This window comes from Akebia trifoliata, chromosome 9 (genome assembly GCF_017979445.1).
Source record: "Akebia trifoliata isolate Shusen 1 chromosome 9, ASM1797944v1, whole genome shotgun sequence".
Classification (NCBI taxonomy): domain Eukaryota; kingdom Viridiplantae; phylum Streptophyta; class Magnoliopsida; order Ranunculales; family Lardizabalaceae; genus Akebia; species Akebia trifoliata.
The window spans coordinates 23,287,974-23,359,192 of record NC_141383.1 but is presented as its reverse complement, the minus strand read 5'-3'; the positions used below and the strand labels follow the sequence as shown (position 1 = coordinate 23,359,192).

Genomic DNA, 71,219 nt, shown 5'->3' with positions numbered 1-71,219 from the left:
CAAGATCAAAGGGAAAGGAAGGAAAAATATGCTGCAATAATTTCTCAACAATTACTTTGTAAGATCCTTGCTTATATTAGCTGTCTTATCTTTGCTCAATCATCAATACTGATTCTTACTCCAAATATTTTGGTTTGCAACATGAGTTCTTCGCAATTTGACCGTGTATCTTCTTTCAAGGAATGCACTTTACCCAATTCTATTAAACTATGTTATTGTCATAGTATTCGTGCATAAATTTTATTGAAGGATTAACTCATCCAATAATTTCAATATTATCTTATGTCCATGATCTAGATTAATATGGTCTTGGTGCCTGTTGTGGTTTCGTTTCTGACCATAGTTGTTGTTTCACTTTTTTCACTCTAATTGTACCTGAGTTCATTTATCTTCCTGCTTTTGGCATTTTCAACATTTATTAGCAATGAAATTCTAGTCTATGATTTCCTTCTCATTCAATATATGCAATCTCAATCCAATTTTTTTTTCCTTGAAAGCTTTGACAACACTTGATGAAAAATCTAAAGAAGGGATCAAACACAAAGAAGACATAGACGTGGCCATTTCATGGTACAATGAAGTACTTGGCTTGCGAATTGAAGGAGGACGTGGTAACTTCATATTACCCTAACATGGCATGTTAAACCTCTTTTAATTAAGTGTGATTTTCAATTTATTAACAAGATTGTTTCTTTGAAGGAGTCAAATTCATATTCAATAAAATTAACCTGAAAAATCCAAATGAGGAATGCTCATTTACCATTCGGCATGCTGATGATACCTATACTTGTAAGTAACAGACTGTTTGTTGTTACCAAATTATTGTTCATAAATGTTTAAACCATTCTGGGCGAATGTATTTGATATGTCTTATTCATTTTTCTCAGTGCTGGATTGTGATCCTTACTTGGGTGACACCCAAGAGTTGATCCGAGAGTTGAATCACACTAACGGTTTGTTCAAGTTTGTGAGAATTATGAGGGAGAAGTTTCAAGCAGCTGCATCACTTGGTACAACCTTATATTTCACATCCCTCATTGCTTACTTGTAGGCTTTCTACCCATTGAATGATGGGTCCTGTCCTATGTAACTGGAAATTCCATTTCCTAAGAATTTACTGTGTTGGACACTGTATCAGACCTACATGTCATAAACATGGCAACACACTTAACCAAGGAATTCAATATATCCAAGGATTTTATTTTCAACGGTTATTATTTTATTCTTTATATTATTTTAATTTATATCTGTTTATCTAAATACATATTTTCTATTTTGTCATTAAAAAAAAAAATAATTACATATTTTCTTTTTCACATTCTTAACTTGAACCATCAGTATTCTAAAAAAATGTCTTTCAACTTCTAGACTAAAGATGTCAGCATTTGGGGCTTGTGGATATGTGTGTCTGCATGTCATACTTTCGTCGGACACTAATGTGTGTCACTGTTATATAGATCCTGACATACATGCAGGTGCAGCATGTCTAGGTATTCAATTTATTATCACAAATTATTGTCTTGTACACAAACTGTAGATTTGCCCGATGTAACAATTATGGAATCAATTGATGAAAAGGCTATTGCTAGTGTCCAATTTCTTTTTCAATTTTGGACATCCATGTTGCTCTCTTACATGTCTCTCTGTCAATTATGATTTACCAGGAACTCTTCACGAACCCACTTCTATCCATCCAGACTCATCCACAGTTTCTATATCTGCTCCAGCTCCATCAATTTCAATTGACGGAAGTGAATCTTCAGCAAAGGAAAATGATCTCCAAAACCAACCTGGAGAACTCAATAGACCTCCTAAAAAAGTTAACCGCGGTCGAGCAGGTAAAATGGGAATTCTATCTCCGGAATCTGCTTCATCTCATCGCCGATCTCCTCGTTTTAAGGTATCCCATTGAGAGATTCTTTTTTTATTTTGTTCTTTTCTGCTCTAGGTAGGTCTTCTCAACCTCTTCTGTTTTTATGCCATTTTCTAATGAAATTTATATCTATCAAAAATAGATTCAGTTTTTATTTTTTATTTTGTTTTGAGTTATTTTCCTCGCAGGACCAGATAACCATAAATAAACTGATTGGGGTGAATGAAGAGTCTAAGGTTTAAATAAGAAAACCATTGTATAGATTTTAACTAGGCTCTTCTCAGCTGGCTTTCCTAGTTTGAAGTTTTTATGTATTTTTATTTTTTGGTGGAATTTGTGCTTGCTCAGTGCGAGAGTTGGTTGCTTAATTCTTTTCTCAAGTTTTGGTTGTCTTGTCATTTTTCTCTTTTTTGGAGGGCTGATCTACGGGCATCCTCTCGATCTTCTTTTCTTTTGATAATATATCTTATATGCGTCAGGTTCGGCAGCCAACGTTAGAGAGCCAATCTTGCCCTATTTGGCTTAAAAGTTTTGGATTGAGTTGATTTTTTGTGATGATGATCTCCTCATCATAGAGACCATCCTCACAAAAATTTAGCTCAATCTGAAACTTTTAAGTCACATAGGACAAATCGTTGGCTCCCTAACATTGGCTGCTGAAACTGACCCATCTTATATTTATCAAAAAAGGAAAAAAAATGTAATCTACATTGCAGATTAATGGCCACTTTAATACCACACATGTTTGATTAAGAAGAAGTCTTAGTTACCCAATTAGCATACTAGCAGGATTTTCTAACAAGGCCACAAAATGTTTACATGTTAAGTGCAAGAATGGGACCATCAAATTGTAGATCCCATTCTAAGTATAACATGTAAACATGAAGTTTCAGAGTAGAGATGATAATTGTATGTGGCAGGTCAAGAAATGACAGATTAAAGCAGAAGACCGTCCTCTAACCCTTCAATGCGTTCAGCCACACATCACCACACCAATTGGCTCACGTAGACATGGGTCATGATCATGACCGAGTCACTTTTTGTAAGGCATCGTGGATTGGAGGAACTAACAAGGGTTTTCAAATTATTGAACACGAAACCACGTAAGACCCCATCTCTTCACATTGATCTTATTGAAATTTCGTCTCCATGTATGACATTAAAGGATGTAAATTACAAGACCTTAATTGATTGGCTTGAAATATTATTTTAGTTTCTTGGATTGGGTGCTTTGCTCCAGCAACCGGTGAGTCAAATGAATCCCATGTAAGAAATCTAGCTCAGTGGTTGACCGTGTTGATTATTGTAACCATTTAGTTTTCTCACCATTTTGTCAGACCATTCTCCAAATTGTTTGAATCCAGAGAAATGTGGTAGATTCTACGTTTGACATATATTTCATCCTTTTGTTCTGATTCTTTATTGGCTATTTTTAAAAGTTAAAATAAACATGATCAGATATATGACACTTGCAGACATTTGATCTTTAATATTGTTTAACCATATTGTATTGTATGTACATGATTAAGGGTATGTATATTAATTTGACTAAAATTAGATGCATTTTATGTTGTTGTCAGCATAATCTTCTGTGAATAAATGCACGTGTTTGCTTCCAAAGCTTCTGTGCTTCAGATTCATCATTTGCCAGACATGAACAATAGCTCTCATTGCAGTCTGCGAAATATTTTCCACTCACCCCATTGTGCACTGGGCTCAGAGCCACGTAGCACGTGGTTGACGCAGCCTGGATAGAAATCAGAAAGATTAATCATTGAATGAATCAAAATTTCAAACTTTGATTTTTGAAGACAACAAATTGCCAAAATACATGGCTGAGAGAAAACAAACCTGTGACGTTGATTTTAGCAACTTCGATGCAAGAAAAAAGACGGAATCTACAAAAGAAAAAAAAGAAAGAAAGAAAAAAAAGCTTTATTTAGAGACGTCTTTTGTTATTGAAAGTGTGTCTATATCTGCTTTCAGAGATACACGTTCTTTTAGATTATCTTCTGATTTCGAGTATTAATGGTGTTACCTGTGATCAAGCTCTTATGATCCCCGATAATTCCTGTCTTCACTATTCCTGGGTGGACTGAATTGATTGTTACTCTTGCATTCCTTGCCTGTATAAGATGCCATGAATTATTATTATTATTATTATTTAAGAACAAAAGGAAGAATAGAGAGATCACACTCCACCTTAAGTTGCCTTGCAATTTCCTTGGCATGTAATATGTTAGCCAACTTTGATTGAGCATATGCGTTCGTGCCATTATATCTGTATAAATAAGCAGTAAATAAGATGTGTATTGTGATGTAGATCACACATCTGAATATGCTTATGTGGGTCATGTTCAATGGCCAACTTTTTGTCTTATATGGGGTTAAAAGTTTGGGAATGGGTCTGAGTTTTTTAGGGATGATTTCTATGGTGAGGAGATTTCCCTCACAATTCTTCAACTTCTAATCCCATTAAAAGTTGTGTACCTTCAACCTGTTAACTTGGGGTTAGAAGTCTCGGAATGGGCTGGTTTTTTGTGAGGTTCATCTCTTTACCGTAGAGATCGTCCTTACAAAAAATCAGTCCATTTCGAAACTTTTAACCCATATAGGACAACTTGATGGCCAAAAAGTTGCCCCTTGAAAATGACCTATAGAGGAAAAAAGAAAATGAAGGTTTCTCACTTCTTTGGGTTAACCATATTATTGAAATGGAATCTCTCTCTTTTCACCCAACTGTGAATTACTGAGGAAACATTGATTATTCTTCCTTCAATTCCTGTTTGTGCTGCTGTTTCTACCATTTTCTCTATTAACATATCTGTCAATAAATAATGCCCTGCCAATATATAAAAAAATAAAATAAACTTGATTAACTAATTAAGCATTAAAAAAAAATCAGACCAATCGATTTTGTGACAAAATCAGTTTATTTAGTGAATGCTGTGTTTGGATTGAGAAAAATGAAGAGAAGAGAAAATAACTGAGTTTCTCTCCATTCCCCTCTTGTTTGGATTGTTAAGTGAGGAGAGAAGAGAAAAAAAGGCCAGTTTTCTTTTTCTCTAAAAGTTGAGAGAAGAATGAGAGAAATCATTTTAAAATATTTTATAATTCCAACTCTGCATTTAGATCTCTTTTAAGATATTTTAAAATTTGAAAGTTGTCCTAATTTTTCTCCTGTCAATCCAAATATGGTGGAGAGAAACTGTTTCTCTTCTTTCCACTTTGCTCAATCCAAATAAGTTTCTAGGAGTGTTATCTTTTTCCTGAAAAAATTAAGATAATATAGAAAAAGAAAAAAAAAGTACATGTCTTTTTAGGGGTAATCGAAGAGATGAGTGAGCCAAGTTTCATGGATCAGTGGGACCAAGAAATGCTTGACAAGGCATCTTAAGGGGTAATCAAATTGACATTCGTGGCTAGTATCGCTTCTATAGACTTTTGTTTCCCATGGAATCAAGTGTGACATATTAATGGTTTGATTATCTAATTTGGTAATTTTATAGTAATTTAACCCTCAGTAGTAATTATTACTCGTAATTGTGGTTGATCAAAAATCTAGATTGTTGTCCATCTCACTATTCATCGGAAGAGAAAATGCGAATGGATGGTTAGGATTGTAGCATTATAGATCAAATAACCATTTGTCGTAATAAAAATTAGGATATTGGGTATATGGCCATTTTCTTTAATATTTAAAAAACAATGCTGGTTCAGTAATTTTTGGCAAAATACATAGCTGATTTAGTGATTTTCACTAATTTTCATGGAAAATTCTTTTTTCTTTTTTTCATGAAATTAACTACAAGAAAGTAGGAAAAAAAAATTATTTAAACATAAAACAAAACGAATATGAGAAAATTACCTAAGTAATTTGTAGCAAAAGTCATCTCAATTTTGTCTTCAGAGATTTCCAAATTCTGACAGAACTTTCCAGCATTGTTTCTGCAAATTAATTTTGTTCCAACAATCTACAATTAATTGCATTTAACTACAAATCAATAGTTCTTAAAAATACATCAAAAGAATAATTATTTTAGATGATTGGAGTATATAGTTAAGAAGATTAATAATAGTTAATTAGAAAGAACATTTTGGGTTAAATATAAGGGGATGACTGAAAATACCAATTATATATTTAAATTATTAATATTAAACATTTTAACTGTTAAAATTTAAAAAAATAATAATTTTAATCAAATAGAGAAATTTCTGACCCATGAAGTGTGAACAATGATGATGAATTAGAGGAAGATAAACAACAAAAATAAGAACTCACATGAGAATATTAAGTGGTAATCCCAAGGATAAGAACTCAGAGCAGAATCTTTGGATGGAAGAAAGTGAGCTTAGATCAATCTTTAATAAGATAATCTCAGCCTTTCGGCTCTCCTTTTGGATCCTCTCCTTAACTTCTGCTGCTTTCTTTAGGTTCCTTGCAGGAATTATAACCCTCAACCCTCTCTTTGCTAGTACTCTTGCAGTTTCAGCTCCAATTCCTGATGTCGCCCCTTTTACAATGAAATCGAAGATCAAAAGAGAGGATTATCAGATACCCATTAAGGAATTTGAGTTATATTTATCCAACAAAAAGTGTAATTTTTGTTGTTGAGAGATGTGCACTATGGAAAGAAATTATGAAATTTATTATTTAGAGGGACCCAATAAAAGAAATTAAATGAACATTTACACATTGATGAATTATTATTTAACAAAAACTACTAACTATTTTAGAAATGAAAATGATTAGTTCATAAGAATCTTTAAAAAAAAAAAAAAAAAACCAATGATCTTGTTGAAACCAATGAGAGTAAATTATTCAAAGAGACAATGTATCTCTGGCAAGAACAAACAAAAAGGGAAAAAAATTCTTAGAAGAGATTTGAAAAAAATAAAAATAAAAGAAATATGTGTTGTAAGAATTTCTCTAAAAGTAGTGGATTTCCTTTGAAGAAATCCTAAGAAATTATATACCCATTAAGTTTAAAGTAAATTGACGAAGAAGTTGAAAAAAGAACAAAAAAAAAAAGTTCCATATTTCACAAACAAAAGCAACTAAAAAGTATGGATTCTACACTGTAAACCATCCAAAATTCAAGAAGAAACAAAACCCATTTCCAAAACCAAATGATCAAATCCAAAACTCACTAAGAGAACATAAAAGAAAAAAAAAAAACCAATCCAATCCAATTCAAGTTTTGAAACATCTATTAATAAAGTTGCATTAAAATGAAAAATATGGTTTCAACTGTCAAGCTCACATAGGACTAACCAGTGATTATAGCTGTTAGATGAGAAGTAATTGAAGAAGAAAAATCTTTAGTTACTCCCTCTGCAGTGGTGTTTGATCCAAAACCACTTGGGCCTGCAACACCAGCTAAGTACCTTAGTGTTTCTTTCATGGAGTTTCAAGAACCTTAGAGAGATTGTAAGTTGTAACTTGTAAGTAGAGTCTCATGCAAACTCCACATATATATAATAAAGGACTCATTGTAAAAGCCGCTATTTTATTTTTAATTTTAATTTTAATTTTAATTTCTGTCTTTATTTGTTGTTTTTATTGGAATATATATTTTTTGTCCTTTCTTTTGGAGAGGTGGTAACTTGTTAGAGTTTGATAAAGGTATCAATGAGTTGGTTCCGGTTCAATTTTTAAGGTATTTAGAATAAGAACCATTATATTTTTTTTGGTTTCGATTCTTTTGAATTTTGGTTCTGATTCTAAAATAAGTGGAATCGGAACCACCAAGATATGTGGGTGCCCATTGTCCTCAAGAATCAAATGAGATTTTTTTTTTTTTTTTTTAATATTTCAAATCATTGTTAAACATTTTTCCTTAAAAAATTAACATATAACCCAAAATAATACCAACTTAATTATAATTTATTCTACTAAATATAAGAGTTAATGAATTTTTTCAAATATTAAAATTTATCTTCTTTATTAATAACAAACTTGTAGAAGAGAGGACCTATTTTAGATTTCAATAAAAAATTGAAGAACTTTTATATAAAATATGTTAATTTCAAAATATTAAAAAATATTAAATTATCTATAATATAAAAAGGATTGAAAAAAAAAAAAAAACATTTGATTCAAGGTACCCATGACTATCAATGGGATAGAACATAAGTATTCCAATTCCTATCGATTTGATTCTATTTTAAATTCGATTCTAATTAATTTTAATAATTAAAAAAAATCAAAATCAAAATTTTTGATTTTTATTAAATGGATAGCCATTGACACCCGTGGAGTTTCATACTTAGTCACACAAATATATTAAATATATCAATGGATTCATAGTAAAATCCGCTTTATCTTCTTTTACATTTTAATTTTGTTTTTTATTTTTGTCTTTTGTTTATTTGTTCTTTCTATTGGGTTCTCAGATTTCCATTTTTTTATTTTTTTTATTTTTTATTTATTAGGGGTTTAGATTTGTTGGGTCTGACAAGACGACAAATTCACTTGTCCGCAGCTTTGTGATAACCGTATCGATCATCTCGGGGAGAAATTAAAATATCAGAATGTTAAAATGATGAAGTGATGATGAGTAGTAATCTTGTGTGTGTGAACCACACACAATTTGTTTGTTTAAAGGGAAAATTACCTAAAGGGCTCCCGCAAAGGGATTTATTTCTAAATAATTCTTAAGTTTTGAAGGATAGCTTGATAGGTAATTTAGTAAAATTTTTATTTCTTAATGGTCCCTTGTTACTGGCGAACTCACTGCTTTTCTATTTACTGACGAGTTCACCACTTTTTATTATCGTCGAACTTGTCATTTTTTATTTAGTGTCGAGTTCACAATTTTTACTAAAGAATTCACCAGTTTTTAAATAAAAATTGGTGAACTCGATACTAGTAAACCCACTTATTTTCAATTTTTGAGTTTTTTCTACTAAAACCTTAAGATAATTACTTATTTAAATAATTTCAACCCAAAAGAATCTTTCTTGACCGATTTTCATCCAAAAACTCAGAAAAAGAGTGAAAAAACCCCTAATTTTTTATGCACATCTTAAAAATGTTTGAAAAAATCCTTAAAAATGAAGGAATGGAGTCTCCAAAACTCGATTCAGATGAAATTCAATTGTTTTTTGGATGAAAACAATGAGTTTGAATGGTTAGGACAATCAATCGGGGGAAATGAGGTCCCGGGACTATTAAGAAAAGAAAAATTCTACTAAATGAACTATTAAGAAATCGTCCAAAACGTATGAACTACTAAGAAAAAGTCCCTCCGCCAAGATCCTTTAAGTAAATTTTCCTTGTTTAAATCATTTGTAACCAACAAAAGGTGTTGTATACTTTTATCCTAACTATGGGATCATGTCAATGGTGAAGCCTTTGGAAAAATATTTTGCTTATAGATTTTTTCGAGTGTATTGAACAGCATCCCTAATTTACAAAATTACCCTTGTCATGCTTAATGTGACACGCACCAAAAAGTCTGTGAGCAAAAAATCACTCCTCTACTATGTGACACATGCGGCCTAATGAGGGTAGTCTTGTAAATTTAGGGATGCACTCAATATAAATAGGCTAATATGACAAGTCATCCCAGATCTTGTGATCACTATCAGAAGAAAAAAAAAAGTTTGTAAGCAAATTTTTTTGAAGTCTTGAGAGCTAATTTTGTAAGGAAATTTATAGTCTCAACCCACGGTTGAGGCTCTTAAATATGAGACATATTAATGGTCAATACCTTCTCACTTTCCTTGTGCTTACAAACAAGTACTCATTCCTACTAATTTTTGGAATAATGTGATTTATAACTAGCAATATTAATTTAACCAACAAGTATTGGACATAGTGGCCAAGATCTCCGTCCAAAAAGGGGGAGATCATGAGTTCAAATCCCCTGGTTGGGCATCCACATGGATTTATCGCAGCTTACCTAGTATATTTGGAGGAGTTATGGCATTCTAAGAGGTTAGTATATGTGATTTGTAGGGTATTGCATGTACTTGGGGGATTTGGGTGAGTAATGGTTCTCTAAGAGGTCAGTTGTCTCATCAATCTTAGTTGGGCCTACAGTTTTGGACACCCTTGTCATTAAAAGAAAAAAAAAAAAAAAAACCTAGTAATATTCCCGTTCTAAATTTGGGAAGCCTCGCAATTGGCCCTTCCATTGGCACTAAATTGAAAAAAGTTTAAATACAATGATAGACAATTAGACATGATCCATTGGCATTGACATACTAAATTTATTTACCTTCGTCTAATGTATGCGATCATCAATCTTCATTGACCAATCACAAGTCACCTTTTAAATGGGTCATACTCTCATAACTATATGACAAGAGAAGGCCAGATATGTATTTATTGACACCAAAATTCCCTCATTTACATTTAACCTTACAATTATCAACGCCATTTTTGTTACAATGGAAAAAATTGCACTTCCACAACCCTCTAAGCCAATTGTTAATTAATTAATTATTTATTTTAAATTATTGAAATATCTTTTTATTATGCTACCTTTGAAATCAACTTAATATATTTTAAATTACAAAAATTCCCTTACAATATATTAAAAGATCAAATTTGTATAAAATTAGATTGTATGTTTGTAACTTTTAAAATATTTTTTTTTACTCGTAATCATAAAAATATATTAATCATGCATACTCCTAATTTTTGAAATACATCAGCCTTTGCAATTGTCATCATGATTTTTAAATTCATCCGAGACCGAGAAGTATCATGCGAGTCATCTTAGTATCGCCCAACAACGAGATGGACAAACAAACTTTTAGGGTTTGGCAACATCTCGTGAAACAAACGAGACGTCTCAAACGAGATATTGAAACACAATTTCCTCTATTTTCATTCTCCAAACCCTATCTTTTCATTTTTCAAATCAATTATTTCTCCTCTTCTCAACTAAGTGAACTAGAGAACAAAATACTTTGCTAAAAATCTTCATCTTCCTCTTTTAAATCAAGACGAAATTATAGAGGATTTGCTTTATCTTCCTTTTTCAAATCGAATACTCTCTCTCTTTCTCTCATTCATAGAAGTTCTTATACCTGTTGTTCTTCAGATTTTTGAAGTGGTTTAAAACCATTGTCTAGTTGTTGAACGAGACGAGATGATTTGTCTGAGACAACTTGGTACCGATCATGGATGAGATGTGAAAACGATTTTTAAAATCATGCTTGCCATTGCCATCAAAATTAACTGGCAATACTCTCCTTAGTCGGATACTACATCTATAAATTGAAAGTTTTTGAAGTAGCTAAGGGAACGGGAGTTGAATTGTAATCAAGTCCCTGGAGTACAGTAACAAAACTTCTAAAAATAAAAATTTGGGACGCGGTTTCCTGCACACGTGCAAGATTTTACAATAAAACTACTACTCAAAGATACTGATGGCCCCATGTGAGAAATTCAATTTATCGCGATAAATAAACAAGAAATTTCCGACCAGAATATATTGTGGGTGGGGTGACAAAGACACGTGGCCTCACGTTTCTTTGTTGTTTAGTAAATTTTCTTGGGGTTCTCGAATGATGGCTAGTGTTGGAAGTTGGATGGACTAAATTGATTATTGAGGTTGACTCATCATCAACGATGTCTGAATCTTTCATGTAAAGTGGGCCCTTTGGTTTCCCACTTTGTGCACATCAATCATGATCTTACCAAAGTTGCTCTCACTTGTTATCTTCTCTCATTTTGATCATGTACTCCCGGGTATACTTAGTAATTTGGTGTGTGGCAAAGGCAAAAATCGTCACGGGATTAATTCGAGTATTACATGAGAATGGTTCGGATATAATTCAAATTCAAAACTTTAGAAAACTTTCAAAAATTCGTATATATACATATTGTTTTCTTCTTACCTACATCTATATATTTATAAAATTCTTCAATTTTTTTTATTTTTTTAAGATTTATTATATTTATATCTCCTCATTTTTAAAATTCACTATTGTTGATGTATTTTTTATGATTCACCTCAAGATCTTCACGCAAAACAAGATCCTTCACTAATAAATTATAAGAATAATGGAAAAGATAGAAAAACTAAAAAGAACACAAATGAAATTTTTACATGATTCGACAAACGTATTTACATTTATGGGCTCGTTATAATATGTCTCTCTATTACATGATCTTATTTTATATGGTAGTCCTGAGGTATCCTTCTATTGTCTCTCCTTTTTTTCCTATATTTTCTTTCTCTTTTGCAATGGTCTTAACCCCATTTAAATTAAAAATTCCTAAATTTAATTAAAATTTCTAAATTTTGGTAATTATTTAAAATAGAAGTATTCTTCCAAATAATACCATGCATCCATCTCGAGATTCGTGTCGATTGGTATGAGTGAACGATTAATATAGTAGTGGATTTTGTCCCTCCACAACTACCATTAGTATTGATATTTAAACTCGTCCTTTTACAAGTTAAAAACATAACATTTAAGCCTTAATACAAATCATGAACATTTGGATACTTTTATAAATATTTTAATTCTTACTCTAAAATAGCATATAATATATTTAAAATTAAGAACATAACGATTTTTTATGATTAATCGTACTATTAAAACAAATCTTTATAATGCAAAGCACACACCCTATTAATTGAATTACCACGATTCCTATTCAAAAAATCTTGGGAGAGGAAATAGAAGAAATAGAAAATAGTGAAATAACTTGTTAATTAATAATTTAGAGATTCGATAATAAATGATTTTTAGTGATTGTTTAATGATGAAGTCTTTAAGTGCAAAGAAAAAACAATGAAAATATTGTCATGTGTTATTAAGATAGATTTTTTTTTTTTATTTTATTTAAATAAGGGTTGTGTTTTTATTCCTCTTTACAAAGGCTGTTTTTTATTTATTTAATTCAAGAAAATAATAAACCGTAAATATTTCAAAAAAAGGTTGAAAAGTCACAAATTTTAACAAGGAGTTGAATTGGATGAAAATTTTAATCATTTACTGTATCATTTGAAAAATTCGGGTACTATTCGAAGAATTACTAACTATATCCTATAGCACTCAAGAAAAATTTATTAAATTCTCCAGATAAAGACTAATTGATTAAATTTGCAAATCAATACATTAATCAGCTATTTATCGATCCGTACACTCATGAAAAATGAACTCATATGTTAACACACAATCTCGATCATGTATATGTGAGATCCAACGGTTGGGATAAAGAGATGTATCCCGAGAACATATTACAGATCTCTAAGATAAATCTCAACCGTTGTATCTCACATATATACGGTTGAGATTGTGTGTGAAGATATGAGTTCACCGTCATGAGTCCCAAAATATAATTATATATTTTTTTAACCTTTCATCTCAAAATTTTATTTTCTTCAACATCCAAATCTCAAGAACAAGATAAGAGTTTTAGGTGAGGTTGAAGATGATGGGTTTTGAGAAGAAAATTAAAAGCAATTTTTACATAATTTTTGTTCTTTCTTCAATTTGTTATGAAATTTTCAAGAATTTATGTGAATGAACCAAATTGTATCCTAACTTTTTTTCTATGCCCAAATCCATATCTTTGTGCCATGTGGCATGTTCTGCTGACCCAATTACTCGATTGGTGATTTGTAGCCATTCGATTTCAATACTCTCTTTTTTATCAAGAACCTAGAACTTAGTCATGGACCTTTAGCTGGCTTAGTGGGCTGGGAGTTGATTAACTACCCAACTCCCTGGAGTAGGATCTATCTCTCTCTCTTACAAAATTGGTGGGGGTGAGATATTGGCAAATTTGCCCCCATGTAGTAAAAGAAGATTATGGTTTATTGAAAATGAAAAGAGAATAGTATTATTTCTATTCGATGTGGACGTTGGTGGACACGGAATTTCTGTCCAGCATATATTATCAAAATTGATGGGAGGGTAAGCATGTGAAGATGACTTTATTAGCTTAAATGTCGTGTCGATGATTATGACATAAGTGGTAATGTTTTTAGTTTCTATGTCTAGAATCTATGATTGAAAATCGCTGTTAATAAAAATCGAGACAAAAGAAATGAGACCAAATCTATCTAACAATTAAACAATGGATCAACAAATGGTTTATCGATTAGATTTACGAAAAAAAACAAAAAGCACTGAAAATCAGTTTTTAATTAAATGAATTATTGAACAGATTTTATGCAAAGAAACTCACAAACAAACAAAGAAATCTTTGATGGAACCTTAGGACCTCAAATCGAAACAATGGAAAAATCTAGGGAAGAGGTAGCTAATAGGGATGAGTAATACAATGGAATTGAGAAAGACATATCCTAACTATAGGCTCATTTCCCACATTCGTCTTCTAATTGGATGATAGAAACGCTTGGAATTGGAGTGTATGGTTAATTATATTATGGACTTCTCAATCGTTAAAATCTCTTCTATTCGTTCAAAATAATGAAAACGTGAATATTTTAATTTTTATTTGAATAATGTTGTAGTGACCTCAAGATTGTACCTCATATCGCATGTCTTGATGTGAAAGTGTGTAAAAACCATAGATGCTTTTCATCGAGATATGAGTCAAAAATATTTGTGGTTCCTACACATTTTCATGTCATGATGTGTAATATGAGGTCATTCCAGCACGACTCTTTTTAATTTTTTTAGAGGATAGGGTAAGTGTGTTTGGTAACAGTTCTGAAGTTTGAATGGAGGTGATCCATCTTTAAAAGTCAGACTTCAGAAATTTTATTTTCGTTTGTTTTATTTCAGATTTCAAATTTCAAAATCAAAATTCAAAAGTTTTGAATCAACGATTTGGGGGTAGCGTGGCACTCTATGACTGAATGACCCCACAAATATGTGAAGATTTTGAACTAATAAAACCTCATAATTATGCACTCACACAACTTTGTCGATGACCAAGAGATTGCTTCAAAATAACATATCACGTGTTTGAGGAGCCTCAGCTGCTCTATTGAACCCTCCAAGAAGACTTTAAGAGGTTGAGAGAAAGGAAACAATGTAATATATGCTACTATATCCATGGTTTTAAAACTCAGTTTCGGGTCTCGTCTCGTCCAGGCCCGATATTGTTTCGGATGAGTTTTCTGATACGTTTGAGACGTCTCGTTCAAAAAATTGAATATGAGGTATTAAATCTCGGTGAAAAAAGTGACTTGTGCTTTGTATCGTTCAGCTCTGATACCAAGTTAACTCGGATGATACATCTTGATCTTAGACAAGTTTTGAAACCATGACTATATCACTCTAGATACATAAAAATATGTGAATAAAAGAAAAATAAAATTACCTTAACAATTTAAATAATTAAGAAACAAGTTTCATTGGCCTGAAAGAAAACTTAGAAAAAATTTCCACTAAAAAAGATATAAGATTATTTCTTTTCCAAGACTATTATACTTAAGTTTTTAAACTCTTCTTATTTCTTGAAATTCCTTATCTTCCATTGACATAAACCCAACTAACTAAACTCCAACAACCCCAAAGGGCCTCAAGATGAGCTAAACTCTCCTAATTAATCATGGAAAAGTTATATAAATTTGCCAACAACCACAAAAAGGAAACAAAGATCTAAAAATATCCAAACATTATGCCCTAAAACCTAGAGTCCAAGTGGTGTGGCCATGTCCCCTCTCCATTAATGAAAAGTTCTTACCTGAATTGATGCAATCAATAAAGTTAATCCATTGTCCACAAACCCCTAAAATTTTCTTAGTCCAATCATATCAAGCCCACCTTTTACTGTTTATTTAAAAAAAAAAAAAAAAAAAAACAGGAAAATCAACTTTCTTTTAGAGAATAAGATAATAATATAAAGTGTCAAATTTTTTTCTTGCTTGGCCCAATGTATAGTAAGATTTGGAGAAAAGGTTGTTTGTCTTCATCTCTATGCAACAAAACTAACAAAAAGAGAATGGTTTGGATCCAGTTGAAACTTGAAAGTAGCTAAGTGGGATTCCAATATAGTTTTGAGGTTTTGATTGAAGACAAGAACATACCTCCTTCGCACCGACATCAACTTTAACACTTTAAGAAATTTTTTCTAAAGATGTTTATGGTGTTATATGATAAAATTTGGAAGGTGGAAAGATGATATGGAATTGAATTTGGGAAAAGCCCCACTAAAATTAAGTAGATCCCCATCACCCAAAATCATGTTCTATTTACACTTTCTCTCATGAATTTGAAAAGAATGCCAATTTTCGAACTCAATTTGATAGAATAACTCAAAAACTATTTGATTTGGCATGTGCAAGAACTATGCGGATGTGTAATTGTGTATCCCAAGAAAAAATTTAAGATTTTTGTACATGCCACGTCAGTGAGTTTTTGAGTTATTCTGTTAGAGTTGAGTTAGAAAATCATTACACATTTCAAAATTGTCTCAATTTTTTTTTTTTTTTTTTTTGTGAGTTGTGATTTTCTATCTCTCCCTCTTCTGACAAACTCCCCCCACATGCCTAGTGTGTATCTCGAGAAAAAAATCTAGGGTTTCTATGCACAATCACATGGGGAGAGTTTGTCAGAGGGGGAGTCGATTTATCATTGTTATTATTATTTTTTTCTTTTTCCAATTTGATTACAAACCCTTTCTTGTCGTGGGTTCCACAATATGATTTATTCTTAAATGACTAAAATAACTCATTAGTGATATAGAAAAGAGTGGGCTTTCATCGATGAATATCCAATTGAACCCTTCACTTCTTAATGTCTCATTTTCTTTAAACTTTTTCATCTCAAATTTTTAATCATGAATCCCACACTGGCAACATATGTAAGAGAATAAGAATATGTCCATCTTTTCAAATGATTTCAAGTGGAGGTATTGCAAACATTTGCACTAATTAAGTAGAGAAATCCGTTGTTGTTGCGTTTAAAAAAAAAAAAAAAAAAGAAAATTCACTCAACAGGTTGTAAATGGGGTATTTTGATCATTTAAAGAGAAATATTAAATAGTATTGTGGGACTCACACCAAAGAACGAAATGAAACCAAATGGAAAATAGAACATTTTGAGGAATTTTTCTCAACCTTGTGGGGTGGGGGGGAATGTAGAAAGGTACTTGGGTTTGGAGTCTGCACAGTTAAAATTCTATAAGAGATGATGTGAAGGGACCCAAAATTAAAAGGACTGTGATATTACCACACCATTATATTATGAATAAACATCATAAATAATTTTAATATAAAAATCACACCATATAATAAAATCACTTATCATGTTTACTCATAATATAATGATGTGGTAGTCTCATTGCTCAACAAAAAAATTTGCAATAATTTTCTGTTTGGGTGCTCCTTAAATTACTGCAAAACCCATAAATTTGTGACATACATTTACGACTTTTTGCATACATACACCGAGAAAATGGGCAGTGTGTAAGAGGGAATAAGTGGAAAATAGATAACTTGGTTGAAACTACAACATAATTTTGTTGGTTGATTATGGTTCTACCATTAAAATCTTTTAACTGTGCAATAATGGATGTTTACTCGTGTGCAAATACTTGATTTTTTTTTTGGTGAATCAACAAACATCAAATTTAAGCAATCAATAATCACAACCTTTACTGGGATGTTGGCTTGATGTTCCCTCTACAAATCATGTGGACCTAGTTTATGTATAAGTGGGCTACCACCACATTAATAATTAATGATTCGTAATTAGACAAAAAATATGTTTGATGTATTGTGGAAGCAACAAATATTACTCAAGTTTAATGATGATGATGTAGGTTAGTATGGGTAATTTATTTGTTCAATGCAATTGAATGGATATTTTATATTATTTTTATCGGTATGCCCATTTTTAATGAATTCAGTAACTCGGTAATCGTTGTTAGTAGGGGTGCAACTTAGTCCAGTTCAAACTGAGAACTGAACGAAACCGATAGTTTTGGGGTGGTTTGGTTCGGCTTGGAATAAGTTGTGTTCGGTTTTGGGTTATAAAAATGGAGAACTAATTAATTTGATTCGGTTATTGGATCAAGCTTGTATAGAACCAAACCAAATCGAGATATATATATATATATATATATATATATATATGCATATAATAATTATTATGAATTATTTTAGGAGTTAAGAAATAGATTGACGTTCTTTATGGATAAACTAATGATTTTTTATAGATAGATTAGTGATTATTTGTATGAAATTTTATGTTTATTACATATTTGCTTTTTCATCAAAAAATGTTACTTACAATTTATAGAATATTGGCAACCCACAGAACCGAACCAAACTGACTTTAGTTTGGTTTGGTTCCAATGGAATTTGGTTTGGTTCTGGTTCTTATTTAGTAGAATCGACTTATGTTGGTTCGGTTCCAATTTGACCTCAAATTGAACCAAGTTGCACCCTTAGTTGCGAGTGGGATATGAACCCAGGTCCGTGATATCATCACCTGAAGTCGTTACCAACTAAGTTAGTCGGCACATGTTTTTTTAATATTATTATTATTTTGGCTTCCTAGAAGGAGGGCGAGTTTACGTTGTTCCCTTTGGTCGTGTATTTGAAATTGGGTGACCTCTTGATTTACTTTGTTGCACTTTGAAAAACTTTTGTGGAATTAGCGTGTACGGTCATAGTAACTAGTCCCATCCCAAGGGGTGCGGGATACCTTCTCCTTATCGCAAAAGCATGATATCGCCCTTCAAAATGTCTTCTGAATGCTTTTGGGTCCACTAATTCTATAATTGATTATAATTATTATGAATAGTGACACTTAATAATTAAATTTGGACATTTTTCATTAAAGACAAGTTGATTTTTGTGAAGAATTGGTATGAATATCTTGTAAGAGAACCACTTGCATCAAACTCGTTATGCGTTGTTGTTGTCGTGGTTGTTGTGGTGGTGGTGGTGGTGGTGGTGGTGAATTAAGCGGGAAAAGCTAAAGAGTCTACTTGGTCATTCACAATTAAATTCGTACTTATTGATTGAAGTGGTGTTAATCATTATTAATATTCTATGAAGTCATGATTATGAACATTATTTACACATTACTCCATTATTAGGAGTGGACCAAACATTTTTGGGTTTTGAACCATATGTGCATAGAGTAAAGACCACTAATGTCATGTCAAACACCGTCTAGCCAATCACGGTGAGTCATGTAATTCATTATGAAACCACTCGTGATGATCTAATAGTATAGTATACATCTTCCAATCATAAATCCATACCTTGTAAATTCTAGGTCAAATTGGTCAAATAACAATCACAAAAAATGTCAATTATGATTCACCAAACCATATAGGATCTTCCAACTTTATAACTCACTAAGGCTGTGTTTGAATTGAGAGAAGTAGAGATAAGAGAAATTCATTAAGAGAAGAGAAGAGAAGAGAAATTCAATTTCTCTCCACCATATTTAGATTGACAGGAGAGAACTTGGGACAATTTTGAAATTTTAAAAAATCTTAAAAGTGATCCAAGGGTAGAGTTGAAATTATAAAAGGGTTTCTCTGCATTTCTCTCCTCTTCTTTCCACTTTTGAAAATAAAGAAAACTCACAGTTTTTTTCTCTTCTCTCCCCACTTAACAATCCAAACAAGAGAACTGGAGAGAAACTCATTTATTTTCTCTTCTCTTCTCTCCATGTCTCTCAATCCAAACACAATGTAAATGTGGTGGATTTATACTCGGCATAATATAGAAGGTACCATTTAGTGGCTGGGGAGGATTTCATCTATTACAAGTATTTTACATTATCGTGGGATCAATTACACTAGATGCAAAAAAATTATCCATACACGATCACTCATAGCAAAGAAACCAATGATGTAGTATAATTTGTCTTTTTTCTTTTGCATTTTGGAGATATGCAGCCATGGTTGATCCTTTTCTAACCATATTTAGGTGGTATGCTTTGACTGTTTTTCTTAGTGTACTGATAAAATGATTCGCCAAGTGGCACACTCAATCGACTCAATGACATGGACAATTTTGAAAATCGTAGATCTTTTTTGCCGTGGGATATATTTTTTTATGGGTAAGTGTAATCGTGAATTTTGAGACGTACAGATCTACAGTTCCCGAACTTGTCATGTCAGTGAATCGATTGAGTATGCCACCTGGCGAGTCATTCTATCACGACTCTTTTTCTTATTGTTTATGTCTAAGAGGCATGTGTGAGATTTAATCTATTCTAAATCTTTTCCACATAACAATTAATTCTATAATATTTCCAAAATCAAGAATCACGTATATTTCAACAATCTAAATATGTTCCAAGAGATTAAAGTTAGATGTACCTACCTTGCGCCATAATTAAGATTGATGAACGGATTTGTTGTAGGTTTACCTTTTGTTATTCACCTGCTAGTGCTTCAACGTGTGCTAATCCTCTTGTGTGAACCTTTGATTCACATCTTCTAATTTCTAGACCACCTTTGATTCCCTCTCTATATTGGTTCGGCCTTAAGGTTTTGGTGATTGAGGAAGATCACCTCAATTCAAAACTTCTTTTCTTAATCGTTATTTTCAATTGACTATAATAGGGATGCCGTTCTACTAAAATAGATAGGAATGAAGGGTCTAGAGTTCTTTTTTTATTAGGATCCCTATCTATCAAGGTTTCCTTTTAAGATTTAAAGAGTTATTTCTATTTCATATTATATTGGGATATCTATTTATTATTAGCATCTCTTTTAACACACTTTTTCTATCAGAAGCACGAGCGATTGATAAATGGAAAATCTCATACAAATCTCCTCAAATCCTCAATTTCTGTACGGATCTAGAAAATGAACCAAGCCATCTCTGGATTCAATTTCCTCGGTGATTGATAATTATTTGTCTATACTCTTATTTGGACCATATCAAGGTGTGTTAGTTGTATCCCCCAACAAAAAAGATGTACTACTATTGAATGCAAGAATGGATGTTTTGAATCGTGTATTATATGATGATCCCCATGAAAATTGTGGGAGCATGGGAACACTTACCCAAGTCCGAGAGGTATGCTAACTCTCGAGAAAATCACACCACTCTAGCTGTAGAGACCATAAAATAAACCCTAGACTCGATAGTCCACAACGAAGGGCTACGAGCATTAACACGATTATTTCAGAAATTTGTAAATTGCTTGGTGGGTTGCAAATGCAAATAATTTTTTGAAATCAATTTTACCAGTGCTTGGTTAAAAAATTTGCTTGGATCATCTAAATTCTTAAGAAATAGCAGTAAAGGATTTGCGATACAAAAAGTACCATAAATCATTTCCAAAATCACAATAAAAGTTTTTATTGCAAGGATCAACCAATCACAAAATAGATTCACATGAGATTTCCCAATGATTACTAAGCAATGGTAAATCATTCATCGCAAACCATTTGCAGTGCAAATCATTTGTAAATGCAAATGATTTATAGTGTACCAAAAACAAGGCCTCAAAGTCTTAATTGCAAAAATAGTAACAAGTGCATACCCAAATAAAGTACATGACACATAATTCATAAACCATCTAAGGGTTGGTGAGATGCCAAGACCACACCTCATGAAGCCAAGGTCTTGAGATTGAATCCCCCTCTTTGGGGCCATTCTCAGAGATTTATTTGAGAAATTACATATTGTTTGGGGGAGAGGATTGCATGTGCCCTGGGATTAAGTCCGGTGCTCTAAGAGGCCCATGTACCTCGGTTCCAAATTTAAACTACATGACATGACAAGCAGACACAAAATAGGGCTTTCAAGGTGTGTCTTAGAATCAGAATCGACAAGTACCCATGGTTTTTGTCAATTTTGATTCTAATTTCATAAGAAAATGTGATAGATTCTCAATTGTAGGTACCTCTAAAACAGTTAACCCTAGGCAGTGACTAGACACTATTTTTGAAAAATCAGATGGGCTCATGGGCCCTGATTTTATTTAGCTTCGATCTCTCTGAAGTCTGACCTATTGTGACTCGGCTGAGTCAAATCGGGCTCTGCTGAGTATTGAAATCATGAAGATGAAAGAGATTGGATTTGGCGCTCTCTTTTCCCCTCTTTTGTCTGCAAATATTTCCAATTTCATAGAAACGCAAAGCAAAGGACTTCTTTGGGGTTTTCGCTTCATGGCTTCTCATTCTAATCTCGACGATGTAAGATATCCGATTCTCTCTTATACTTCTTCATCTCTCTCTCTCTATCTCTCTTGGTATTAGGGTTTTGCGTTTATTTTTCTTCCCATTTTTGTGTGAAATTCAGGAGGATGATTTCGGTGGAGATTATCCTGGAACTCACACCAGACGCCCAGGTTTTGAATTTTATTTCTCATTCGTCTTCTTATCTGCATTTTGATGAAAATTCACATTTTGATTGAATACTTGCTTCTTATTTATATTTTTGCTAAATTTTTTTGTTTTCGTTTTTTGGGGATTTCAGGTAATAAAAGAAGTTTTGGTGATCTTGAAGACGAAGAAGATGATTTCTTTGGCTCAAAGAAGGTACCGCATTGTCCTCATTATTCAAAATCGCATTTTTTTTATATTCATTTTTCAATTTATTTTTTATACACCCCCAACTGGTTATCAATAGTGCCCGAAATAAAATAAAAATAAATAAATAAGAAGAAAGATATACACACTGTAAAGAGGATGTGAGGAGAATCAAGAGACTTTGTATCGGGTAACTTCTTGAACACTTGGTGTGCAATATCTTAACTGGTCGTCTCATCTCATCCATGGACGAGACTGAGTTGTCTCGGACAAGACAATCCATTTAACTCAGTTTATATTGATTGATTTACATATATTTAATTAAAATAATTATAATTTTTTAATAAAATAAGATAGATTAGAAAATGTTTAGTCATAAAATCATGTTTTATTTATATAATAAATATTTTAAGTTTAAAAAAAATTAATCATTTTAGTCAAATCTACAAAATCCCGGTTGACTTGCCCTAGATTTTTAAAATATCGTTCAAGACATCTTGTTTATCTAGCGAGATGATGTGAATGTTGAGACACTGGGTATATCCGTATCGTTGCTGAACGAGACCGAGACGACTTGGGTGACTCATCTCAATCTTGGACGAGATTTAAAACCATGTGCCCACCACCCCACTAGTTCAAGGTATTTTTTTTCTAAAACACAAGGTTTAGTCGAGTTGCTGGAATCCACTTGTGTGAGCCAACTTGATATTGCCCCAGACTAAGACCATGTTTGTGAAAAATTCTGAATTTTTGTTGTTCATATTTTGATTTTCCTTAGATGACCTTATATATGTTGTTTTTTTTTAAAAAAAAATTGAGAAATGGTTAGTGGTTAGGAGAGTGAAGATGGGTTCAAAGGGACTTGAACCTCGGATGTAGGAACAAAACTCTACAAGTCTTACTAACTTCACTAAGTTGGCAATTCCCTTATTTGTAGGAATCCATACAGAATGTTTGTTAATCATGCATACTATTTGTATCTAATGGAGCAAAATGGGTTTTGCTTTTTATGATTTGGGGGATTGATCCATGTAATATTCTGGAGAAAATAACTCTCTTCTTCACCATGCAGGAAAACACCAAAGTAGAAGAAACTGCACCCGGTGTGGCTACAGGAATGATTTTATCACTTCGTGAAAGGTACTTCAAGCTATAGTTGGATTTAATGATTTATATAGAAAATTTCTAGGAAATCAATTTGGAAATTGTGAGTCTATCTGTACATGCTTTACATTTAATTTTGGCTTCACTTATGCAGTCTTCAAAGCTGTAAGGATACGCTTGCAACATGCTCGGTATGTTCTTATTGGTATTATTTATTTATTCTGCATAGTGTTTCTATTTTTAATTAGATGATCTTTAGTCGGTTTAGGTCTTTTTTTTTTTTTAATCTTCAAATTCCTATAGTTACAATTTGCATTACTTTGTGCTAATATGCCAGCTTAAATAATTTCCTCATGTTTTCACTTTTGAAAACCGGCAGATTGATTTGATGGCCATTAAGTATGCCTTTTCTTGTAGAGTATGTATGCCTTTGCTTGTAGATTATTTCAAATATTTAAAGTACATAACTAATTTTATTAACTTTTTCCACTGAGTTGGACATGTTTTTTTTTTTATTTCTTATGGTTTTATATTTTTGAATATCAACAATGACTTTTGTGGTCTTGGACATATCTTTTATTAGAATATTTTGCTTTTGGAAAGGTAAGAAAATCATTTCTAATTATAATCCTCCGGTTGATTGATAAAATGGACACCCTAAGCAATTCACCGTTCAATCCTAAAAATGCATTTTTGCTATATTTCATAGCTTACTCATTTAGGGGTTCATCTAAATGCATGAGAGTAATCACCTCCTGTTTTTGTAGTTTGAGAGTTTCCATCCCACCCACTGAAATATACATGTGGCTTATTGGCAACATGCCGTATACTAACATGTTGACAGAAGTGTTGCTAGTCCACAAAAATTTCTTCAAAATAATAGTTAAGCATTGTCTGAAAATAAGAATAAAATTTACAACACTTCAATGTGTGCCCAAATGTTGCAATGTGCACCATTTTTGGCCAAGGAATCATATTATATTTCTGACACGTTCTGTTTCCATTTGTGTCTCAAACTGAATAGTGAGCCTATTATTGATAATAATTTGGTATTTTTTTCAGTTGGAGCTTGATGCGGCAAAATCAGAGATTCATAAGTGGCATTCTGCATTTCAGAATGAGTCCCCTATACAAGCAGGCACATCTCTAGGTTACATCTTTCTCTTCCTACATCTCCTTTTTTCCCCCATATTTTCTCTCTTTTTGGTGGTGTTTCTGCAAATATTTACGTGAATCTGACTCCTTCCATCTATGCAGAACCCAGCTTAGTGGTTAGTTATCTTCAGACATTAAAATCCTCAGAGGAGTTGTTGAAGGAACAGGTTGCTTGCTTGCTTGTTTGTAACATTTTAGCTTCATAGGGAAGACCATCATTGCATATACTGATTTTAGTTTCCATTTGATATCAGCTTCAGAAAGCAAAGAAAAAGGAAGCTGCATTCATTGTGACATTTGCAAAACGAGAGCAGGAGATAGCAGAGTTGAAGGTGATCCTGCCATGAATTTTCTACATGTCTGTTAAATTTAATTTCTTCTAGTTTCTCTCCTTGAGTGGGTTATTTGGAAGGCAAACATATTCTAATTCAACTAGTTTTACAAATAACTAGCTAACTTTATCTCCTTTGAGTTTATTCCACAAGTGCTAGTCAATCACATTTTTGGGGAAACTGTTATTATGTCAAAAAAAGTCTTAGGTGGTGTTTGTTTGCGCTATTTTTCAGTGCTTATTGCTGAAAAAAATTAAATTCAGCACTTTTGTCAAAATAGCGCGTTTGTTTACTCGTGCTTATTGTTGAAAATAAGTGAAAAAAATTCAGCACTATTTTGATGCTGAAAAAAAGTGCTGAAGCGGTAAGCACTTCGCTTTTTCAACACGGACAAGTATGCCCTTTGTTTTTTTGAGCATGGACAACTATGCCCTTATTCTTAAAGGGATATTACCTCTTATATCCCATGGATAAGTATATAGACACCCCCACAAATTAATAAACCCACACCATAGCTAAATTATTTTGTCTTATATGGGTTAAAATTTTTGGAATGAGTTGATTTTTGGTGAGGATGATCTCTACAATGAGGAGATCATTCTCACAAAAAATCAGCACATCTTGAAACTTTTAACCCTATCAAAACAAGTTCAAGAATAGTAAATTGTCCATTTTTTTTTTTGAAAACTATTTTTAACGAGTTAGAAGTTTCAAAATAAACTGATTTTTGGTGAGGATGATCTCTAGACCATATAAATTATCCTCACTAAAAATTTGATCATTCCAAAAATTTTAATCCATATAAAACAAAACAAAAAATGGCTATAGTGTGGGTTGCCCTTATTAATTCATAGGGTGCTTTTATAATTACACATCCTTCATTTCCATCGAAAATTATTCATAAAAAATTAAGTTCTTTTTAAAGTTGATTTCAAATTTTGGTGACTTGTATGACATTATTATTTTTAATTTGAAATTTGTGGGCTTTTATAAATAGAAATTATTATTTCTAAATTGAAGATTTGAGTATTATTTATTATTTAAAAATAAATTGTATTTTAATTTTATAAGAAATAATATATTTTATTGTGTTTGATAATAAATAAGCATTTAAAACATGTAAACAATGTATAATATGATTGTAAGGGTAACAAAGACAATTTATCAGTTTCAGCAATGTGTAACAAACATGATTCAGCATCTAAACAAACAACTTTTTTAGCACTTAAATTCAGCGCTTATAAGTTTCAGCGCTTAATGCTATTCAGCACTTATTTTTTTCAGTTTAACAAACAGCACCTTACTCTTTCTCTACCTTTACACACACAAAGCTTGTACAGCATTTTATGGACAAAACTTTCCCAATGTGAAAGAGGAATCATACTTTTCTAGGTATTTGAAAAAATACCCCTAATTTTCTCTAGTCTAAGAAACATTATCCAGCCTGAATTTTTTTTCCCCTTAATGTTTGGTTGTCCAATAGAATTTCCTTTTGTGATTCTTCATACATTTATATGAAACTTTGTTCATAAATTTCCAGTCTACAGTTAGGGATCTCAAAGCACAATTGAAGCCACCATCAATGCAGGTAACATTACCTTTTAAGAATGCTTTAGCTCCCCTGTTTACTAAATTCTATGGTGATCTCTATAAATCATTTTATCACATTTATTTAAATAATTAGTGTTAGTTGTACAATGATACATGATCTGATTAATTATTTATCTGGGTGGCTTAATTTGTTACTGTGGTCAGGCGAGAAGGTTATTACTTGATCCAGCTATACATGAAGAATTTACACGTTTAAAGGTGCATGCTTGATACTCCCTAGTAGGTTAATTTCTGTGAAAGCCAGTATACTGCTCTTTTATACTCTCTTATCTTTAAAGCGGGATACAGTAGCTTCCTGGCCATCATGTGAAATATCCTGGTATCATGTGTTACAGCTATGTGGATCTAATAGGCCATTGTCTAGAATGTGGTTATGTAAAGCTGTAAATGTTGCTTTGGTAGCTCACATATGATTCGAAGACTGGATATTGGATCCATGGTGATGTATTTCGGGATGGGTTTGGAACTTGAGCTGTAAAAGAAAATAAAGATAAAAACAAACAATTTATGGGAAAATGTTTTTAAGTTAAAACAAACAATTTCAGGATGGGATTGGACAACTTTTGCTTATCTTTACTGAAAAATTTATGCTATTTTTTTCCCGTGCAACTTCTTTTTCTTCTTTCTTTATTTTTGTGGGTGATAACTCCCTCAATAGTTGTAAAACTGGGAAAACCTGATAATTGACAATTTTATATAATAAAGTTATTGCAGATACACTATTTACTGGGAGTGGAGCCAGATGTAGCTTATGACATGTTGTTTATGTATGCATTTTTTTTTTTCTTTTTTTTGGATATAATGTATGAAGGCCATTCATATTTTTGTTTTATGGCATAATACAGAATTTGGTTGAAGAGAAGGAGAAGAAAGTGAAAGAGTTGCAGGATAATGTTGCAGCTGTTAATTTTACCCCGCATAGCAAGATGGGGAAAATGTTAATGGCCAAATGTAGGACCTTGCAGGAGGAAAATGAGGAGATCGGAACGTTGGCTTCTGAAGGAAAGGTGCTTAGAAAGCCTACTATGCACATATGTTTCACACATTTTGTTTCCAGCCATGAAGCTTGTATAAATTCTAAAGATATTTTTTCCCTTGCTTTGTGGATAAAAACCCACCCTCAAAACATCTTTTTTTATCAGTAAGCTAATGAGTTCAGTAACTCAGTGCTGGCTGGACTCGAACCCAGGTCCATGGTATCATCATCCAAAGACCTTAACTGATAAGCTAGCTGGCACCTGAAAAAATACCTTGAAACTTTAAAGGATTTGACAAATAAAAGTTTAAAAAAAAAAAATTGGTCTCAAATCAAGAAATGAAGGGTCACGATTCATGGTAGAATGTGGGATATTTTTTTACATCAGCCAACCTAAGTAACCCTCCATCCGCGCTTGACCTGCAAAACACTGTAAGAAGCACGCACCTAAATTGGAATATGTAATATTTGGTTGCAGAAACTTAGTGTTTCATTCATAAAATTGTGAACACAACATCTTGCATTTTTATGGGATTTTTTTATTTTAAAGAAGTGTAAATTCAGTTTCTTGCTAGATCTCAAATTTCTTTTTAGATACTTAGGATAGTTTTTTCTATCACCACAAATCTGCACTTGATTCATCTCCATTTGGGATGTTTGCGTCGGTTACATTTCAGTCAGTTGAAGAGTTCAAGTTGTCATTGTCTTCTTCTTCTTCTCTTCAGAGCTAATGCATCTTCAAAGCTTAATATGTTCTTTGAAGCAATAGTACTGGCTTTTGGTCTCTGCTTGCTTTGAAGTACTTACATTGTTGAATTTGCAGATCCATGAGTTAGCAATGAAGCTTGCATTGCAAAAATCTCAAAATGGAGAAATCAGAAATCAGTTTGAAGGTCAGAATTTTATTTTCTACATGTTCACCTTTATAATTGGTTAAACAAACTGTGTTATTTGTATCTTCTTCCTTGATGCTAATTTCTTTAAAATCTAGAGAACCATAAGTTCAACTTTATTTTTTGGTTTTTTTAGTTCCCTCCTAACTGTTTGATTATACACATATCTGGTCCATACAAATATTACAAATAACCTATATTCTTATACCATTATTGTTTTCTCATGTTGATTTTATGCTCTATGTTGGGTGCACACAGAATTGAGTAAACACATGGAAGGACTGACAAATGATGTGGAGAAATCAAATGAAGTGGTAAGCAGCTTATCACCATAGCTTGAATGCACAAAATACCTGTTGCATGCATGGTTTTAAATCTCGTCCGAGACCGGGATGACTCGTCCAATACGTCTCGGTATCGTCCACCAACGAGATGGATAGATAAGTCAATGTATCGGATGAGATTTAAAGCGCACGTTCATTTTTCTCATTGTTGAACGAGATGTCTCAAATGTATCAGAAAACTAGTTCGAGACAACTCGGTCTCGTTCACGGATGAGACGAGACATCAAAATAAGTTTTAAAACCATGGTTACATGGCATCTTTAATCGTTGATTGGCTACAAGCACAGATCAATGCAGACAGCTTATATCAATTTATATATTTCAAAAATCACATTATGTAACTTTTTTCCTTGAAATGGAGGCAGTATTTCACAACTCATCTTTGTGAAACCTCCAACTTGATCAGCCTTCCAATCAGTGGGCAATATTATTGAACCAGACTTTTATGAACTGAGTGAATTCTTGTATTTTGGGCATTATACCAGTACTTTTTGATGGACAAATAATGCACTTAATGATAGTTGGGCCTCCAGAATGTGCTAGAATGCTGTCGTCAGTGAGCTTTTTGGGTGTGTTCAATCTAAATGGCAGCTCTTTTATTTGGATGATAACATGCTGCCATTGACCTTTACGGGGAAGTGATGCAGATTTGGCCATCAACTAAAGTCCTACCATCGCCCCTCATCAAGTCATTTGACCCTGGGCCCATATCAGATCATTTGATAGGGAGGACGGCTTGCCCAAGGAGGGGTCCAAAATCTATGGACCACATGGCAGCCCCACGTAATTAGAAAATTCCCACTGTGGGCATGTGTCATGGAAGCCAACAAGCGAGGATATGTTCCACATGGGGGAATATGGGAACTTCAAAAATTGGCAGCTTGGGGTTTGGAAATGTTGGAGTTTGGTTCCTAGTGGCAAGCCGAGCCTTGATAAGCTCCTCAGGAAGGGTGGGTCAAGTGTTCGAAACACCACGAAGCTATGAATTCCTTGGGATCACCCTCCAGGGTCTGATTGACCCTCGACTCAACCAATTGCATGTCTGACTTTCCGAGGGGGTGGTGCGTGTATCTAGGAACCTGTCCCCAAAATTTGGTTGGATGGAAATATGGAGAATTTGTTGAAGTTTGATTTCATTTTTATGTAGACATGCTTTTAATTTCCGTCTCAATTTCTTCCTTCTAGCTTTGGAATAAGATCTTTACTTTGGAAATATGTTTCATCAGGTACTCGATTTGCAGCAGAGAATAGAAGAGAAGGATTCTGAGCTCAAAAGGCTGAGGGATGAACTTAACCAGAAAGAACTAATTGAAGAAGATAAAGAAGATTCCATTGGCGATAAGAAAATGAGTGATGAGATGAATTTGGGTGAAGCAGGGGGAGTTGAGATTTAGAGGTAAGGCTGCCTGAACAATTTTTACAGACAATTTTCAGCTTTGTGCCCATTGTTGTATGTACCTTGGAAATTCGGTTAAGATCTGATTTTTTTTTCCGCTAGCAATCATGGGACTATAGAGTTTTTTTTTTTTGTTTTTTTATATTTATTTTAAACATCAATGGAGGATCAAGTTTTAAGAGGATTTTCGGCCACAGCTAATTGAATTTTTGTTAAATCCTATTTCTTAAAACAGTTTAAAAGAAATCTAATCTGAAAAGTGTTTATTGTTGAAGCACTTGCACGTGGTATGGTGAGTATTGAGGTGGTTTTGGAGAAATGGCCATTTTGAATATTTCCGCAAATTATAATAAAGATTGTCTTTGATTTAATATCTTAGAAACATTTTTTTGTGTGTATTTTAGTGTTATTAACTCAAAAGATATGGTGATTCATCCAAAAATGTCTTAGTAGTTTAAATTCCGTTCTCATATCTTTCTGTTATCAAACCATAATTTAAATCCTCAAAGAGCCTTTGAGCACCAAAAATGCGAGAAATGCTCTCCAAAATGCATCCTTCGGGCTGTAATTTAAAGTGTTTGTAAACGCAACCATACTAAGAAAAAATTCCATTTATTTTAAAGTCTCATTTAAACTTATTTTAAAACTTCAACGATTAAAATAATAATAATAATAATAATAGTCAACTATTTCAAAATAACATGTTCTTGCGTTTTAAACTCATTTTTTTTTTTTACATATTAAACAACTTTCTATTTTCATAATAAAATCTCATTATTTGCAGTTCTATAATTTGTTTCTATAGTCATATGATTGTTTGTGATTTGATTCAAAAAATGTTTTAATATGGATTTGATGATAATGTCTCGATTTTCTGATTTTTTTTTTAAAAATTCATAGCGTATTTAAAATATTTTTTAACATAATAGAATGTATAACTATGTATGAAAATATGTTATCATGCATAGATATTCAATAGTATTTTTTTTTTTTTTGTAAAAATATATTGAAAAAGTAAAGTATCAAGAAAGCCTGATTTCTGCACTGATAGACTACAGTAAGAAAAAAAATAATCAATATGACATCCATTTAGGCCCTCCTTTAAGTATAGACAGAGAGGATTAATGCTAAATGTTTAACAAAATAAAATGACCTCCCCATAGTCGTCATCATCATCACCATCACATTCAAAATAAAATGACCAAAACATCCAAAGTATTTTGACACAATTTCCTCACCCTAATCTAATTTGATGTTACTTTGCCTCCATCTTAGAAATTGAAATTTCAAATCATTGAGTCAACAAATTTGGAAGTTATATTTGATTTTTTTTTGTTTTTGTTTTAATGGGTGAATTACCATAAGAAAAACAGTCACCAGCTTTAATGGAATTAAAGCTCACAAGGATTCTTTTGATCCTAAGATTCTAAAATAATTATTTGGATTTGAATAGGCTGTAAGATGGATTGTTCACTGTAAAACTTCCTTGATCACACCAGCCTAGAACACGAGTGGATTTCAGATGAAGTCACTTGCAAGATTAAACTCTTTCCCAACAGATTCTTCATTTTGGTTCGGATGAGTGTATCCCGTGCCGCTTGAAGAACTCCCTAAACCCATACACACTTATGTCGTAATTGAACTGAAAATGAAAGAAAGAAGAAACTATATAAGGTATGGTGTAAACTGTGTTTTCAACCAAAAGAGGAAAAAAAAATAATGTAGCAAATTATAGCCTACCATCTCTCAGTTGATAGATTTGAGAAGAAAGAAAAAAAAAACTTACTGGCATCACTTTGACAGCGTACTTTGTTATATTGGGATCGGCTAATCGTCCTTGGTTAGCTGCCTGTAGGAAGAAGAAAATTATGATCTCTATTAGTTACAAAAACAAAAGCTGATCCAACCATAGTGACAAAGTTGGGGTTCAAGAATAATTTGGTAAGAGAAAGCTTTGGATAAAGTTGGCAAAAGTCATTGGACAAACTAAAAATAATTCTTTTAAGTAAAAAAAAAAAAAAAACATGTATTTCATATATTAAATGATAAAATAACACTTAAAATGTTATAAATAAAAAACAATAAATGATGTTTTCAAAAAATTGTTGATTAAATCATAATTAATTGTGATTTTTTGAGAAAAATCATGATTTAATCGACAACGAATAAAATCATGATTTTTTTAAAAAGATTGCAGATTTTTGTTACTATGGAGATCCAACACCCAAGACCAATCACTTACAAAATAACCTTACCAAAATTTGTAACAATGTCAATAACCAGTACAAGTTACTACAATCCATAATAAACTAAAGATCGAATTAGCAAACGTACTTGTTCTGGACTGTGAAATATCTCTATGAAGGGATAATCTTTCTTCTGCCGTGTTATACAGAATCCAGGAAACTTCGGGCATTCAACCTGGGATAAAATCATATGAGTAACCGAAGACTATATATATGGGAAAAAAGGTAAAGAATGCTGGGGCAAGGTACATAAGAAACTTCACAAGTACTGTCCATTCAATTTTTAATGAGAGATCTCTCTGGTCTTTTGTGGACCTCAGAACAAGAGAGAATAAGAGGTGCATTTTCCATGAGGAGCAATTGAAGATTGTTTCTAAATGTGTGTCGGCATGGGACGAACAAGAGAGAAGAGAAAAGATGAGGAAATCGAGAAAAGAACGAAAGAAAATAAACTGCCTCACGATTAAAAAAATTAACAAGGGATCTCCCTGATCGTTTGCTGAGCTCAGAAGAAAGGAGAATGCAATGTTCATATTCAAGCTTCTCTTTCATGATGTAATGCATTCTTCAGGAGACTCCTCACTCATAAGTGAAACTGCGTGTGCAGGAAATTATTTTTAGTATTGTGATTTATTGTTTTATTGGTGTAAGCAATTTCAAGAGTTTAGGGGGTTTGGGTTCGAAGATTTCTTGTTTAGGTGGGATCTTGTGTGTACTAGGTGATTGTTCTTTGGGTGCTGTGGCTTTGTTTTCTGCTTTTGTTTTTTCTGTTTCTTCTTCCTTGTTTTGTTTCTTCCTTGAGGGGACTCCTTGTTCTCTTTTCAATGAAGTTTTTTATTATTAACAAAAAATCACCTTCCACCTCAATGTTAAGGATGTTCAAACTCAATCTAAGGACTTGACCAAGGGATAGAGATTCCGCCATCATTTTTTTTACGGGTAAGCTGGATTTGAACCCACAACCTCAAAGTTGTTTTGCAATGTGTCAAACCAACTGAGCTATGGGTCTAAGCCCAAGATTCAGCCATCATTGAAGCTTAGAAAAAAGATTATTTATTCAAACAAAAAAGAAAACTGATAAGCTGGCTTACTGAAAAGCTGTTAAATCTTGGAAATTATAACCTTCCAAAAGCATATATGATAAAACTTTGTAGCATAACTTATTTAGAAATAATATCTTACACGCATAAATTTTATGTGTGGATAAAACTCTGCTGCAGCTTCCTCCATTACTTTATCAAAATGCTTTGTGTAATTACACCTGTGACAAGCATCCAAATGAATCGATCACTAAATTTGGTATAAATGGATATAGAAGGATGAATAGAAATAGAGATCAGATAAGTCTAACCAACCTGATAGTAAATGCAACAACGACTGGTTGACCTTCATGCATGAGCTGGACAAACTCACGCTCTGATGTAAAGTGAATAACCCTTGAAGGCCCTAGGTCCTTTGGATATCCAGTGTAATACCTAGAATTTTCATAACCAATATTGATAAAAAAACAGAAGCAAAGGAGACACTTGTATCAAACTAAAGATATTTGATCAAATAGACACTAAGAGAATAGGTAACAAGGAGGTGTTCTGGACACACTTATACACAATTATTAGAGCAAGTTTTGGTATTTGTCTTGTTTTCAGGGTGTCTGACATGCCTATTACAAACAGAAATGCTGAGGAACAAAATTGAGTGTCCATGTCCCATACCTAGTAAGCTTTTCCAAATCACTCAACAAAATGAGCCAAACCATAGCTTACCATTACCAATGATACGACAATTGTAGTGCATATCAGTGACCCCCGATTAGATACAGATCTTAATTATTATTGCTAAATAAATAATGTATGTATCAAAAAAAAAGTGTATCACATTGCATAGTAAATATAATAATTTGCAATATTCTCCTCCCCCCATAGTAGTCACACAAAACAATATATTTTGTGTGATAAATCAAGATACCATGGCCCTAGTAAAATAACCAACAAGTTAGAGCACTTTATTGTGACAAGAGAGAAGTGAAATATATAAAATGTCTCACAGAGAACAAAAGAATCCATGTGAAGTGTGAGAAATAATATCAAGATAGCATACAATTACTATAAACGGAGAGAAAAGGAAGGAAATAAACCATGGTTTCGGAAAAGAAACAATAAAGAAAACACACTACATACAGTAAACTTCTGAATTGTTGTGAGGTGGATGAGCACATAGGCATTTGAGGTGCAATCTTACTGCACCTGGTATTCTAAGTGTTGGTGACCCAAGAATGCTGAGGCCAACAAAATGCATGACATGGATGCCTATATAAACACCCACCTTAGAAACTTCATGTGCATACTATAACATCTCTAAAGATAAAAAAAAGTATATTGTAAGAGGAAAAATAAAAAGAACAATTAACGTGCAGCTACTGAGAAATAGCCTAGAAACTGAAAAAACTACATGAACTTAAGAAAGCTTACGCCCGCAACATTGAAAATAACGGGGTCTGAGCTAGTGCACCCTAACCATTACTCACCATAACCTATTTGTCACAAATCAAATGGGTAAAAAAAAATACCTTTTTTCAGTCTATCCCTCCACCTGATTTCTTCAATCAACCCCTCCACCCAAAATTTTCCCAAATTTATCTGGATTAACCAAACTAAACCTAATCGAATAATTGCCGAATTCGAACTTAATTAATAATTTACAATGACCATAACATAGGGCATTTTTTCTATATTGTTACTAAATTCTCTAATATTAAACAATTAAAACTTACACACAATTTGACTTAATAAAAGGTTAAAATTATGGGATAAAAACTGCTTAATTAAATACAAGGTAACTGAACCCATTGTTAAAATCAAGTGTGAAAGATTTTCGAATAATTTTACCTACTTGCTGAACAAAGATTATTGATCATTCTATCAAAGAATGAATGCTCCCCCATCTTGATTCAGAAATGCTGACAAACCCAGCTTCTTATAATCCTACTAGACACATAATAATAGCAAATGTAAATAACATGATTCGCATACATCCAATTATCCAATTGAAGACACATTTGTTTGTTTTTTAACGTTTGATTTGATAAATCAATCGATTTTCTAAGTTTTTTAACCACACAAAAGAACTAAATACAAGTTTTAATAGAGAATCTAGAACCCCAATTTGAACTAAGAACTACAGAAGTGATGAAGATAGCAGAGATCTTACCAGGTGTTTGAGTGAAAATTGGAAGAATTCTTTAATCGAAAGAGAGTAAAAGAAGAACAAAGCAGCAAGTTTTAGGGTTTATGAGATAGTAAATGTTTGAAGTTTTCAAGACAGGAGTTAACTCCTACCATGCCAAAGACGAACCGGTACGAAGCGAACCAGTTAGCGGTTCGGTTCGCACTAGGTTTCTTTACGGCTCAATTAGAGGTGCCACACGTTTTTCTCAATATTAGAGATAGCCCTGTGTTTCCAAACATGTAAAACATGCCCCTTGACCTAGGTCTTCTTTTACGAGACAAATAAAAATGACCTAAATACCCAATATCTCGATTGTTTTTGCTGAATGCTCGAGATACCTGTGTTTTCAAACTGTTGATATGCCCTTCACCTAAGTCTTCTTTATCTACGAGACAAACATAAATGACCTAAATACTATCGATGAAACTACATCTATGTATCAAGTTTGATCTAGAGTGACAAACCATGAATCCATGTATCTAGGGGATTTAAGCGAGATATGATGTTCTAAGAGGCCAGTTGCCTCTCTCCTGCTAGTCGGGCCTAGGGGTCTGAAACTCATGTGTGAATTAAATTCTTACAACCTATATCTACCTTTCACGTGTTACTTTGGGATCCATGTTAAAGTCTCCCTACTCGGGATTCGTGGATTCTCCCTCACTTTGATTATCCAAACTAATATTAGTCTTTCAATGAGTTAATATGTATGGGTAACTCAATTATTGAACAAAATCCCAAGGGTATTATATAAAGTAGGTGCATAACAGACACAATGATGTGGATCAAGTGGCCACTATTACATGAATAAGTGGATTCAAGATTTACATGTGTCAACTCCTCTATGTTTCAAAAACAACTCGGTTGACGAGTGAATCAGGTCGAGATCCTCACTTGTCCACATTTCTGAGTTTAAGAGAAAGACTCGGTTAATTGGACACGTAACAGAAAAAGAGCACTCATGTGCCCGAAGCGCTCTAGCCGAATGCAAGAAAAGGATATGGGGCATTTTGAGCGGATTAGAACAAATCCTGAAAGAAATCAAGGAATTTGATCATGATTGAGTTTAATTATCAAACAAAACAAAACAAAACGTGAAGGAAAGATGCCGAAACGAAAGAAAGATCTTAAGGTATAAATATAGGTAACCTTGTTATAATTGAAACTACATTGTGTATTAGACTTAAGCATTAAAGCTTCTTTGACAAATATCACATTGATGTTTAAATATGAATATTTTAATTTGCAAGTTTTGATGGAAGGAGCCATGACTCTTATAAGATAGAGGTGATGAATTTTTACACCATAACTCTTATAATTACGAAGGCTTCTAGACACTTAATGAGTGTAGTTTTGTAAATTGGAGATACCATTCAAAACACTTGGGCTTATGTGATTGGTGGATCCCGATTTTGTTTTGAAAAGAGTGGTGTTCCATACCATGAACATAAGGTCCAATTAATGTGTGATTTTTCGCTCATAGTCGAACAAACATATGGCATAGATGATGAAAGTAATGAGATAGAAAATTCCTTCTCCTAGTCAGGGTGAAAAAAAAATGAAATTTCTTGATTAGATCATCTTGTGAGATTCAAAAATATTATCCAATACCACAATGTTGTAGAGGATGAAATTCCATGAATTACAACCAAAAAAAAAAAAATATTTTTTACTGTTGGATTTTAATTTTAAATTTGAGTGCTCAGTAGCCATTCATTTTTCAACACTTTGATCAAGCTCGAAAAACTTTGTGTTATATATATATAATTTTTTTTTTCTTCTGATCATGAGTTTTAATGAAATTTAAAAGGTTGTCCGATATGATTTGAAATCTTAAATTTAAAATTTGTGAGTTGGAGATGTGTTGGTAGGAGAGAAAAATTCTCTTCATTGCTTATGTCATCTGTGCCATATGTCAATTGATTGTTAGACCATGAGGCATAGGGTGAGCAAAAAATCACTCTCCAATGACCATCAAACATTCAAACTCATCGCTACGGAAACTTGCGGATCTTTCCTTACGATTAAGGACCAAAACCCTACGACCCACCCAATCGAGCCTTCCTGGGGTGCATAACTCCGTGTGCTACGCGTACACGTGTCACTTTCCAGTCGCATCCACGGATCCAACTCTTTTCAATTTATGGGCCCACTTAATTAATCTATATTTATGTCCTTTGATGAGGTGCCCAAACCTTTATGGATAATGGGGTAGTTGGACCTGATCCATTCGGTTGTTGGCCCATAACACTATCTTTAAAAAGAAATACCACCTGTAAGCTCCTGACCCGTTCACGTGGCAAATTATCCGAAGACGCGTGGAAAAGTGCACCGATTAAGACGGTGACCGTTCTGTATCTGTAAGACTCACACGTGGCAATGGTCGGCGCGCCACCGCCCACGTAATTCCAATTACCAAGTAACCTGCACAACAGCAGACGTCTGTCACTTTGACTGAGATTTTTCTAGAAAAAATAAATATTTCAGACCAGAAGAACAAATATTTTTATCTGGGGTTATTATCCTGTACTCCCCATATATTCTTTGCACACAACGTGGCACAATCTACATCCTTGATGTTAAGATTTCTATTCATGGGCTTCTAATAGGACTAAAGTCCTGATAAAAAGACCCATAATAAACTATACTTGAATTCAAAGATTACAAATTATCAATTAAGCTGAATTTTTTTTACGGGTAAACTGGACTTGAACCCACGACCTCAATGTTGCCTTGCCATGTGTCGAACCAACCGAGATATGGGTCTTAAATCCCAATCGAGCTGATATCAGTGTATATATATTCATTGATTGATGAGCTCAAAGAGTATTGAGGGCAAAAGAAGATATAAAGTTAGATAACTACCTTACTCCATGTAGCACAGGATCTATTATTTCAGTTGAATGGACTTTCGTAATAACATGTGGTTTAGTGCCCTAAAAAAATATTTTATTTATATTTATGTTTAACTTTATAAGTTTATTTTTTAAGTTGAATATTATATTATATATCAAGAATATTCCCCTATAGATTCTATGTAAATCCATGAATCGTTCAAAGATATGACGAGTCAATACAGCTTATTTCCATGCGGCACCGACCTCTTGGGAGTGAATTTTAAAATCTTATTATAGGTAAGAATTGGATTCTAGAATCCAAAGTCCAAACCTTGTGTCCTTGTTTGTTAGATATTTGTAAGGCCTTGAATGACTAATAGATTATTTCATTAAGAAATATGTCAACTAATTTAGTAGATAAAGTCTTTGTATAATGATGATATTATAAATTTTAGGTTAAAATCTAGTCAGCATCGAGTCACTGATGAACTCATTAAAAATAAGTTACGATAAAAAAAAAATGAAGACGTGAATTTTACTCTTAATCATCTGGAAAATTAAAATAAGTCATTGGCCATATGGATATATCATACAAATATAATTTTAAAGTTGACATCTCTTAAATAATGATTGATAAAATCATTTATATTCTGAAAATTTATATTTTTATATATTTTATATGTAATTAATTAAATAATTAGTTGAATGGATAATTAAGATAAATAAAAATAAATTTTTTGTGGAAATAGTTATAGGAGTACCCAATTATACTTTAAATTAAGAGAAAGTCTTTGGAGAGAGTTAGATAAGGAGAAACAAAAATTGATTACAAACACAATTAGAAGTAAGATTCAGGGTTTTTGATCGAGATAGTGTGAGCAGATATAAGCGCACTTGAAATATCGTAAGAGATGGCTTTAGATAAATTTGAATATTGGAACAATATTCATATAGTTATTATAAATAGTAAAAAAAAAAATCCCGTAGGTCCATGATGTGAAATTGAGATAAGAAATGTAATAATAGCGAGTAAGTGATGTACTCTTTCGATGGATAAAGACTTATGATTTTCTTTTTTTCTCAAATGCATTTGAGTCATGCTGAGGTGACACAAACAGAGGCACAAGGGTGACAAAATGATGTGGTGTCGTGCACATTATCATAGATGCTTTTTCATGAAATATGAGTAAAAAGTATTTACGGTTATGTGTGCGCCACCACATCATTTTTGTCACCCTTCTGTCTCCATTTGTGTCATTCCAGCATTTTCTAATGCATTTTCAAAACAATTGGACTCAATGTAAAAAAGTGATTTAAATGTAAATAATAATTTTTTGATGCCCCCTCTGATATATGCCATCATCATAAAATCGTAGATCATTAGCCTCGGGATACATAGAATCGTAAATATTTTCTTGTGTATCCCAAGCAAATAATCTATGATGAGGGTGTAGTGGGGAGTCAGATTATCATGACTCTCAAATGTGTTGTTTTGATATTACAACGACTCAACGGCCATTATTATTATTTTACAAAATTTAGTGTTCTTCCCTTACCAAAAATTCTGTCGAGAATAAACAGAGAAAAGAGAATCAATTCTAAAAGAAGAATTAATCTTCTCTAGCTTTTTTTTATTATTAAATGAAGTTTGCTTATAGGAAAAGTAAAGAATAGAAAAATGTAGAGGACACGAGACGAATAATAAAAATATTTGGGTAGGGCCCAAAGCAATTTGATTTGAGATATTTCCCTAAAATATCCCAATTCAATATAGTAAGGAGACACGTGTCCGTTATATCAACAAGAAGTTAAAAACCATGTTACTTTAAAATATTATATTATTAATAACCTTATCCCAAATTGGTTTGACCATAAACTTTGACCGACCCAAGATCCAGTTCAAACCAATTTACTTGTTAGTTATAACCAACCAACCACCTTTATTTCACATGTAGGCCCACCAAGGACACTCTATAAATTGATTCACCCCAAAGAGGGACACCTTCATGTTCAAGCCTTGCAAAGATTATCCAGCCTTTTTAAGATTCCTTAGTGTGAAAATTTTCTTTGATCTTATTTCATCTAGTTGTTCTATAACTTCCCTTTTTCCCTCCTAAAATTTTGATTTTTTGTTCTTTGTTGCACTAGTTTGAGATTTTTCCATGGCCCCTAGTATGAACAAAGATGCCCGAAGTCCTCTTACGGGGCATGTCGGCGATCACCAATCATTGCCGATTACATTGAGAAGATCGAATTTTATGGTCAATGGTCATATGATCCTCTCCGAGGTTCCTTTGAACATTGTAGCGACGCTTTCCTATGTAACCACGGGGAAGGTGACGAAATCGAGTGGTTGCTATGTGGGGTTCGATGCCGAAAGCCCCAATAGTAGGCATGTGGTGTCCCTAGGAAAGCTCAAGGGAATAAGGTTCATGAGCATTTTTCGCTTCAAAGTTTGGTGGACTACTCATTGGATTGGTACCAATGGTGGAGATGTCGAACACGAGACACAAATGATGATCTTGGAGAATTCGGACTCGGGTCGACCTTACGTCCTCCTCCTCCCTTTGATCGAAGGAGCCTTTCGTGCGTCGTTGCAGCCCGGCAATGACGACAATGTTGATATATGTGTCGAGAGCGGCTCGACGAAAGTCATTGGCTCAACTTTTAGGAGAGCCATGTACATGCATGCTGGAAATGACCCATATAAGTTGGTTAAAGATGCTATGAAGGTAGTGAGGGCTCATCTAGGGACCTTCAAGTTGCTAGAGGAGAAAACCCCTCCAAGTATATAGATAAATTTGGTTGGTGTACTTGGGATGCATTTTATCTTAACGTGCATCCGGAGGGAGTGATGGAAGGAGTAAGGGTCTAGTTGAGGGTGGGTGCCCACCTGGGCTAGTACTTATCGATGATGGATGGCAATCGATTTGCCACGACGATGATCCCATATCGGATGGACAAGGGATGAGTCAAACATCGGCGGGGGAGCAAATGCCATGTAGGCTAGTAAATTTTCAAGAGAATTACAAATTTAAGGAGTACAAGAGCATGAAGTCTGGTAATAAGGGCATGGGTGCCTTTGTTAGGGACCTTAAGGAGGGGTTCAAGAGTGTAGAGTATGTGTATGTGTGGCATGCTTTGTGTGGTTATTGGGGTGGTTTAAGACCCAATGTCCCAGGATTGGCTGAATCAAGGGTAGTTGGTCCTAAGCTCTCAAAGGGTGTGGAGATGACAATGGAAGATCTGGCCGTTGATAAGATTGTGAATAATGGTGTTGGGTTGGTCCCACCTGAGATGGCTCATGAGATGTATGAGGGCTCCACTCTCATCTTGAATCAGTTGGGATTGATGGAGTCAAGGTGGACGTCATCCATGTAAGTTGTCATCTTTACTTTACTTTTCTCTCTCTCATGTTTAGGATTTATTAAATTAAATTATTAAGTTTTTTTTTTAGGTACCCCTTAAGTTTTGGCAAAAATTAGAAATTCCACCTAGTTTTCAAACAAGTTTGGTTTTCAAATTGATCATACAGAGACTAAGGAGAGATGAGGCCATGAGGGGAATACAAATGTTAATGAAGAATTTTTTTTTTGGGTTAATTACAGGTTTTAGAGATGTTAGGGGAAGACTATGGTGGCAGAGTAGAGCTTGCTAAAGCTTATTTCAAAGCCATAACTGATTCTGTGAGGAAACATTTTAAAGGAAATGGAGTGATTGCTAGCATGGAACATTGCAACGACTTCATGTTCCTTGGTACTGAAGCCATCTCGCTTGGTCGAGTCGGTACGTTTGATCTTTCTTTCTTCTTCAGTATTTTTCAATTTTGATTCATAATTTATTTTTTTTAACTTTTATGTATTCGATTTGATAAGAAAGCAGGGCGACTAGTTGGATATTATTTTACTTATATAACTCTACTAAAAGAAAAAAAAAAAAAATTGTAATTTTTGTTTTGTTTTTGGTTCTTGAGAGAGATATTCTATTGGCACACCAGCTTTTCTTTACAACATACTACTTTATATGCAGTAATTTCACAAGGATTGGTGTGCCAATAAATATCTCCTTTTTAAATACTCAAATTGACTCGAGGATCTGTATGTTTGCGTGAGAAAAGCAGTGAATAAATGATTTTTCTGGGAAAATAGAATATCCATAGACTTGTTTACATGATTTGAAAAAAAAAAAACCTTTTTTTTTTTTTTTTTTTATAAATTTGTTGAGAAACAATTATCCCAAAACTAAGGCGGGGATATATTTGCAAACCAACTTATACTTACAACACACCAATCCTTTGGGATTTAACAGTAGTTGGCATATAAGATTGGTGTGTTACAAGTAAAAGTCAAGCTCTCTTTTTTTCTTTTCTTTTTTGAAAAATAACAAAAATTAACTTGAGGATTGTATATTTGTGTGAGAAAATGATTTTTGGGAAAATAGAATTGTCCATGGACTTGTTTACACGATTTTTGAAAGAAACCTTTTTTTTTATTTGGTGGAGAAACAATTTTCCCACAACAAAGGCAGACATATATTCATTCCTTAGGGAAGGAAACCCTGACATTTTTTTTCCAAGATTACTTCAACCCCCATGTTCAATCAAGCAAACATTTTCCCAAGAAATCTATTTTTTGTTAATTTCTAAAAAATGATTTTCTGAGGAAAACAATTTTCTTGGCAACCATACACACACCTAGGATATCAATGGGCCAGACTGGGTTTGGGTGGATTGTGAATGTCCCGGTCCAGACTGTCCTCAATATTCTAGCCCACCCCGGTTGAAGCACCGTTACGCGCAACAAATGGATTTTGGATTCCAATTTGTAACATACTGATCTAAATGACCTCACAATTCCAATTAATTAAACTACCCCTTAGTGATTTAATGTGTCTTGTTTTCAGGAGACGATTTTTGGTCCACCGAAACATCGGGTGATCCAAACGGGGCGTTTTGGCTACAAGGGTGTCACATGGTGCATTGTGCCTACAACAGCTTATGGATGGGGAACTTCATACAACCTGACTGGGACATGTTTCAGTCTAACCATCCTTGTGCACTATTTCATGCCGCCTCTAGAGCCATATCAGGTGGACCTATCTACGTGAGCGACTCGGTTGGAAAACACGATTTCAGCTTACTTAAGAGCCTAGTTTTGCCCGATGGGTCCATCTTACGTTGCGATTACTATGCCCTTCCTACAAGAGATTGCCTCTTTGAAGATCCATTGCATGATGGGAAGACTATGCTCAAGATATGGAACCTTAACAAGGTACAATTATAGGCCCCATTTTCATTTAGATTTTACGTTGTTTATGAAAATAGAATCGTGATAATCTGACGCCCCCCTACACCCCCATCACATAACCGTAGATCATTTGCCTCAGGATACACAAGAAAAGATTTATGATTTTGTGTATCCCGAGGCAAATGATCTAGGGTTCTGTGTTCGGGGCATATGGGGGGGTGTCAGAAAATCATTATTCATGAAAATAATATGATCCGGGAATGTAAAAATTATGATACACAATATTGCCACACTAACTTTTGCTAACAGCACCCAAATTCATATGAAATCAAATTAGCACACATATTGGGGTGCTGTTAGTAAAAATATGGTGTGGCAATAGAAGTTCTCTAAAATTATAGTGTCATACGCATAGTATTTGGAAGGTAGGGGACACTGCCCATATGATAATGGAATAATTTTAGCAAATAAGGTACCTATTGTGCTTGCATATAAAGTTGAAAAAGAGTATATAAAGGTAAATGCAAGCATACTCAGCCCTGTTTGGTAAGAATTTGATGATGATTAAGAAAATTTTATAACAACTAATAGAGTATTTTCCCCCTACTATGGAATAGTACACTGGAGTTCTAGGAGCATTCAACTGTCAAGGTGGAGGATGGTGTCGCCAAGCCCGAAAGAACAAATGTGCTTCTGAATTCTCGCACGTCATGACATCCACTGTGAGCCCAAATAATATAGAGTGGAAAAATGGGAAGAATCCCATTTCCCTCGATCGAGTTGAAACCTTCGTTGTGTACATGTTCCAAGCTAAGAAGTTGGTCCTCTTGAAGTCAACCGAAAATATAGAAATTTCATTGGATCCATTTACTTTCGAGCTTCTTACAGTTTCTCCCACGAAGTTGTTACCAAAGAAAATGATTCAATTTGCACCTATTGGTTTAGTAAACATGCTTAATACGGGTGGAGCGATTCAGACACTTCAGCTTCGATGATGACGAGAATGCAGTTCGAATTGGGGTAAAAGGGACGGGAGAAATGCGGTTGTTTGCATCGGGAAAGCCAAGAGTTTGTCGAATTAATGGAGAAGAGGTCGGGTTTACGTATGATGAGGAGATGGTGGTGATTCAAGTTCCATGGCCTAACTCTTCCAACTTATCTTTAATTGACTACTTATTTTAGATTTTGGGATGTTGGTTTGCTCATCCTTTGATTTGTGTTGATTTGGGTGGAAACTACTTATTTGTTTGTCTTTCCATCCTTCCATTTCTATTTCAGTATGTTTTATACTCATTTAGTTATTGTAATTTTTTTTTTTTAAATGTACAAAATTAATATACCTAAGAGCATACCCAATGTAATATCTTTATATAAATTATATTGATATCAACATGAAATATACTTATGATTATGTTGTGAGATGTCTAGTATTCTTATTGGGCTTGGGTTTTTAGAAGCAAGACAATATCAAAGTGGACCTTTTCGGATAGGGTTCCTTTATGTTTTTTGATTTGTGGGGTTTCTTGCGGCCAAGAGAGTTGTAGAGGACAGAGAATGTGCAATATTTATCGATTTTTCTCCCTCTCCTCCATGGATGTAGGCAATTTGCCGAACTACGTAAATCTTATGTTCTTTGTGTGATCGTTTTCATCTTGATTTGCTTTTTCTTGTTAAGCTTCCGCACAACAAGTCCGATATATAAATTATATTGATATCAACATGAACACACTCATGATTCCATAACAAAGGATTCTTCTAAGTTATATCTTCAGTCCATAATACATCGCATTTAACAAAATAACAACACAATCCTCTTAAACAATTAGATGTAATTGTCATGATGATATGGCACACTCTCACCCATTGAAAATAACTACAGGAGAAACACACTATAGAGGATCCGATCCCTTTTCTCTAACGGTCGTACCCACGAAAAGAACAAATATATTTTTTCCTTTTCTTACGAGGTAGGGGAGTTATTTTTGTTTGCTTTTGTGGTTTGTTTTTCAATGGGTGGGCTTCTTGGATACAAGAAGATGCCACAAAACTTCTTGATTATTGTATTTGAGTTATAACGTTTGAATTTCTTTTACATTCTATAGATACATTCTTGAAATGGATCCAGATAGTATAAATCATAGCAACTCTCTTATTTTAACTATATGGTCGATTGGTCTCGACCTACTTGATTGGGGGAAGGAACCAAAACGGTGATGTGGATGTCATAATTATTGGGCCTAGCCATTTGTTTTTAAAAAATTTATTAGACGATCCATATACTTGTTTAAGGTGGCAGGCCAAATCTTGCATTTTGCATGGGGGTAAACCTAATATCATCAATTTTATATGGGTCGTCTCTAAAATACTCAATAAAATATGATTAATGCTGGAGTGACCTTGGTGGGGGACACATGGGGGACATCTACATGTGGTGGCACACATACTTATAGATGCATTTTTCTCCAAGATATGAGTAAAACGCATCTACGGACGTGCGTGCGCCACCACGCCCATGTGTTCCCCGCTGAGGTCACTCTAGCACAATTCATAAAATATAACAATAATAATAAATAAAATAAAAAATTGGCCTCGTAGGCTTTGAAAATGGAGGCTCACTGAAGGTCCAAAATTACTCGTTTAGATTTTACAATGTTGTTGTGGCGCTCTTTCAATAGTCTAAAAAGTACTACAGGGTACTATAGGAAATAAGTACTAGAGGATCCACTCCCTTTTGTTAAAGCCCCCCACTCAGTTTCTTCGATGAATGCATACGTATTTATACAAATGTTTGATAAGTCCCTCATCTTGATACATTCAAATATTGTACCATGAGTTTTGCATCCATGCTTTGCTTGGATGAAGAAAAAATTTGAATACATATAGAGTACAGGGGCCGAGTGGAGCTTGCTAAAGCTTATTACAAGGGAATGAGTGATGCTGTTAAGAAGCATTTCAAAGGGAATGGTGTCATTGCTAGCATGCAACAATCCAATGATTTCCTGTTCCTTGGAACTGAAGTCATCACACTTGGTTGCGTTGGTATGTATTATCATCATCATTTCCTCAAATTTTATCCAATCCGAAGGTCTCCTTTTTTCATAACTTTTTGGTACAGCAAAAGTTTGTGGGTGGAGACCCTTTACAAAATGAGACTGCTTTTCCCTTAGATTAATGATTGGGAGTAAAAATTTGTGATATTTAGCTATTGTATCAAGCGGGGCCTTCGATGTCTTACTACCCAAATATACTTGAATGCTGGTATCTAGCAATTCGATATGGTTGTTCTGAAAATTTATCAAATTGGTTGGACTTTGATGGGTCGCAGCAAGAACTCACCAATCAATCTGATTTTCGAGCGAATTTACAGTTACTTAAAATTGTGCTAAATTGATGAATCAATGGCATATATGATGTCACGTGCACAGAGAAAAGAGTAAATCCAAACACTTAACCGCTTAACCCATATTCTCCCACAAATTTCTCTCCATATGACCAGTCTTTCTAATTTTTTACAATACATGTGACATAATGTCATTGATTTACCAGCTTAGCACAGTTTTTGGGCTAAATGTCCACCAAATTGGAACAAATATGTATGGATCAGTGGGTTGATAGAGTTAGAATAACGTCACCTGATTACTGGAGTAGAGCTATAGTTTTCCTCTTGGCTTTAGTTTGGATACTTTAATAATGCAAATCATAGATTTAAAACTAGAGATTTGGGCCCTTTTTAATGTTGCAGGAGATGTTTATTGGTCTATCAAGAGACAAAGCGATCCAAGCGGCACTTTCTGGTTACAAGGGTGTCACATGGTGCATTGTGCATACAATAGTTTGTGGATGGGGAACTTCATACAACCAGATTGGGACATGTTTCAATCTACTCATCCTTGTGCGAAATTCCATGCTGCCTCAAGGGCAATACCCGGAGGACCTATTTATGTGAGGGACTCCATTGGAAAACACGATTTCTGACTACTTAAGAGCCTAGCATTGCCTGATGGGTCGATCTTACGGTGTGAATACTATGCACTACCAACTAGAGATTGCCTTTTCAAAGATCCATTGCACGATGGTAAGACTATGCTCAAGATATGGAACCTAAACAAGGTAGCATTCATACATCAATAGCCCTCATCTTCGTTTATTAGTAGTTTCAAATGACTACATCTAATCCATAGGAGAGGACATTGATATCAAAGCTACTTTTGAGATATCTTCAATCATTTATTCATTTTTCTAGTAGTACTGTACTTGAGTTTCATTCCATGTAGTCAGTGTAGTTAGGTTGCCTGCCACTAAGAATGGATAAAGGAACGGAGGAGATGAAGGCTTTGAGTCCCTTTCGACACTATGTAGGCATTAATTCAATTATCTATTCATAAACTTACATGACCATACAACAATTTTGATAAACTTTAAGTGGGATAAATCATTAATCTATGCATGAATGAATTTAGGATCTAATTAAGATTGATTACCATTAACAAACATATAAACCATAGGCCATTATAGATAAATCGTTACATACTTGGAATGGTCACCATAACCATTAATATGATTCATAACAAAGAAAATGAGCTCCTTTAATGAATACTCTTTAATTCTAGACTTACCTTCTGCTCCTTTGTTATGTAAATGTCTTGTATTTTGTTGCGTTACGTAGAGTTGCGGGGTGCAGTGCCCCCGGCCCAAATTTTTTAGGTATACAAAAAGAGCAATCGTGTAATATTTTCTTATGGATTTTCTATTTTGGGGTGTTTCTTATTTTAGAAGATTTACATGTTTTGGTAATTCCTAGTCTATAAATAAAGATCTCTAAGATTGTAAAACGTAAGATAAATATTGATTGTTCTTTATCTAATCTGTGGATGTAGGTATATTGCCAAACCATGTAAATCTTTGTATTTTGTATGATTGTATTATCTTTGTTGTTTCATATATTTCTATTAGAGTATTATATTAGATTAAGTAATATCGTATTTATAAGGTGAACACAAAGTATGAGATTGTTATCTCAACGTAGTTAAGGTAGTATGATACATTGTACTTGTTGTGTAAATGTCTTGTATTCTGTTGCAGTACGCAGAAGTGTGAGGGCAGTGCCCTCGATCCGAATTTTTAAGGGGTATGAAAAGGGCGAGCGATCATGTAATATTTTTTTTAGGGTTTTCTATTTTGGAGAGTTTTACTTTTTTGAGTAATCCTCAATTATGTAAATAGAGATCTCTAGGGCTATAAAACTAATGAGAGAATAGTGGTTATTCTTGTTCTGTTTTGTGGACGGCACACTGCCAAACCACGTAAATTCTTATGTTTTGTGTGATTGTGTTGTTTTTACTCACAATGTGAAAAAAACCCAAATTTTGGCGGCCTTGAGCCGTCAAATTTCTTAAAATTTGACGGACCAAGAGATCTAATTGGCATCGAAATTTTCATTATCAAATTTTATTTTTCAACAGGCCAAAACTGTCAAATTAATGAAGGATGAGAGAAATTCGACAGCTCTAAGTCGTCAAATTTGGGAACATCAAGAATTTCGATGGTCTTAGACCGCCAAAATTCAATTTCTAAAATTTGTGGGCCTTGGCCCGTCAATTTTTTTCTATCGAATTTTCCAATGTTCACGTAGTGGCTATTTCGTTTTTTCACATTATTAAGGTCCATTGAGAAACACTAATGTTGTGGTTAGGTTAGTTATGTAACTACATGTAACCATTCTTTATTTTAACGAAATCATCAAAATAACTGGGAATTTCACTTCATCTCAAATCTTCGCAATTTCACATCCTTAATCTACTCTTTATGGATCAGTATAGCCTTAGTGATGGAATTCGGATTCCCAATAACCTGTTCTTCTCTAAACTGATATTTAGAGAAAAATACCTTGATTTTCTAAAGGAAAAGCAATCGTTGAATAGGAGAGGCTGATCCATTCTTTTATAGATAGGAGTAGGGGGTCTAGATCCTCTTAAGATTAGAATCTAACCCATCAAAGGGTTCTAATCCTTTTCAAATAGAAACCTCTCTGTATTAGCGTTGCTCCTTTAACAAGAAAACCCAATAGAAGAAAACCACTAAAACCTTGGGATGTTCATAGGCTTAATGGACCATTTAATGGACCAAAGGTACACCACTTAATACTTAATCAAGGCATGTGTCTTCATATTTGCGCTTGGCGATGGCCTTTTTATCCATGTTTTTAACATCTTCATGTTTTGTTAAAATGATTCTTCTCATTGATGTCTTAATTGGTTTTTATTAATTCTACATGTTCAAACTTCAAACTATCTCAATCAACTTTTTTTTTTTTTTATATAATGTTTAATTGTTTTTTTCCTCAAAACCTTTCTTTGCAAAAGTACACTGGAGTTCTAGGAGCATTCAATTGTCAAGGTGGAGGCTGGTGTCCTAAATCCTGAAAGAACAAATCTGCAATTGAATTTTCGCGCATCGTGACATCCAAAGTGAGCATAAGAGACATCGAGTGGAAAAATGGAAAGAATCCAATTTCCATTGATGGGGTTGAAACATTTGCTATGTACATGTTCCAAGCAAAGATGTTGGTTCTACTAAAGCCAACAGAAAATAAAGAAATTTCTTTGGATCCATTTACTTTCGAGCTTCTAACAGTTTCTCCTTTGAAGATGTTAACAAAGAAGAAAATCCAATTCGCGCCTATTTGGTTTAGTGAACATGCTTAATACTGGTGGAGCGATTCAAACACTAAGCTTCGACGATGATGAGAATGTGGTTCAAATTGGGGTGAAAGGGACCGGAGAATTGCGAATGTTTGCATTGGGAAAGCCGAAAGTTTGTCGAATTAATGGAGAAGAAGTAAGGTTCATGTAAGATGAGCAGATGGTGGTGATTCAAGTTCCATGGCTTAATTCTTCTAATTTATCTCTAGTTGACTACTTATTTTAGTTTTGGATGTTGGTTTGCTTATGTAGTTTAAGTACTTATCTTGGTGAAATTAGTAGAAAAGAGAAGTTTTTAATATTTAATTAAAAGGGCATGTATCCATTTTGATATTTATTTATTTTTTCATATAGGACCAATGATGGTCTGTAAATCGTGCGTGGAAAGTGCGAGGCAAAACAATTTTCTTGGAAAATAGGAAGTCATTCTGAATGAGTAGCTGAAACCCAACTCGACATGGGCAAGGTTTCGTTGACTCATGAAGAATGACTCGTTGGGATCAATCTTCAAGATAAGTATTATTGAAATTTTGTTATCAAGATACATATAAATCTTGACCATAGGATTTTATGTTTACACGAGCAGGATCACGTGTCTTCTCAAGAGTCATTTTTAATGAATCATGGGAACCTGGCCTTTTAGACATTTGATTAAAGCAACATTTTGTGCACAATTGCTTTAAAATTTCTGTTCTTTTGTGGTCGTTTTGATCATCGGGATCTCACTCTGAAGGGAATTTGAATTCCTTGAAAAAATAAATCTCATGGGAAAAATGATTTTGAACGATTAATGCACCTAGAAAAATATCAATTTTCCCCCCTTTTTTGAATATCTTTATTTTATTTTTAGTCAAGTTGCATGGGATTCTCACGTATCTTTAAACCTAAAAGCAACTCTAACGCAAATAGGCATTTTATTATGAAGAGTCATTTTGCCTATTCAAGGAGTTTTCACTCCATTGTACTAGTCAAAATGACTCTCTACAAATTCAATTATAGTGAAATATTTCACAACAACCATCGTTTTTTACCATCAACAAGAGAGAGAGAGAGAGAGAGAAAAACTCATTCTCTTTCTTTTACTTCTCTCCCTTTCTCTCTTTGTTTAAAATATTTCAAAGTAAAGAGTCCCAACCTAAGCGTGTTGGACTGTTTTCGAAGGGTTCTAACTCTGTAAAATAATAGTTGAGAGAGAATATAGAGCCCGCGCCAAGGTTGGAGAGTTAGACTAAGAAGACTACTTTTTTGGGAACTCAATTTCTTAGGCATTTCTGTAATTTTAATAAAACGTTAAGTGCTCCCTTATTGTTAGTCAACGCTGGTCAAGGATCAAAGACCTAATAGTTTTTTTTTTCGAGGCATAATAGTAGTTTCGAGTATTTTACGAGGGGGAAAAAGCTAAAAATCCCCAACTTTTTATCCCAATATTTTTATTTTTTATTTTATATATTTTCTGTTCGGGTCTCAACCCTCGAGAGAATCTAAATTGCTTCCTCAGCCTCTTTTCCTGAGAGGAGAAATTAGGTTGAAAACCGTACCAAAGGTTATTTCATCCTTTAATTGCTCTGCAATTTTTTTTCTCCATCAATGGCGTTCTAGGGTTTCGTCTTCCTCGGTTTCAGTCACAGATGATGAACAATTAGAGATATGAAATTTGAGGATTCCTTCTTAACTAGATACCTCGTTAAGAATCTCAAACCTCTGTAAGTGATCTTCGCTACTCAAATTTGAATTTTCGGTGCTCATCGAAACCTTTATGTTTTGTTTTTGATGTTCTTACAGATTTCTAAGGTTTCGTGTTTCCGAAATTTAACTTTTTTGAAGCTTGTCCGATGCGAAAACCAATGATCCCCTGTAAAACCGTAGGTTGATAAGCTGGAGTTTATAGTTTGGGAACTGTAAAATTGATTAATATGTATATGAATCTGTTTCTTCATTGTTACACACCATTATTAATTAATTTGGTTTTATTTATTTATTCTGATAGTTTGGGATTACTAAAAAACTGAGATTTTCTCTGAGACAGTTTAAGTTTGATTTGGATATACTAAGATGAAATATCACAAATGAAATTCAATAAGTAGAGTAGTGGAAGAATTTATATTTATTCTATTTTTTTTTTTTTTTTTATACGTATAATTTTATCGAGAGAAGAATGGTACGAAGAAAGAAAACAAAGGCAGTTGAGGTGACCAATAAAAAAAAAAAAAACAAGCCCTAACTATCATACAAATTGTACCATCTAAATACAAAATCCTCAAAGAACACGTCCTTGAAGTCAGGCGACAATTTACACCAAAAGAACAGGAGACCTAAGATATTTAGAATGAGCTCTTGAGGAGTGGTTTCCAAGCCTTTGAAGATCCTCTTGTTTCTCTCTAGCAATGCCCAAGTAGTAGTGAAAGGTGAAGTCCCCATAGGATTGTCTTTCTCTCCTTGAATAAAGAAAGATCCCAACTCTGAAAAAGAGAAAGTAATGAGTTAGGAAACACCAAATGGATCTTGAAAAGACCGAAGAAATTTGACCAAACAAGAGAAGATAGTTTACAATGAATTAAAATGTGGTCCACTGATTCTCTGTTCAAGTTACAAAGGAAGCAAAAGTTTGGAGTCACAAAACTCCTCCGAATTAATAGATCAAGAGTAGGTAGCTTGTCGAGCATGGCTATCCAAGCAAAAAAAAAATGCACCTTCGAGGAGGCTTTCAAACCCCAAATGATTGTGGCAGGAATATGGTTGAACGAAATAGTGGGAGTGTGCAAACCCGAAGCAAAAGAATTAACAGTGAAAATATTGTTTTTGGTATGAGTCCACTCCCTTATGTCGTCGTCCGTGAATGTCCATTGGGTTTGATCAAGATGAGTTGTCAAGTCTGCCAGATTTTGAATTTCCAAATCATTAAAAAGTACCCCTCTTGAAACCCATATCCCACACAGGCTCGAGTCACTCAAGGTTCAACAAAGCAATGCACAACAACCCCTTTTTGGAAGAAAGGTCATGAAGCCGAGGGAATTGATGGCACAAGGCTGAAGCACCACACCACCAATCTTCCAAAAATCTCACCTTCTCTCCTTTTCCCACCTTGAACTCGATCCATTTTCTAAACTCCTCTCCTACTTTCAAAATCCCTTTCCACTGACTACTCCCATATGGAGATATCACTTCCTCGCTTTCCCAACCATTCCACTTCTCCCCATACTTGGACTTAATTACCCTCTCCACAACATTGAAATTTCCACTCATACCTCCAATGCCACTTCCCTTGCAACACCCTAATTCCCAGACTCTCATTCTTCTTAGACTCACAGATCACCTTCCAATTCACTAGATGTATTTTCTTGGCCCCATTCCCAATTCATAGCTCTACAACGTAAACATATTTTGATATGATTGTTGCACTTAGGACATTTTTTTTGTTATATCTCCCACATTGATCCTTTTAACTACGATCATGCAAGCTTATAGGCAGTCCTATGGTTTCCTATATTTTACATCGCGAATTTACATCCATATCCCAACATCAACCCATGCATTCATGTTTTCTTGTGTTGTTTTATGCAATTTTGGGCACCTTGGAGCTTGTCTGATTACCATATCCATCTTAATGTCCCTGGTTTACCCATTTCAGTTTGGCATGTGTAGGGCTTGCTGGGTCACTTATTTTCTAATGTACTTATAAGTCGAAAGTGCATTTGTTAAGGAGAAGGAATTTTCTAGGATTTTTTTTTGTTTTTTGATAAGCAAAAAGCAGAATATATTAATAATAAAGAAATTACCTAGGGATTGGTTTCCCCTTTTGTGTAAAGTAGAGGAAAAAAGAAAGATAGGAAACCGGTTGCCTAGGTATCGTGTATTTCTCTTCTCATGTTTGACTATCTTATTTATTTGTGTTCGACAACCCCTGGAGATAAAGGATATATAAAAGAATGCCCATCATAATAAAAAATGAACCAGCTCACAGCTAAGTCCTGAAATTGAAAGAAAGCATTAACTTTAATCAAGTGCCAAAGAAAGTGCATGAGATTCATGCACTAAATCCACAAAAGATACATGATTAAAGTCTTTGAAGATGATATCCCAATGCCTCTTTGTTTCCATACTTGTCTTCAAAATTACGCCCTGCCTCTAGCCTAGTTACTTGCTAAACATTTTCTATATACATTCGTTAATGAAAATACCTTTCCAATTCAACATGTAAGACAATTTTTTTTTGTGTGCTAAATCATGTAGGAAAAATTTGGAAATGATCAACTCAAAGGAGCATCATCGCATCATGTATTCTATCATAATTGTATTCTACCCCTTGAGCCAGCCTTAACTTATGCCCTTGGAAAACTCAAGATTTCGGGCATACCTTTCTGCAAACTAACCCCATAGGTTGGCTGTGTTACTTGATGTGTATTACCATGTTTGTTGAAACTTACCATCCATCGAAAGATGTTATCGTCATCCTTGAATATCTTTACACTTGCCTGATAAAGCTTTGTTTATCATTCTTAGGGGTCTTAACCCAAGTTGTCTCCTTATGTGAATAGGGTGCCTTCCTCTCTACAAAATGATAATTTTTGGCATAGTTTTATCACCTCGTTCCAATCATTCTAGATTTGAATTTTCCTCCATTAGAGTTGCTAAATTTGAATCTGGGTCCGGGGCCCCATCCCGGGTCTAGAACCAGAGCTAGAATTGGATCCCCCTATTGACTACCAAGGGATCCGGGATAACATATAATGACTCTCAACAATTCAAGTAAGATTGTTCTCTCGAATTCGTGATAATTTCAAAAAGAATTGGAGGAAGCACTTAGTGGAAGCCCAAACCCCCTTCGTTTCAAGAGCCTATGAGATGCTAACTGGAGTAAAAAGTCTTCCAATTGTTAATGGAGATAGAAGTAAGTTAAGAAATGAAGTACACAAACAATTTCAGCTAGGTATTGCACATCAAACAATAGTAAAATGCTATTGACATATTTCATTGAACAATAAATTTTGACCAAATTAATCAAATTTCAAGAGTAAGTTTTTGGTGGGAATATTTCAAAAAACAGTAAAGTGCTACCAAAACATTCTATACTTGAAATTTTTTTTTCTAAAATTTATGAAATAATAAAAAAACATAAATTGTTTTTGGAAAGGGTATGTAAATTACACATAATATTCATTTATTGGTATTAATGAATTAGATTAGTTAGATATTTTATATATCATCTACTTTTGATTATTCTAAATATATTAGGATGTTAATAAAAGCACACATAAAATCTTCCACGTTTTAGTTATTGAATACATTAGTAATTTTTTAATAAGTATTTAGAAATAAAAATAAAACAGTGTAGTATTTAGTGGCTTGATCGTTTAAGTAAGTGTTTTAATGTGAAGGCGTATGTGAGTAATGTGAACATTTAGAATATTGTTGTTTTTGGCCGGCGGTCTCCGAAATAGCAGTATCAAAGCATAGTGGAAGGCAACTAATCTTTATTTACAAATTCAATGTGATTTTTAAATAAGGTTTGATGAATAAGGAGTGTGTTTTCATGTCTTTTTTTTTCTTATCATTTGCTATAGTTTCCTTCAAAAGTTTCTCAATGTTTTCATCGTTTGAACAATATTTTCATCATTTCCTTCAAAATTGTATTTATTTTCACATCGTTCAAAAGATTTCTACAAAACATTTCTATTTCCAGGTTGAAATAGACACAAAAAACCAAAATAGAGACAAAAAACCGAAACTTAAAGCCCTGTTCTGAAATAATGAACAAAATTTGCAGACTTTCTGGGAAAAATCTTCAAGAGGGTTTCCCTCTTAGAAACCTTTACTGTGATGGTGATTCTTGTTCGTTTCTATCACTTTGCAACTTTTATTCTTGCCAAACAATCATTGTTCCTCGTAGGGAGATGAGACCATTGTTTACTTATGGAATGTACTGGTATCTAAATTTCTATCCTTGCAGATAATCTTTGATTAAATTAAAATTGTTTGCATCTTGCAGGACGGAGGCTGACCCTGTGATTCTTGCAGAATATGTGGCAGCCTTGTTAAGGAAGGACAAACCTAGTAAAGAGCTACAAAATCTTTGTTCTGAGAATTTAGTTGAATTTCTGGGTCAGGGTATGTTTTTTCTGATATATGATATCTTTTTGTTTTTCCTCCCTACTCACATCATGAGTTGTTCTTATCTGTATAAGGAGGATACTTGCTGTCTTTTTCTTTATTGCCTTCTGCTTCAAGTCCTTTCCATGTTTGTAGGTACACAGTCTTTTGTCACACAATTATTCCAGGCCCTGGAAGATGGTTCAATTGGAACACCAGCTGATAGTTTGGATGCTATTGAGCAAGTTGAACCATCTCCGTCTCTTACTATGGAAGATCCGGTAGAACTGAAAAATTCGTCTTCAAGGCCAGAGGGGATTTTTCCTTCTGGTCGTGTAAGTGATCTGGAGGACAAAGAAGTGAGTGATGATGACGATGACGATCGGAACCATAAGCACAAGAGGCGGGGAACCCGATCCGAGTCTTTTGACAAAGATGTGCAAGGAAAATTTTTAAGGAATCCAAACAGAAAGCATAACAAATCTGTAGAAAATGGGCAGATGTTCCTGGAGAGTGATCCTCAGTCAAGTGAAAACTGGAAAGAGTATAATCCTGCTCCTTTGGAGAGAGATCACTCTACAAAGTTTGTAAGAAAGCATCCTGGTTTGGCACCATTGCCCCGGCCTTCTTTTGATTCTGGTCTGAGGACGAGAGTAAACCAGGCATTTCGTGGTGACTCTGGTCCTCGTTTTGATTTATCTACATCGCTTGGTCGTCCTCCTACAGGTAGAGGAAGAGGAAGGAGTTCCGGCCCCTGGAGTCAACATGATTCAAAGTTCAGCTCTGTTGACACACTTGATTTTGTATCACAAATGGGTCCACAGGTGGCTACACCGCCTAGTCTGTACGCAAGCAGGGGGTTGCAACCATTTGGGTTAATTTCAGGGATGCCCAACGGGGGTATGGACACGCTCCATTCGTTTGGTTTCCAAGGAACGGTTGGACCACCATTCAATCAATCATTGAGTATTGGCATGCCCCATCAACGCTGTAGAGACTTCGAGGAGCGTGGTTTTTGTTTGAGAGGAGATATGTGCCCAATGGAGCATGGTGTAAATCGAATTGTTGTTGAAGATGTCCAGGTATTCTTGTTCAATTGCTTTTGGTTTCTGGGTGCACCTTTCATTAACATAAACGCTTGCCACACTTTGGTGAGATAGATATCATAAGGATTGTAAAACAGAAATAAGGTTTTTATGCAACATTGCTGCAGATGTGCATAAGGGTGCAATTCGGGTGGGTTGGATGCCAATCTGAGTCGGCATAACGTTATCCAAGCCCAAGTCTGGTTGGTCAGGTTGTCTGAAGTCTCAGTCTGAGCCCAACTCTATTTGGGCCAGGCTATAAAAATGCAGGCTAGGGCTCAACCCCAGATTCAATACTTCCTGCTCAAGCCTGGCCCGAGGTTGGGTTAGGCTGCTCAAGTTGCACGGTTGCACCTAGTAGCTCATATGCAGGAAAATCTGGACCCACCATTCAATGGGTCTAAAAATCCTACTGCATGTGATGACCCTAATTAGTCAAGAAAAACTCTGTTGATTTGATTGGATAAATTTCCAATCTTCAATATCTCCTTAATAGGAGACATTGAGTGGTTGGTGAAAACCACCCTGCAGCGGTGCTTAGATAATAAATGAGGATAGGGAGAATGGCTCCTTTTCGTTGTTTCTCTTCACTGGAAAGCAGTGATGTAATCATGTTTATCAACAGTATCCTTGTTTCTCTTCACTGGAAAGTAGTGGTGGGGTTAGGTTTATTAACACTAGGTCCAGATGTGCTTCCTATGTTGTTTAACTGTGTGGGTCCCTCACTAGGCATCTATTCGTACAAACACATTGACACTAGGCATCTTTCATGAAAACACATTGATGAGTGATGGTTTGCTTGGGTTACGATTTTGTTACAGAGCCTCTCACAGTTCAATCTCCCGGTTTCACTTCCAAGTGCACGCCTGATGGGGACACCAGCTGGTGCAGGGTCTCTACCTTTGAGCAGTGCTCCTAGCAAATCTTTACATAGTAAGAATATCAAGCCTGGAATGACCGATGATGGTTTAGGATCGAACAGAGTGTTATCTGCTTCTACTGGTCCTGGTGAAGCCGATTTATACGATCCTGATCAGCCATTGTGGAATAATGACCAGTCTGGAACATCGAGTGCACTCATAAGAAATTCTTCACCCAAGGTTGATGATGCTGGATCGTTATGGAATGCTGATCCTGGTAGAATCATTGCCTCTGCTGTCAGCTCACAGAGTACAAGCTTCTCTGTTTGGGAACGGATTGGAACGTCCGAGAATAAACTAATGGTGGGAAAACTTGATAGTACGAAAGCAAAAGATGAAGAAGAGGCACTGTCAAGTGTTCTGGATGCTTCAAATAAAAGGAAATGGATTGCTTCTGAGGATGTTGGCCCAAAAGCTATGAATTCTGCTGCAACCCCAAAGATGCAAAATGATCCTGCCCGTAGAACATCCCAGAAAGCTTTACGTACCCTATTTGTCAATGGTATTCCCCTGAAAAACAACAAGAGGGAAGCCCTTCTTTCGCATTTTCAAAAATTTGGAGAGGTTATTGATGTTTATATACCTCTGAACAGTGAAAAAGCTTTTATACAATTCTCTAAAAGAGAAGAAGCGGAGGCTGCTCTCAAGGCACCTGATGCTGTAATGGGTAACCGCTTCATCAAGCTATGGTGGGCTAACCGGGACAGAATTCCTGAAAATGGTGTAAACAATGGCATTGCTGTCGCTGCAACTCCCTATGATGTGGTAGTTACTTCTGTTCCACCTCGACCATCTGTTGCTGATGGAGGGAAAGGCAATCTCTCATCTATGGCTCCAAAGGGTAGTCCTGGGCCAGCAGTTGTTCATCCAAGACCTATGGCAACAAATAGTCCAAAGGCTGCACCTCCTTCCCAAAAGAAGTTGGAGCTTTTGAAGGAGGAACTTCGTTTAAAACAGGAAATGCTGGACCAGAAACGGAATGACTTTCGACGCAAGTTGGACAGGCTTGAGAAGCAAGTGAGACATCTTTCTATCTTTAATAATAGTCACATGTTTGCGAAGCCTATAATGTCTTATCATTTATTTAGAGAGATTCTATTGCCACGCCAACTTTTCTAACGCTACCCCAATTCATATGTAAATCACCAAAGAATTAGCACACATCTGGGGGTTGCGTTAGCAAAAGTTGGTGTGGCAATAGGAGCTCTCTTTATTTATTTACGTTGGAAATATGTTTATCCATGTGGATATACAAATATTAGAGGTGGTTTTCGAATGTTAGATGCAGATTCTTGGAATATATCCATGTGGATATACAAATATTTGTTTTTTTGTTTTGGTGTGTGTGTAGGTTGTTTAAGGAGTTCAATAGAATCTTTTTTTGAGGCATTCTTAGGTAGATGAGAGAGTGGGTTTGCTGTGTTTCTTGAGGTTGATTGATTCATGGGGGTCGGTTTCCATCTTGGTTGGTCACCTCAACCTACTTGTGTTTATTTTACCTCTAATAAAATTTTACTTACCAAAGAAAAAAGTTCTACGCTAGATGGTTCTTTGGGTGCACACAAGATTTTTTTCCATCTTATGTTATCAATGTTGCCTTAGATGTAGACAATAAAAAACAAAAAGGAGATTACTGTGCTTAGTAGTATTCCTGACAAATTGTCTCACTATGTTGCTACATGTTTCACCAAGCATTGATAAATGACTTGAAGATGTAATATGGTAAACTGTGTAGGACAGAAAAAAAAGTCCCAAGATCTTTCTGCAGGCAACCCTAAATTGTTGGCTTTGTGCAGGCTGTAACTGTTAAGGGTGAAGCAACTGTTGAGCAAGCTGTGAAAAGACATAAAGTTGGGACAGTAACTGATATTTCAAAAGCTGCAAATCCTGGTAACAAAGGGCATCAGCCAGGACCTGTGAAGACTCTCAACAAAAGAAATTCTGGGGAGAATATTGTCTCCCCGAGCTCAAAAGCAAACTCAACCGTGGTGCCTAAGCAAACAAGTCGTCTGTCATTGCCATTAAAGACTCCTTTTCTGGTGAATAGATTCAAATTGGATAACCGTCCGACTAGTTTTAGAATTCTTCCGCCTTTACCTGCTGATCTTGCAAATGTAAGATTCTTTTGACACACACACAATGCATGCACTCACACTATTCTATATTTATTTGCTCAAATGTTTTAATTTATTATAGAAGATAAGAAAAAGCTAAAATTTAACATGACTTTTATTTTGAGGTATTTATTTACTCAAATATTCTAATGTATTATAGGAGATAAGAAAATGCTAAGATTTAGCATGCAAGTTTTATTTTGAGAATCTTCTACAAAGAGCATAAACATAGTGAAATGTGAATCTATCCTTTATGGGATATCTCATGGTCCTTCGCATTTGCTGTGTATCTGGTATTCTGCTAATAGACTGTGATGTTCATCTATATAACTCAGGCTATAAATTTACCCTTTCAAGGGGCTGAGCAAACTTTGGTGTATTTTCCCCGACAAATTTTTTAACTTTTTCATGTTAATTAATTTTGGGCGGCTGAATTGTAACTGATGGCTTTATGTTTTCTAGGATCTTGTGTTGAGGGAACATTTTTCATCATTCGGTGACCTCGTTGGAGTGGAGTTAGAAGATCCAGAAGCCAATGTTAGTTCTGTTTGTCCCGAGACATTGGAGAACTGTTCCGCTCGTGTAACTTTCACAACGCGTCATTCGGCTGAGAGGGCATTTTTAAATGGGAAGTGCTGGCAAGGCCATAATTTACAATTTTTGTGGTTGACAGCCTCCACTAATTCTGGAAGTGACCATACCGGGGGAGAAAATTCTTCGACTTCCACTCCAAAGGGTCCTCCAAATGCTGATGCTCTGGCAGAGACTGCGACATCTGGTTTTTCTTCATCAAGCATTGGAAAATCAACACCCAGTGTGTCTCAGGCAGCAGATTCTACTGGAAATATTGGAGAATCTGACAATTCCGGAAGGATAGAGGAAGATGTTGAGCCAATGAATACGGTGGAAGGTTATTGCTCCAGTCATACAACTATGTCACCATGCAAGACAGGGTCACCTAAAGCTGATACTCTAGAGGATGGCACAGATGTCAAATTTGTGGAGTAAGGTGAGCATTCTATGTTATCTGCAATTGTTTTGGGGGTCCGGCTCTTGAAATTGCTCCAACTTTGTTTTCCCAAGTTTTTTCCTTTTCACGCACGACGCACGCAATGATGCACCATGTTTTTTGTGTGTTAATGATTGGTTCTTAGTTTAAAATGGTTTGTTATACCTGTGAAACTGGGGAGTCCGACTTTGAAAGTGGGCAGCCTGCTCCAAAATTTTGAAGGAACCCTCTTCACACTATGACATGTGGCTTTTTGTATTTCATTCTCATCCTTACCTTTTGTCAATATTTGGGATACCCCCTTGAATACGCCACGTGTCATAGTGCGAAGAGTGTTCCTTCAAAATTTCGAAGCGGGCTGCTCACTCCAAAGTTTTTTCCGAAACTGGGACTAAATAAACCTCATAACCCCTGGGGTTTTCCTTGATTATTTTCATTGTAATTTTTTATGAGCATTGTTATTAAATGTTGTAATGGCCTTCTTCCATATTCTGAATGCTGCCATTCCAAATCACTCGGACATTCCAAGCAATCACTTTTTTTGAGGATTGACCATCCTTTCTTATCCTGGCCTCCACTCTATGCTCCAAGCCAACCACTCTGTTTACCCCATCTCATTGTGAAATCCAGTTTTAACACCTGGAATTTTTTAATATGCAAGTCTTTTGGCTTCTAAATATTGTTAATTGAAACTGCATTGCACTATTATCCATCCCCTCCCCGCAAATGGATCAATCAATTTTTTTTTTCCAAAATTTTGCCAAAGAGGGACTTTTTGGAATATTTGTCATTCCTTTCCTGAATTCTGAATCTACTCCTAGTTAGAAAAACACACATTGCATTCTGTTAACACATTATGCTTTCTAGCAGCTGTTCTGTCACTTTCAGAATTGGAGGAGTGCCCTCCAGTAATTTTTGTTATTTTGGCTTTATGAAAGTGTTCATTGAAAGAAAAAAAAAGAAAGTCGACAACTGTCCTAATATGAGTTATGTTCATTGATTCATCAATTTTTTTTGTTTACGTGAGATTCAGAAGTTATTTTTAATATTCAGGAATCAAAATTCTTGTGATTGAAGGAGCTTGAACCTACAAATGCTTACCAGTGCTTGACAAGAGGTCTGATATCTAATACTTCCATAATTTCTCTTCTTTCATGTAGAAATAGAAAGTCTTATTTGTAATATCTGCAGGTATTCATAAATCATTGACTTGCAAATTTTGTATCTAGTTTTTTCATTTTTCTTTAGCATCCCAAATTAAAAAAAAATTCATTTATTGAGAACTATATGAAAAGAGAGCTAATCTGCCATTTGTGTACTAGGATGATTTGTTGAATACCAATCTTGTTCATATGAACTGGTTGCAGGCCAGTTCAATTTTAGTGTGATTCTCTCTCAAATGTAATTCCCTTTGAAAATTTGAATGGGATCGAGGAAGGTTTTTTTTTTTTGGGTTCAGTCTGGTTGTCTTCATCCATGCCCTTTGGGTTTGTTCTCTTAAAGCCCAACACCAAGCATTTATTCTTCCTAAAAGAGAAATTGAGATTAGTCTAGACAAGTTGCTGGACATCTTAGTTTAAAAAAAAAAATGAAAAAAACAACAAAAAAAAAAAAAGGTTTTGTCTGTTTTATATTGTTTGGAAAATGTACAGTTTTTATGAGTTGAATTTGGTGCAAGAATACTCTAGGGATGGTTGTTGCTAGCATGCATCCGTCCTTGTTAAAAGAATTGGCCAATATAGATATGGAAAAGAAACAACAGAAATGAGGAAGTGACAGACATTGGAGAAAGAAAAAAAAAGTGATGAAACACAATTCAGAAGAGCAAACCATGCAGTTATTTAGATAATTTGGATATCTGATGAAGTAGGTTTGTGATTTTTAGGATTATGGTAACATGTACCAGACAATGTCAGTTTTAACAATTGTGGTAAGTGTTTTGGGAGTGAGACACTTGAGAAGATGAGTTTTCGGTTGTTTCTGCAAGGTGTAGTTTGAATTGAAGTATGGTGTTTTGATGCTGGGCATTACAATTCATCGACAATTTTGATTCCTGAGTGGCACGTTGGATGGTATTGAATTCTTGTCTTTCCTTGTTACCATTTCCTTTTGAGTAGATAAATATATAATTGGTATTAGACATTTGCATTGATACCTACGTGGGGAACCTTCTGTAAATCTTTGCAAAGCAATGCGAGAAGGTATTGTGAAATATGAGGCTAGAGCAGATGAGGTAGATCACATGTTTTTGGGATTGTGGGTATGAAGGTGAAAAGTATAAGGCGGGTTTGATCTGGGCTTTGTTTGAGAATTAGTGAGGGTTTTGATTTTGAATGATTTTGGAGTGTCGGAGATGGAGGTTAAGAGGTGGTGAAGTTTGGTTTAAAAAAATGGATTTGAAGATGGTTCTGTGAAGGTTTATTCTTGCACTGCCTTTACTTAGGAATTTCTCATTATCTTTCTATTCCTATTAGAATAATGCTGAAGTGGAACCTCATTTCGCACATGGGAGCCATGTATGTTTTCATCAAGATACAAGTGAAGAGGCATCTATGGTTCCTATCCACTTTCATGTCAAGAAGTGCAATATGAGGTTCCAGCTTGAGGTCACTCTAGCACGACTCTTCCTATTATGGTTATAGACATGGTTATCTAATTTCACTTTTCTCATGGCTTAATACAGTTAAAAGGATTCATAATCTTGGATAAAACCCTGGAGCTCTAAATTATTGACAAAAACTTGGATGATAAGCAATCTGTCGATTCTTAGTGCTTGGGCCATTTTTTTAGAGCCAGTGATGAAGGCACGCTGTCTTGGTATGCGGCTGACGTGACAAGAGCACAAAACAAATAAATCATTTTCATCAGGATACACAGAAAAAAGATGTGTTCTGTGCCCTTGCCATGTGCCCTTGCCATGTCTCTCCCGCGTACCAAGACTGCATGCATTCATCATTATTATTTTTTCTATAATCAAACACCCAAATATAAGATACAACTATTAGGGTTTACAATATGAATCATATTTAGTCATTAAATTCAATCAAGAGCTCAGTCGAGGTATTTATCATCAGGACTTCTTCTTTCGATACTTCTCTCCATGTCATTAAGGCTTCGAATCTTCTTCTTTATTCCTTCCTCTCTGATCATTCAATTTGTACCAAAGCACTCTCTTGTTTGTGTCACCATTGATGATTATAATTTTACAGGACACATGGAAAGATATTATAGAGAATTTATTGTAATGGGTTTCTTAGTCTGATGGCCAAGAGATGAGAACAACTGAGAGATTTGATCGAGCATTGTGGATCATTAGATTTGATCTGGCATTGTGTGCTAGCATCACCTGAGGCACCCTCCCAAATACTGTGGAGAGACCATGGGACCACATCCTGGTAAATGTAAATGGCAATTTAAATGAGTTAAATTTCTATTTAATATGAACAAGAGAGAGGACTAGTCATTCATGAAGGAATTTCTGTAGGTGTTTTCGTAATATTTATTAATATATTAAAATTAATTAATTTATATAATTAATATAAAACTATTCTTTTAAATATAGAATCACATATGCTCTATAACAACATACAATGGGTCCATATCATTCAATCATATTGATCTTAAACTTAGGGTTAAAGATCTCCAATGTTCATAAAACCCATTATAAAAACAATCAAATCGAATGGTCAGAAATGACTAATCAGGCATATTTTTTTCTGCTTAAAATTTGTTTAGGGTCCAAAAGGGACACTGGAGTACAGGATCAAGACCCATAATGTAACTTAAATATTCTAACAAAACCTTATCAACAACATAGACAACAAATTAGTAATGTTGCTAATCAATCTTTTTAGGACATATAAAAAACACAAGTTTCATAGGGAAATGTACATACCTCTTACGGATCCATTTTCTGAGGAGCTTTCCTCCGATCTAAACCGTTCATTTGAGGCTAGTATTATTCATTTATTTTTTCCTTATAACCATCCAGTTTATATTAATTTCCAAAAAGAATAAGTTGGGGGTTGTACCTTGCTCTTCCAGTCGAACAGTGCCATGCATCCCTTTCTTCATGTCCTTCCTCACAAGTCCCACACGTATCTTTGTGTGGAGAAGATAACCCAAAGATTGAAACATGATCCAAGTTTCCCATGTCGATCGTTCTTTTTTCCAATTTCCGAAAACATATTTGCTCTCAACACGCCTCATTAAAGACGAAGAGAGGGTTAGTTTGAACTTTTATTTTTACTCCAAAAGTTGGTTCATTGCTATCTACATCTCATTCAATCTCACATTGATATTTGAAGATGGTGGTGGTGGTGGTAGTAGTGGTGGATGTATATAGGTGGTGATAATGGCCTTGTAGAGCGAGGCCTTGCTTTATAGAAGTAGAGTTGATATTTACGAGGTAACTAACTTAAGGAATCTCAAAGTTATTTTTACACATGGAAAACTTCGAGAGAGAAAATACAGTTGATAAGCACCACGTTACTCAATTGAGGTGTTACCAAGGTTCTTCTTACACGTGGAAAACCTCGAAAGTCGATGTGCACGAGGTGACTCAATTAAGGTGCACCCAAAGTTCTTTGATGATAGAGATTTGCTTTCAAAATTAAATGTAAAATAATTAAATTTTGCCTAACATAGAAGATAATAAATTGTGGCTAGGTGTGAATTTGGTACCTCAGATATACCAGCTGCCACATCGGATACCATCTATTGAATTCGTGCCAGCTCATTACATCATTTGCATCTTCATTTTCCCAAAATTGGATTCCTTAAAGATTGGTTTTGGATCTCCATTGTATCTTTTATATTTTAAGATTCTAATAGTTTTCAGCATTTCTACAACATGCCTTGTAGTTTAGGCGGCTCACCATAGTCATTCTTTAATAACGAGAAGCCCCTGAGTTGCATTTCCAAACTCCCATAATGGTCTTCATTTTGATATTTTTGACTTGTTGAGCCGATTTTTCCAATTATAACTTCTTTTGATGGACTTCACTAATTGATTCAAGGTCAAAGTTAACCTTATTGCATTTTTATTTTTTTTAAAACTTTTAGAGGTACCCAACAATCTACATGGTTGTAGGTAGGGCTGGCAATGATCCGAAATATACCCGATGATTCAAAAAAAACATGATTAATTCGATTTTCAGATTGGATTTGGATTGAGATACAATTTTGGATCGGATTTGGATGTATCCTAAACCTATCCTAACATATTTTAATATATTAGAGTGGTACTGATCCGGTACATGGGTCTGTAACCTTGTTATGGATTGACCCATTTCAATGGTTCTTTGGGTGCCTAGTCCGGATCACTTGGATATAATTCCATAAATTATATGAAGATCTTTATCTCTAACAAATATTGATTAACAGTTATGGTGCACATATTAAATTAATATATTTATGAATATATATATATATATATATATATATATATATATATATAATCTTGATTGAATCAAAGTTCATCATCTAACCCAATCTCCATCCATTTCTTCGGTCAATGTATTTGTCTCCACAACTTTTTTTATTTATTTATTATAATTTTATTAATTTATTTTATTACTTTTGAACATGTCAAGTAAGCCCCCTGCTTCTAGTGTTAAGAAATCAGAGACAATCCTACCAAGGAACAAATTGAGAAAAAAAAGATGCAAATCACACATGGATCACAGTCATTTATGTGGTTCCCTCTGGATTGAAGTAAGTCCACGAATGCACACCGAATCCACTATATGAGAGGCGAAATTGCCAAGATACAATAGTTCTCTCCTCAAAAAAGCACAATAACCACATAACCTCAAAATTAGCAAACCCCTTTTATAGTTAGGCTCAAAAAAAGGGTTTAGGCTCGAAAAATTTTCGAGGCCATTGTCACTTCGACAGCAGAAGAGCCCTTCGCCAGAGAAGCCTAGATCAAACCCTACTTCACCAACATGTGGAACTAGGAAATGCTCAATTAATTTTAGGACCATACCATCCCATAGAAGCTCTGGTCCACAACGTGGGAATCAAAGACATTCAATTCACATGGGCATAAGGCAAAGTGAAACAAGCTTCATCTTTGAAATACGAAGGAATCAATCTTCAGTTCAAGACACTCAATTCACATGGGCACAAGTCAAAGTGAATCAAGCTTCATCTTTGAAATACATAGGAGTCGATCCACATTGGCATAAGGCAAAGTGAATAAAGCTTCATCTTTGAAATATGAAAGAGTCAATCTTCAGTCCAAGACGTTCAATTCTCATGGGCATAAGACAGAGTGAATCATGCTTCATCTTTGAAATACGAAGGAGTCAATATTCATCTCAAGACACTCAATTCCCGTTGGCAGCAAAGTGAATCAAGCTTCATCTTAGAAATATGAAGGAATCAATCTCCTTCCTTGAACCAAATACGAAGGAATCAATCTCCGGTCCCTTGAACCATGCAGTTTGAATCTGTTTAAAAAATAAATCAAAGCAAGATGTCAGCATAAATGAATTAATTGTACATATAGAAGGAGATATAGAAAATCACAAGAGTTTGGATAATTGATCAAATTAAGATTTTCTTTTTTTTAGTTGCTAAACAAGCGAAATTAATTAAGAAAAAGAAAAGAACTACAAAATCCGGGTATTTGGGAGACCCAATTGCTCGCCAGCAAAACCCCTTCTAATTGAAAAAGGACGATTTTGTACAATTGATCAAATTAAGATAAACATATATAACTATTTCCCTTACAAGAGAATATTTTCTAGGTAACCAATGTTTCTCTTTTCATCTGGTTTGTTGGACACTATGGACATATAGGGAAGTTGGAAATTAGAATTTTCCATCTTTTAATGGATGCAATAAGTCATGAATGGCTAAAACAGAAAAATTATTGATCTATATTTTAATAACTAACGCATTAATGCTAATTGTGGTGAGAAATTAAGGTCGATTTATACCTAAACTTCTCCTTGATCAGATCATGGGGAAAGATTCAAGCATGATCCAAGTTTCCCATGTCGACGATTCCTTTTTCCCAAGTCACCCATTCCGAAAATAGTAAAAAATTTTACACTCCATAAACTCAATTTCCTCATCTCTTCAGATGTAGACAATAATAGCAAGCCTATTTTATTCGGTGTTGGCATTGATGGTTGTGGAATTGGCAAACCCTTAATATGGTGAGACCAAATGTAAAAGCGGTGAGAGAGTATAGTGGTGTTGGTGTCAAGGTACAAAGCGGCCTCGTTTGATGGCTAGAAAACCTTCAAGGAGATAAGTATGGGTGATATGCACGATGTGAGTCAGTTAACGCGTGCACTAGTTTCTTCTTACACATTACCTGGATGGTAGAGATTCTCTGACAAAATTAGGTATAGGCGTAATGCACAATGTGGCTCAATTAATGTGTGGCTAAATTTTCGGTTACACATTTCCTCGATGATTGAGATTCTCTATCAAATGCAATGTATGCAAATTATAGTGAAATACTCTATCCTAACTAACAAGCCTTACTGAGGCTTCTGGACATGTCATGTGAAAGGAAAACTAGTTATAGTTGATTACTTTGTTAGAGTATTACATAGTATGCAATGTAATAAGGTGTATTGTGCTACAACGTATCATTTAGGATTAGATTTGAATGACTAAAAGATTGATTTAGATAATGATGGTAATTAGGATAGATTACATTCTAGAATTGGAATGATCCATTCTTATCCTTTAATGTTTCTATTTAAAGGCTATGAGGGCTCAATGTGATTATCCAAGAATAATCAAATATCATTCATCTTTACACCCTACATTGGATAACCGAATATAACTCGTTTTCCCTTCACTATGAACATCTAAAAGCCGTAGTTAGGCTAGCCCTGTTCTTCTTTTATTTTTATTTTACAATATTTTTTTTAAAATAATATTTACAAGAATAATGCTACTCTTCTTGGAGTTGAACTATTTATTTTTTTCAAATATTTGCCTCGAAACTAGTTTGGACCATTTGGCCCTATTTTCTTTCAGGTATCAGCCCAACCCTTATCCCACTCTTTTTATTGTATCATTTTTCACCAATTTGTACCATTATATACTTATTACATTTATATTTTCTTTTAAACTATGTTACATACCTTGTGAGATAAAATCATTTTATTATTGAAGCCTCATCTTCTCTGGGGTTAAAGGTATAAAAGAGGTAAAACAATAAAGTTTAATAGGTATTATTAGAAAAGGGGGGAGAAGATGACAGGTAATAAAGTTGAAAGGGTTTTATTGAAAAAGAGTAGTTGAATATAGACAATAAACTACGAGATATATTTTTGGCAAGAGTGAAGCTACTTTGGGGTGAGTGAGCACTATAGCCTCGATTGATGTTATAAAATAAAAAAAAAAAGAAGAAGGGGAGAAGTCTTGAGTTCAAGTTCTCTCGTTGGCCACCTAAAAGGATTTATCCCTACTTACTTGATATGTGTGGTTTGTCGGATATTACATGTACACAGGGGATTTGGGCAAGATATAGTGCTCTAAGAGATTAGTTGCCTCGCCACTGCTAGTCGGGCCTACGGGTCTAGAACCCTCGTCATAAAAAAAGAAGTGTGAATCTCAATATCATTTGCACCATTTCTTTCAGCGGCTTAAATGATTTTGTTGCATATTACTATTGGGTTGCACATAGAGCACATTCTTCCTATAAATTTACTTTATATATGATTCCATTTTCAACAATGTGATTGTATGTGGATAGTTTGGGTGATTATAAATCAAATTTGGGGGACAAATAGCCTTTTTCAAAATATTATGTTTGTTTTTGTTCTTTGAAAATGTAATAGAGCAACTTTGTTACCTCTTGAGATAGGAATCATTGTTAGGGAGGATGCTCATGAGAGGGCCTATGTAAGATTGTAATCTTTTTGTGATTTTATTCTCTAGTAGGGGGTCTGCCTTAACCCACCTTTACCTAACCAAAAAAAAAAAAAAAAAGGTTTCATTATAAAATACTAGAAGGTGGCATGTGCAAACGAACATGTACCAAAGGGTTTGTATATATTTTAGAACATTGATTAAAGGGTTTTTGCAGACTAGATAATTAGAAAAGATATTTTAGTAATTTTGAGAAATTAAACAACGTGATTATAAGTTCGTGGGTAGCAATTTTCTAGATTTTTGACTAAAGTGATATTTGATTATTTTAAATTTAAATATAAAAGTGAGGGTATTAATGACCACTCAAATTTTGGTGTCGAACAACTTCTACTCCGCCTTCTCTCATCATAATACCATTTGTCTTCAGAACTTTGTTTTATACTTTAGATGCCAAATCTTTGGACTAAGGCTTTGTTTTTGTTATAGACATCACTGCTTCAATTGCAGCCATGTTCTCATCTTTTTTACAGTATTCCATTTGCATGAAATCGTAATTTCTCGTTGATGCAGTCATAGGTCCTCTTTTTGTGTCAATATGATTGTTGGTTGATCGACTTGCCCTGTGAACGTGACGCCGCCTAGTAATGGGAATTTGTACAGTGGGTGAAAATACTTTGATTAGTCAAAAACATGAATAAGAAATAGAGGATTTATAGATGATAGAATCAGAATGTAACAAAAGGTTCATTTGATCTCATTTGGGCGATTTAGCAACTATACTCATTCATGTTTGGGAGAATATTTGAGATATCTGTGATTTCAT

General features: G+C 34.4%; 5 protein-coding genes and 1 pseudogene across 10 annotated transcripts in view; 4 read left to right on the top strand and 2 right to left on the bottom strand.

Annotated features, from left to right (window-relative positions):
- LOC147394803 (kinetochore protein SPC25 homolog) overlaps nt 1–3,592 on the top strand; it is a 5,840-nt gene extending 2,248 nt beyond the window's left edge. Inside the window, exons 3-8 of one of the 2 annotated variants that reach the window (XM_086454180.1) lie at nt 1–58; nt 498–611; nt 700–789; nt 888–1,010; nt 1,665–1,900; nt 3,454–3,592. The exon at nt 1–58 is cut by the window's left edge and continues 89 nt beyond it. In XM_086454180.1, coding sequence (XP_086310306.1) covers nt 1–58; nt 498–611; nt 700–789; nt 888–1,010; nt 1,665–1,900; nt 3,454–3,468 — 636 coding nt within the window. In that variant the 3' untranslated portion in view covers nt 3,469–3,592. Of the gene's footprint in view, nt 59–497; nt 612–699; nt 790–887; nt 1,011–1,664; nt 1,901–2,793; nt 3,094–3,453 lie in introns of those variants that run through there. The other variant, XM_086454181.1, reaches the window with a different exon arrangement.
- Nucleotides 3,357–7,327, bottom strand: LOC147394802 (short-chain dehydrogenase TIC 32 B, chloroplastic-like). Its single transcript, XM_086454179.1, has 8 exons — nt 7,149–7,327; nt 6,156–6,387; nt 5,742–5,821; nt 4,562–4,715; nt 4,076–4,154; nt 3,912–3,999; nt 3,725–3,771; nt 3,357–3,620 (listed from the first exon to the last, which is right to left on the bottom strand). The coding sequence occupies exons 1-8, from the start codon at nt 7,276–7,278 to the stop codon at nt 3,450–3,452; spliced, it is 981 nt and encodes a 326-aa protein (XP_086310305.1). The 5' UTR covers nt 7,279–7,327; the 3' UTR covers nt 3,357–3,449.
- Nucleotides 7,328–21,775: 14,448 nt separating this feature from the next.
- On the top strand, nt 21,776–33,162 carry LOC147394801 (FKBP12-interacting protein of 37 kDa-like). 2 transcript variants are annotated; one of them, XR_015181387.1, is made up of 15 exons: nt 21,776–21,935; nt 22,042–22,090; nt 22,219–22,280; nt 23,344–23,411; nt 23,530–23,566; nt 24,438–24,525; nt 24,633–24,697; nt 24,785–24,862; nt 26,403–26,450; nt 26,618–26,671; nt 27,319–27,480; nt 28,273–28,342; nt 28,601–28,656; nt 29,913–32,553; nt 32,649–33,162. XR_015181387.1 is itself a non-coding variant. In XM_086453597.1 (14 exons), the coding sequence occupies exons 1-14, from the start codon at nt 21,798–21,800 to the stop codon at nt 30,078–30,080; spliced, it is 1,143 nt and encodes a 380-aa protein (XP_086309723.1). In that variant the 5' UTR covers nt 21,776–21,797; the 3' UTR covers nt 30,081–33,162. The 2 variants fall into 2 exon arrangements, 1 of the variants encoding a protein (XP_086309723.1); XM_086453597.1 differs by having other exon boundaries at nt 29,913–33,162.
- LOC147394800 (uncharacterized) lies at nt 31,490–35,716 on the bottom strand. Of its 3 annotated transcripts, none has more exons than XM_086453600.1 (7): nt 35,536–35,716; nt 35,214–35,312; nt 33,684–33,803; nt 33,511–33,589; nt 32,417–32,503; nt 31,869–31,931; nt 31,490–31,724 (listed from the first exon to the last, which is right to left on the bottom strand). In XM_086453600.1, the coding sequence occupies exons 2-7, from the start codon at nt 35,267–35,269 to the stop codon at nt 31,647–31,649; spliced, it is 483 nt and encodes a 160-aa protein (XP_086309726.1). In that variant the 5' UTR covers nt 35,270–35,312; nt 35,536–35,716; the 3' UTR covers nt 31,490–31,646. The 3 variants fall into 3 exon arrangements, with proteins under 3 accessions (XP_086309726.1, XP_086309724.1, XP_086309727.1); XM_086453598.1 differs by having other exon boundaries at nt 35,214–35,309; nt 35,536–35,715; XM_086453601.1 differs by lacking the exons at nt 35,214–35,312; nt 35,536–35,716 and adding an exon at nt 34,041–34,099.
- Nucleotides 35,717–40,386: 4,670 nt separating this feature from the next.
- LOC147394799 (galactinol--sucrose galactosyltransferase-like) lies at nt 40,387–45,054 on the top strand (annotated as a pseudogene). The gene is made up of 4 exons (XR_015181508.1): nt 40,387–41,764; nt 41,996–42,173; nt 43,290–43,657; nt 44,251–45,054. The product of XR_015181508.1 is annotated as a galactinol--sucrose galactosyltransferase-like (transcript).
- A 6,735-nt stretch (nt 45,055–51,789) lies between these two features.
- On the top strand, nt 51,790–62,949 carry LOC147394798 (zinc finger CCCH domain-containing protein 27-like). Its single transcript, XM_086453426.1, has 7 exons — nt 51,790–52,037; nt 56,321–56,439; nt 56,578–57,503; nt 58,328–59,443; nt 60,223–60,540; nt 61,003–61,549; nt 62,603–62,949. Exons 1-6 carry the CDS (start codon nt 51,982–51,984, stop codon nt 61,546–61,548), a joined length of 3,081 nt encoding a protein of 1,026 aa, XP_086309552.1. The 5' UTR covers nt 51,790–51,981; the 3' UTR covers nt 61,549; nt 62,603–62,949.
- Nucleotides 62,950–71,219: the final 8,270 nt, after the last annotated feature.

Bases quoted from the DNA above. Each gene is read 5' to 3' on its own strand.
- LOC147394800 (XM_086453600.1), bottom strand. From the start codon at position 35,269: ATGGGGGAGCATTCATTCTTTGATAGAATGATCAATAATCTTTGTTCA. The intron at 33,804-35,213 runs GTAAAATTATTC...TGAAAATTCTAG, and splicing joins AATCTTTGTTCAGCAAGTAG to GTATTACACTGGATATCCAA. The intron at 32,504-33,510 runs GTAAGATATTAT...ATTTTATCCCAG, and splicing joins CACACATAAAATTTATGCGT to GTTGAATGCCCGAAGTTTCC.
- LOC147394798 (XM_086453426.1), top strand. From the start codon at position 51,982: ATGAAATTTGAGGATTCCTTCTTAACTAGATACCTCGTTAAGAATCTC. The intron at 52,038-56,320 runs GTAAGTGATCTT...TGCATCTTGCAG, and splicing joins GTTAAGAATCTCAAACCTCT to GACGGAGGCTGACCCTGTGA. The intron at 57,504-58,327 runs GTATTCTTGTTC...ATTTTGTTACAG, and splicing joins TTGTTGTTGAAGATGTCCAG to AGCCTCTCACAGTTCAATCT.
- LOC147394801 (XM_086453597.1), top strand. From the start codon at position 21,798: ATGAAGATGAAAGAGATTGGATTTGGCGCTCTCTTTTCCCCTCTTTTG. The intron at 23,412-23,529 runs GTACTTCAAGCT...TCACTTATGCAG, and splicing joins ATTTTATCACTTCGTGAAAG to TCTTCAAAGCTGTAAGGATA. The intron at 24,698-24,784 runs GTTGCTTGCTTG...ATTTGATATCAG, and splicing joins AGGAGTTGTTGAAGGAACAG to CTTCAGAAAGCAAAGAAAAA.
- LOC147394802 (XM_086454179.1), bottom strand. From the start codon at position 7,278: ATGAAAGAAACACTAAGGTACTTAGCTGGTGTTGCAGGCCCAAGTGGT. The intron at 6,388-7,148 runs GTTAGTCCTATG...TCATTGTAAAAG, and splicing joins TCTAACAGCTATAATCACTG to GGGCGACATCAGGAATTGGA. The intron at 3,621-3,724 runs GTTTGTTTTCTC...ATTTCTATCCAG, and splicing joins TGCTAAAATCAACGTCACAG to GCTGCGTCAACCACGTGCTA.